Source organism: Eucyclogobius newberryi, unplaced genomic scaffold (assembly GCF_026437365.1).
Source record: "Eucyclogobius newberryi isolate DKJ021-1_F unplaced genomic scaffold, fEucNew1.0.hap1 SCAF_2, whole genome shotgun sequence".
NCBI lineage: Eukaryota > Metazoa > Chordata > Actinopteri > Gobiiformes > Gobiidae > Eucyclogobius > Eucyclogobius newberryi.
In genome coordinates this window covers 29,750,414-29,822,502 of record NW_027315834.1, presented here as the reverse complement: position 1 = coordinate 29,822,502, position 72,089 = coordinate 29,750,414, and the positions used below count along the sequence as shown (strand labels likewise).

Genomic DNA, 72,089 nt, shown 5'->3' with positions numbered 1-72,089 from the left:
CTTTAAACTTAAGTGTGAACATCAAAATCCAGGATGTTGTCAATGTACCAAACAATGCTGTGTTTTAGTTGAGGAGCTAGCAAAATCTGGCAAGCCTTTATTTAAAGATTCACATTTAAATGTAGAGGTTTTATTTATACAAGATGTGAATGTGCCATAATATGTGCCATTCACCCTCATATGATATTGAAGAAATGTGTGGTTATTGAAACTGTTGATAAACTGTACACTTTGCCAAATCCAGATGAACGGGACTGATAACTGTCATGTGTAACATGTGTGATCCTGTGTTAATGAATACTATAACCAGTCTTTAATGTATAGAACACCACATAAGTCAAGGTGAATATTTTTTGCCAATAAATATCAGGAGAATTTTTTTTCTGTCTGGTTCATCTACACAGTGTGCATGACAAATGAGGCTCACAGCATAGTGACTTAAACTGAATTGCAGATCACAACAAATAGAAGACTGAATCAAAATATATGAATACTTTATACCACACCTATAACTGTATACTCAAGTACACGTAGAGTTTACTCTGATTTTCATGCATTTTCATTAGTATACTTATATGAGTATACTTAAAACGAACTTTGTTAAAGGCGCAATGGACGATTTTTCGGCGATTTGAGAACTCAGACGGAAGTGCACATGCCACTCCCCCGTGTGCACATGCCACTCCCCCGTGTGCACATGCCACTCCCCCGTGCGGACCGATACAACACACACGTGCGTTTGTTTATTGGCGCAACGGAGCGCATCGCATCTCTCGTCTCCCGTGGATTTCTGTCCACTTCTGCGTCAGCTCCAACTGTCTTTCTCCGTCTTCATTTTGCCCCGTACACTGAGGGAACTATATTATGATAGATCCATGCGCTTAGGCACGCGGAAACGTGAGGACGAACCGCACGCAGCTGCTGGTGAGCAATAGGTGCGTTTTATGATTGATACGTGGCAGGACTAATGATTTATCCACGCCACGAGAAAATATGATAAAAAAAATTGCTGAAAAAAATCGTCCATACCACCTTTAAGTATAAGTCTAAATAGTATTTAGAGAGTAAACTAAAAGTAACTATAAAATGTTTTGTTCAAAATAAGTATACATAAAAAACACTTATATATACTACTTTTTGGTAAGAGCACGTTGGCTATTCTCCAATGCTTTAAACATAGATGTAAAAGAGTTTAAAAGACCAGCTCCCAAACGCACACCTCATTTCACAGCTAGAGGCACTGAACTGAAAGGATTTCTTCCCCATCTCAGTCTGGACTACAGCTGGAATTATGTTTTTGTGTCATTTGTGACAGTAAGTATGAGTTAAGACGATCAAGTAAGGATTTATAAATGAACATGCGCCAAAACCAACCTAACCTCTCCCCTGCTCTGCACACGTCCTGCTGGGTTCACCCCATGTCAAGTCCTTTTAGTGTGTCCTCTTGATGACAGCTTGTCTATGATTGGAAAAGTCTCACATCTCAAGTGAAAACCATGTACAGAAGTGTTTAAACGTGTTTGAGTGACAGAGGTTTGACTTGGACTTTTGCTGTTGATGGATGAGAGACACAGCTGAGGACCGACATGTTCAGAATGTGCTAGAACAGGCACAATGACCCAGTAACCTGAAGAGGTGGCTTACATTTATCTTACGTACCCTTACCCTTAAGTCACCATACACACACATCTGTACTGCATAATTACTGTTGTGCCTTTCTCACTACTTTGAGTGTAATTGTTTGTATTTTTGTTCCAGTCGGTGGAAAAAGTGCTCAATTTTGTTTCTAAAGTAAAAGTCACATCACAACATTTTGAATAAAAGGATTCAGGTACAGAATTAAATTGTACAGGTATATTAAAGAGTAAAGATAAGATAAGATAACCTTTATTTGTCCCACAATGGGGAAATGAACCCTAACCCAGTGTTACAACACAGATTAGGCACAGAAGTATAATAATAAAAACAGATAACTTAGAAATAACTCTTAAAATCTTAATACTAACACTCTTATTTACCACTGTTATATGGACAAAGATATTGCACCAGGGTTGATTGACATTATTAGTCTCATGTAGTTATGTGTACAGGATGTGACAATCCCTCAATCCACAACTTTTTCCTTTACAATCCAGTTAAAAATGTAAACAAAAGTACTACTTGCTCTCAAAAGTAGTGAAGTAAAAGTGAGTAAACAATATAGTGTACATGAGAAAAGGTTCTAATTGCATACAAATACCAGAATTGCACTTTGTGATATGTCAATCATACTACACAGCTACATAGCAAGACGGTCCTGGGTTCAACTCCTGGGTGGAGTGTGTGGAATTTGCATGACAGAGATATGAACCATAAACCAGGTCAACAAATCTGCCAACAGCCAATTCTATCATAGAATTCTGACATTATCAGAATCAGAATCAGAAAAAGTTTTTTTGCCATCGCCAATGAACTGGATAAAACAACCTATATGAAATCAAAAAGGGCATGCATTAAAGAAAAACAATTTAAATCTACTATAGGATAACAATAAAAATAGGCTTACTATGTACACACATTTTACAGTACAATTTATAGTTGTAGTGAAGAAAATTATTATTCCAGCTCAGTTGTAATTTCATGTGAATCCATAAATCCAAGATTAGTGACACATTTAAAAAAGAAAAAGATCAGGATCCTTCTCCAACGATGATAATCTTGTAGCATTTTGATCTTGTGAGATCTGGTGGCACAAGATCCTGTCCCATCCCAAATTGTCATCACAATTAAAAATGGGATGTAAGTTATGTGTTTTAGTATTTTTAATAAAAAACATAGGTCAGGACAGTGCATGTTAATGAACATACGTGATATACATGCTTTAAACAACGCCGGATTATAGCCATAGGAAACTTTCCATGCGTTGTTCCACATTCACTCTCACAACATTCTCATTCATACACCAGTGTACTATTGTACATGTTTTAGTGGTAGGGGACACAGTAGATCAGACTACTGTAACGGCCTGCTCACTGGCCTCTCCAAACCAGCTGTAAAACATCTGCAGTACATCCAGAACGCTGCTGCTCGGGTCCTGACTAGAACCAGGAAGTACTGCTGCTCGGGTATTGACTAGAACCAGGAAGTACTGCTGCTCGGGTCCTGACTAGAACCAGGAAGTACTGCTGCTCGGGTCCTGACTAGAACCAGGAAGTACTGCTGCTCGGGTCCTGACTAGAACCAGGAAGTACTGCTGCTCGGGTCCTGACTAGAACCAGGAAGTACTGCTGCTCGGGTCCTGACAAGAACCAGGAAGTACGATCACATTAGTCCTGTTCTCAGGTCTCTGCACTGGCTCCTGTGGCTCAGAGAATAGAGACACAGGAACAAGAACACATTTTCTTTCAAATTAAATGAAAATGAAAATGAAAAGTGATGAAAAAAGCCTAGTTTGAAAAGTACTTCTTAACCTCTGTCAAAACATAAAATAAACATCCTCAAGGCCCAAAGGTGGGCAAAAAAATACTTAAATATCTAATTGAAGAAAATAAAACTACAATTAATACCTCTTTTTACTCATTTCGTAATTTTTGTGATGTGTTTTTCTGGTGCAAGAAATAAAATTGTTGTAATCAAGTTACATAGATTCTCTCCCAGTTGAGCAATGCTGCGGCTGAATGGTTGTAGAAGAGCATTAGAAAACCTGCTTAAAACGTGTTCAACTGATTCAAAACATCACAAGTTTTTGGTTAATAAATGAAATGAAATAATAGATAAAAAAACTCAAACTTCTCTTTGTACGTCCCAAAGGTGTTAGTAGCATGTTTCAGTCTGGTATTTGTGTAGCTGTATGAGGTGTGTGTTTGTGTGTGGGCCTTCAGATCTGCTGTTGACTCACGTGGTGATCGTCCTGACAACTGTGCAGGTTCAGAGGTCGGCTCGGGTTATGCGTCATTGCTTTCACCACTGGATGGATATAAGTCAAACCCCCAGACCCTTGTAAACAGATATTACCCATAATGCCCCAGGCGACAGGGGTGACTTAGTTGAACACAAGGCGACTTCACGTCCTTGGATTTAGAAATTTCAGCTGTTTAAACAAGTTCTATTGCTCTGAAAGTCAAAACGTTCAGGGTTTTCAGTTTATTTAAGAGTCATTATGAGTACTTTTGACCACAGAAAAGATATAAAGTCCAATTCACTCCAAAATTATGTCAGAAAACAAGCTATACAAATATGTAGAGACCAAAAATCAGCATCACATCATCAAGATTAGAATTTGACTCAAAATCTGTGTGAATTACTTGCTACTAGATTTTAAAGTGTACTATTTTTTTTTTTTTACTGAAGTAGATTGATTGCTGTGATAATTTTACTTTTATCTGAATCTTTCCTTCTGTATCTGTACTTTTACTTAAGCAACAAAAGGGAGTACTTCTTCCACCGCTGATGAAAATATCTACATGTAATTTCAAGAAGAGGAAATTGTCTGAGGTGACTAACGGTTCTGCTACAGAGGGGAAGGAGCAATGACAGTTGTTGAAACAGGAGATGATTTGGGTGAGGGATTAATCATTTATATCCAAGGTTTAAGAGGTGATTGGTTAAGAAGTAGCAAGCCGTGATTGGCTGACAACAGCGGACAGATGACACAAGGATTTATGTTCCAAAACCCTGACCTTAACCAAATGAACAGTTCCTAAACCTAACATAACCTTACCCTGATTGTGAAATACATGATCAAAAAACTAAACTCCCTAATAAAGGGATATAGTCTTCCTGGTTATTACCTATGAGAACATTTTGGATTGAGAAAATAGCTAATTCCAGGGCTGACTAAAATGGATCATAGTTTATAAAACATTTAAATATATAAAGTATGTATTTTTCTTTTCTTTCTTTTTTCTTTTTTTAAAATCTACTTGATTTGATATTGAATCACCAAATAATGAATATGATTAACAAAATGTGTCTTTCATATTTTACACACTATCGGCATGTTTATGTTGTGTGTGAGTGTGTGAGTTATGTTCATCTGCAGCATTTATAATCTCCCACCCAATGTCCTGCTCAATGAGGCAGATCCATTCCACTTGGGCTGTAGGTTTAAGAGGTCAAAGGTCCAAAAATGCAGCACTGCTGTGGAGACAGGAGGGAATGGGAAGATGGGGAGTCTGGTGGAGGGAATAGGAAGATGGGGAGTCTGGTGGAGGAATGGGAAGATGGGGAGTCTGGTGGAGGGAATGGGAAGATGGGGAGTCTGGTGGAGGGAATGGGAAGATGTGGAGTCTGGTGGAGGGAATGGGAAGATGGGGAATGGGAAGATGGAGAGTCTGGTGGAGGAATGGGAAGATGGGGAGTCTGGTGGAGGGAATGGGAAGATGGGGAGTCTGGTGGAGGGAATGGGAAGATGTGGAGTCTGGTGGAGGGAATGGGAAGATGGGGAATGGGAAGATGGAGAGTATGGTGGAGGGAATGGGAAGATGGGGAATGGGAAGATGGAGAGTATGGTGGAGGGAATGGGAAGATGGGGAGTCTGGTGGAGGGAATGGGAAGATGGGGAGTCTGGTGGAGGAATGGGAAGATGGGGAGTCTGGTGGAGGGAATGGGAAGATGGGGAGTCTGGTGGAGGGAATGGGAAGATGTGGAGTCTGGTGGAGGGAATGGGAAGATGGGGAATGGGAAGATGGAGAGTATGGTGGAGGGAATGGGAAGATGGGGAGTCTGGTGGAGGGAATGGGAAGATGGGGAGTCTGGTGGAGGGAATGGGAAGATGGGGAGTCTGGTGGAGGGAATGGGAAGATGGGGAGTCTGGTGGAGGGAATGGGAAGATGTGGAGTCTGGTGGAGGGAATGGGAAGATGGGGAATGGGAAGATGGAGAGTATGGTGGAGGGAATGGGAAGATGGGGAGTTTGGTGGAGGGAATGGGAAGATGGGGAGTCTGGTGGAGGGAATGGGAAGATGGGGAGTCTGGTGGAGGGAATGGGAAGATGGGGAGTCTGGTGGAGGGAATGGGAAGATGGGGAATGGGAAGATGGGGAGTCTGGTGGAGGGAATGGGAAGATGGGGAGTCTGGTGGAGGGAATGGGAAGATGGGGAGTCTGGTGGAGGGAATGGGAAGATGGGGAGTCTGGTGGAGGGAGCTTAGTCTCAGAGTTGGCCCCATTTTTGGAACACAGATCTTGAGAAGCGTGTCATGTGCTGTGTCGGCAGAACAATGACATTCCTGCTTCTCTTCAGCTCTGCTCCTCCTCAACACACAAAACATGGATAAGGATAGCTGTCAAATATATTTATAACGGCATAACAGCTTTCAGTGGGAACTTGTGTAGTAACGTTGTTCTGTAAAATATGCACAAAGTTGTCTTAAATATAGATTATGAAAGCACTTACAGTAGGCTAGTGTATTATTTTCTCACCATTTGCTTTTGTGCTTAAGTAAGAATGTTCAAGGTGCACAGTGTAACTTTCAGAGGAAGTTCCAAATGGAACCAGATTTACTTTGCCTAGAATGTTCCACTGTGTGGCATCACACTTGTCTATCTTACATTTATTAAATTACAGGTGTTTTTATTGTTGAAACATACATACAGGTGGCATAGTGGCAGATGTGGATAGCACTCTTGCCTCACAGCAAGCAAGGTCACGGATTCGACTTCCAGGCCGCCCGGACCTTTCTGTGTGGCGTTTGCATGTTTCTCCCCATGTCTCCGGTCACTCCTGTGCACAATAGGTGAAATCCTCCATCTACGGTCGTCCGGACCAAGCCAAGCTCAAGATCTGGAGATGGGTCCCTGCTCCTGACAGGTGGCCCCAGCGGCATTGAAGGATGGGTCAATGCAGAGGACAAATTTTCCTTAACATTGAACAGCATTTATTACTGTGAATGTAGTTGCCTCTCCATAGATCTGATCTCACTTGGTTTAATGGCATCACCAGTTAGGAGCATTTCAGTCAAATCAATAACATCTACATAAGTATATAACATCTAAAAAGCTAAAGCTTTCAACATCCCCTTTTCAAACCAGGCAGTTTATCTGTACATATACTTGCTGGAAATGTGTGTTGTAAACTATGTCATATGCAGGTTTGAAATACATAACTAACTAAGTACATGGAGACAAGAAGAAAAGCTGATTCAAGATGCTGCTCCTGAAAACACCTTCTCAGCCCCATGCTGCTTTGTTGGACTCTTCAACATCTTCTAACGCTAAACCCTGCAATAAGATCAGCACGCTGCGGACGACTCTAAGCGATCCCAAGAGCGAGAGGTGATCCACATCTGAGCAAGTTACATCTCCAGGACCTCGTCCGAGCTCAGCCTTTCATTGGACACATAAGACGGATCCAAAAGTTGCTGAAACCTGCAGTATCTGGCATTATAAGTATTTTAGGTTTCCCCTGGATTAATTCGAGAATTAATAAAATTTTACTTCAACACGAGCGTTTTCTTGTTGAGCCCAGGCATAGCCTGTGTAATCAAATGTATACTTATGCTTTGATGTTTTTGTTTTTTTAATCTTTTGATATTTGTGGAGTTTTATAGTTAGTCGAGCACTCAAAATGAAACTGGTGCCCCGAAAATAATTCTCAACATTAATTACCTACACATAGTCAAATGTAATAATCTTTCAAAGAAGAGAGGAAGCTTAACGGTACATAAGTGGTAACCTAATATACCCTATAATATACTACGGCTGCACAGATTGTATTCCTTCTTCATTGTTGCAGAGTTTAAGCTGTTAGCTGTATCTGCATATGAACATAGTACGAGCAGTAGCAACAGCAGCAGTAGTACCTTTGTCATATTAATGTGTGAAAACGGCTCTGATCCCGCTGTTCAGCCCCAGCCTCGCTCCCTCTGAACTGTGCAGACAAAAACGCTGCCTGAATCACCCTCAAAAGAGCCCAATCTCCTTTGATAAGACACGGTTGTTCAGTAACTCAGAGGCCTCTCCATGTGTTCAGCTGCCAATGGAAAAGTACAGGCTGGAGCGGACACCACCCACATATTCTCATGCTCTCAGTCGCTCAAGAGGCGAGCAAAGGATTCACAGCAGTTAGCTCAACTCAATTTGTGCAAACAGGTTGTGCACTTTAACACAATTACAGGTTTGTGGAGGGGTGACAATGGAGAGGTGCACGTAGTGAGTGACAAAACCAAGGCAAGGTGTATATATAAGACAACCTTTGGTGTTTTAAATAATGCTGTGTAAGTATATTATTTCTAATATTAAGATTTCTCATTGGTCCGACATTATTGGAAAAGAACCTATGAAAAACTGGGTCGATGGCAGTACAGTTGACAAGCTGATGATGATTATTCTCACTCATGTTAAAAAACATTTGGTAACTCTTTCAGTTTGTCTCTGTAGGAAAAAATATACATCCGCAAAACAATTATATTTGTATTCAATTATAATGCTGTAAACTGTGAACCCCTGTGTTTCTAAATGTGCTCTCGAAGACATTTGGCTCAACTCTTAAGGAGAGGGGTGAGGGATAAATATAGCCATGTTTTATTTTGTCCACATTTTCAATATGATCTATGCCAGTGGTTCCAAAACTTGTCACACCAAGTAGGCAAGGCAAGGCAAGGCAAGTTTATTTGTAGAGCACATGTCATACACAAGGCAATTCAAAGTGCTTCACAGCAGGAAAAATGCATTCAAATCACAAAGAAATTACAGAAACAGAAATACAATAAAATTAACTAAATTAAAAATTATCAATCCAACTGATTTTCTAAACTAATAAAATCACAAACAAAAGAGAAGAGTGCAAAGAAAAAATCCTTTCAGTCATATGCGCAGCTAAACAAAACTGTTTTTAGAACATCTTCAGGAAGACTGTTCCAGATTTTAGCTGCATAAAACTGAAACGCAGATTCCCCATGTTTAGTCCTGACTCTGGCACCAGCAAGAGGCCGGTCCCTGAGGTCCTCAGAGTCCGAGATGGTTCATATGGCACTAACATATCCAAGATGTACTTTTGTGCTAGGCCATGGAGAGACTTGTACACAAGCAGAGCTGCTTTAAAGTCTATTCTCTGAGCCACAGGAGCCAGAGCAGAGACCTGAGCACAGGACTAATGTGATGGTACTTCCTGGTTCTAGTCAGGACCCGAGCAGCAGCGTTCTGGATGTACTGCAGCTGTTTTACAGCTCGTTTGGAGAGGCCAGTGAGCAGGCCGTTACAGTAGTCTAATCTACTGGAGACAAACGCATGGATAAGTCTCTCTAAATCTGGTTTTGACACTATATTTTTGATTTTGGCAATGTTTTTTAGATGGTAAAAAGCTGATGATGTTAATGATTTGACGTGGCTATTAAAGTTCAAGTCTGAGTACCAAGAAAATATTTGGTAGGTCTAAAACTAAACTAAGAATAAACCAGGTCTCAAATTTGGCTGCATCATTGCTACAATAGTTGTAACCAAGAAACCAAAAAGTGGAAGTGGCTACCAGAAGGAGCTCGCTAGTGTACCACAGTTTGAGAACCACTGATCTTAGCTTATAAGGTATGGGTGTACAGGCCTTCCACTATACTCAACATACAACATACTCTTGACATACTCTTATATACATCTACAATATTTCACTTTAGTTTAATAAAGATATAGTGTGTGTGTGTGCGTGCGTGCGCGTGCGTGCGTGTGTGCGTGTGTGTGTGTGCGTGTGTGTGTGCGTGTGTGTGTGTGTGTGTGTGTGCGTGCATGCGTGTGTTTAGCATGAACATATTTGTTTAATTTTTACATTTTCAAGAAGACAGAAAAGAAGGTGGGGTTTTGAACAGTTTTAGTACACTTTGGTGTCCACTTTGGTTAAGTCCTCACCAAAGTGCTCAAATCAGAATTATACTGTCATTTAAGTTAGTTAAATATATTATTTTCACCTGAACACCTGAAACAGAAGAAACAATGTTTTTTTGAACATAATTTGAATGATTTTTTGATAATATTTTTGCGATGACATAAAAGCTCCACATTGACCCACTAAAATTCAATACATGAAGTCTACAGAGCATGTATGTGGGAATGTCAGAGCGAAAGAGTAGTATGTAAATGTTAGCAGAATAAAAGACTGTATGTACAGCACAAAAACTCTTTCCATCTGAATGACAAGGCTCTGACTGACAGTGTCACTTTGTTTCTCTGGACACCTTCACTTTAACTTGATTTTTTCTATTTCTGATAATGTTCACAGAAGTTACACAGTTTCACAATAAGTAAGGATTAGGGTTAGAAAGGGTCAGAGTTTTTCTTGTGACTATCTAAATGTGTGCTGCTACTCCCTTTCAACAGAATATCTCAATGGGACTTTCCTGGACTATGAAGGTTTAAAAATAGTGTTTTTTTTTAATTCACACCTGTTTGGAAATCCTGTCGCAATCAGATGATTCACAAACACCAGAAGAACAAACACAGCGTCTTTTAGCCATCAAACACCAAGTACACGCAGTTTGTGGAAAAACTGCACAATTTTGCCAAACCTTCCTTTGAAGTGTTATACAAAAATGTAATTTTTGTCATTTTTCTGTCATTCTACAGCTTTGTTCTCACATAACAAAACCACTTATCAAGTTGTCATAAACAATTAGCACCAAGCTGCGCGCTAACGGACAAAAACATGCTGTTGATGAGAAAGTCACGTGTTCTCCTTTTGTTTTGCTGCTGGACTGTTGGAGCATGTTTGCTTTGCCCCAGTGGTCTGTCCCCTTTGAGGAAAGCTGCTTTTGGGCTCTCATAGTGGCACAGGGGGTGTCCAAGAGGGCCTCAATCCGGACTGTGCGGCCACCTCAGGCAGCTCCCCCAGACCCAGTAATGAGCAAACCTGGCAAAAACACATTGAATAACACATTACATAAGAAATTAATTGCTGAAGTGAAGGGGGGGAACGGGCTAATGATGTCGTGGCCTCTGGTATTGTCTAGTGGGGCAGAGGAGAGGAACCACTGACCATGTGCCACGGGGCAACTTACATAGAGGCAGTAGTTTAACCTCACAAAGTAACTTAACAGCATTAACAAGTACCTTAATCACAACAGCAATACATCAACTGGTGGCAGACAGATCATGTACCAGCTCGAAGACGGGCCATCCTTTCATGTCCTCGTGTAGCCTACATTCTGAGGTTTGAGCCCAATGCTAATCAACCATCATACATGATCTAAACATATCTCTGGAGGCTCCAAAACACAGGGTGAAAACTAAAGTAAACTTTCAAGTCAGATACGATTATCCTTCATTGTCTTCAAATGGAGGAATTCATCTTGGCTCAGGGGCACAATGAAAATGATCACAGATGGATCAGAGATAACGCAATACTCAGAGCATCCATTCCTCTGACTGAGAAAGAAAAGCATGCATTACATATACAGTACGATCTGTCATATTCACATCCACATTGTTTTTTGTTTTTTACCACAAGCAATTACAAAATCCCAACAATTTAAAGCAGCCTGTATTGAGGGTATTATATTATATGGTTTGTCGTTCCCACCAATGAAGGATTTTATCAAAGAAAAGTCTGTCAGTGTTGCTGGATCCGGAATGACTCCAGCCACTGTCAGAGGCGACTGTTAACTCACATTCAGGTGAACCTCCCTCTCCCAAAAGTCCTGTCCACGTGATCATTTCTATCCTTAAAGATGTTTCAAAGTCGGACATGTGCAGAATGAATTTGATCTGATCAAGTTCCTGTTTAAAATGCAAATAGGAATCTGTCAGTGCATTAGGAGTTAGTGCTATAAGGGGATGCAATATAAGGGGATGTGCAATACAGATGAATTGGGGTTGTTGCTTATTTATTGTTGAATGTTTGCACTAACATGATACTATCCTTGTTTGCCTGTTTTTGTCCAGCTGTACACAGTTAGTGTGGAAAGTGGGCGACCTTCTGGCTCTGAAAGCTCACGGTTATTGCTTGACACTTGAAGGTGTAAATGGGATCTATCTTGTATTGTTTTTTTTTTTTTCTTTTCCAAAAAGATACTTGGTTTGGTGGAGTTGCCTGCTAATCTCAATGTATTTGTGGAAGATTCTAGGTGAAACAATGACATCTCAATACAGAAAACAAGGTTTCATACCATCTACATACACTTTCATACATCAAATTTAATGTATTTATAGTTTTGGTTGCAGGGAACGGTATAACAAAGGTCCATCATCTAAGACGGGTCAAATGTAAAATGTAAAAGTAATCCATGTCCACATTTGATTCATCCGACAGCAGGAACTGTGTGCCTCTGAAACATGTGTAGGCCCTGAACTCTTCACCTGGTCCAGATTCCTTTGTTGCTAGTAGAGCATGCAGTATACGGAGAACTGTATGTACTTTCCAGGCGCCCGATGTATTTTCAGATACGCAAAAGTATTCCAGCCTTTGTGGATCTCTACTGGAGAATGAAGATAAGTTGTATAGCATTGTGTCCACTGTTGCCATGTTACTGAGAGCAAGGGCAGTCATTTACAAAAATAAAAAAAAATTGCATTTCAGAACACAATATTTTAAAAAAAATTGTGTTTGTAAATGACCACATTTCATATCAATCTGATTTATTAGACAAGCCAAACTATTGTATATTGTTTAATATTCATGCAGTTTCAGTTTCCTGTTGTGTTCCATATTGAGGAAAATAGAATAATTAGTTATTAATTGTTAATTCCTATGGCATTTGTCCTACTTTTCCATCACTCGGAAAGCCATGGGAAGTTCTTTTACTATTCCAGCTTGAAAGAAAGAGTGGTGCAGAAAGGTTAAGGTAATGGTACACTTTATTGTCCCCACAAGAACATTTGCCCTCTGCATTTGCCCCATCCTTAACCCATCTCCAGATCTTCAGCTTGGCTTGGTCAGGACGACCATAAAGAGAAGATTCTACCTGTTCCAAGTGTGTTTTGAGTTGATGGGGGAAACCATTGTGCTCCGAGGAAACCCACCCAGACACAGGGAGAAACATACAAACTCTGCACAGAAAGATCTGATCCATTCCACGATTCACAAAGGGTATGGTCCTGAGTTGAGTTGAGTTTTTTTTCTCCAGTTTTGTCTATCAATCTAAAACATAATGCAGGTGACACTGAAGAATGCCGCTGGAATGCCAGCTGCCAAAGGATTGTGGTTGTGCATTTTGTTTTTGTGTTCTTGGGCCAGACATTTCACCCCCTTTTCTTCTTGTGTCCGTGTGTGCTGGTGTATGAATGAGAGTGTGTTCCTGAAAGTGAATGTAAGACAGTGGGTGGAAATTGGCTACAATCCGGCATGTTCATAAACATGCTCTGTCCCGACCAATTAAACATAAGAATGAGCCAAAAGCAGACGACACATGTTCCAGTTGCACAGGGACAGGACTGTATCTTGCCTTACCGTTGTCAATTATTTCCTGAATGTTTTCTGAAACACCTCCCCAGGCATAAGACATAAAAAAGATAAACTATTGAACATTTTGTGCAGTTCAAGTTGCACCTGCATAACATCTATGTGACAAACAACCCTCGGTCCTGCAGGCTGTGGTGATGATGCCATGTTGTTGAAGCTGAAAACACAGACCCTTCACCTCTTCACTCTGTTTGTGCAGATGCAAGTTTGATCACTGCAGGAACAACACGCAATCTATAGTCTTACACTAATAAATGAACTGGATCATATAAAAATAAGGTTACATTCAAAGACGAGAGAAGACGCAATCTGTAATGAATAATAATGCAAGCTCAAGCTCCAGATATAGTTCAATATTTAACAGTGGTCATTCACAAAAAGAGAAGGGGTAACAACCTTCCAGGAACAAGAGCATTTGTTGGAGTACGCACCACAAAGAAAGATTTCTGTGCATTATGGGGTGAGATTATGGAACGGTTCAAGCAGCCTCCAAAGATTCAATACTTCATGAAACTAGAGTCACGCAATAGTGAAGGGGACTTCAACCTGTTGTTTGGGGCAGCAGTAGCTCAGTGGAAGAGTGCTCGTCTGCTCCCGCTCCTGATATAAAAACATCCTTGGTAAAGCGGAGAGTTGGCGGTGCGATCGGCTCCTTGGGCAAGACACTTCACCCGGCCGTCTCCAGTGTCTGTGCACTCTGGTGTGTGAATAGGTGAGTGGTTCCTTGATGTAAAGTGCTTTGAAGGTAGAAAAGTGCTATATAAATGTGACCATTTCAACAGGGTGCATATCATCACTCAAACTTATGGTTGTTGTTGTTGTTGTTGTTGTTGTTGTTGTTGTATATGAAAAAGTACTCACGTAAGAGTGATTTTACGAATGCTTTTAATGTGGTTTATTAGCATTTTGGAATCCGAAATAAAGGGACACTTGGACTATTGTTCAAAAGAAAGCTTGGCATTGGGTGAAGTTCAAAATAACTATTCCTTTTGAGATATGCTGAAATGTATTGATCTGTTGTTGTTGTTGTTAGTTTTTTTTACCTGTACTTTGCAATGTACATATTCACATAAATTCATTAAATTTGCTACTAAATAAAATTCAACAACATCATCTGAAAGTTGTTCATATTTTCAACCTATTCCTGGTACTTCTGGTATATCACTAATGATGCTCTCAATATAAATATAATGGTTAATAATCATTAAAAAAAAAACTGGCAACAAGAAAGAACAGATGAACATACTGTGATGAGTGTTTTGGTCATGTATTCATACAGTAAAGACTATGTCAGAAACTACACATAGGTTGATGTTATGGTAACACGATAGGAGTTACCTCACCTGAATATCTATGTGCTGAGTGTGTCTTACATAAGCGCTGTGTGTCAAACGAGGGCAGCACTTTGTTTTATATATTTACTTAAACCACATGAACCAAGTCTACACTCTCACTGTTTAAGAAAGACAACTCTCAGGTGATGTTTCCAGCAGGTTTCCATAGCAGCATATGCAGGGGAACGATTGGTCAAAAGTATTTATATATTTTGTTCATGTTTAGGTTTATCTGCGCGCACATCTTTTTTTTTTACATAATTTCTAGTGTGGAGGCCTCTTTATGCTATGGTTATATGCAAATATATCAATACCCGCCCTCATTACATAACAGCATTTTGACTGAATGTTAACCTGCTCCTGGGTTGCGTGCAGTGCTGCGTGAAAAAAAACAATAAGTATAACAACAAAGCAAAAAACAATAAGTATACGATACGTAGACATAAATTATCCAAACATTTTGATGATTATAATCTAGGCCAAAAAATAAAATGCCTTGGAAATTTAAGCACGCACACATAGATATTATTTAGCATTAAACAGTTTCGATCCCCTGCTTTGTCTTTAATTCATCAGAAGGTTCGAGTCTATATGCACTCAAATGTGGACCTGTGTAATACCACTTAATAGTCCAAAAGTTAAGAGTTTTAACCTGGTTTTGCTGGTTTCATCACACACGCCACATGCTGCAACAAGACATCACAGTCTTGTTGCAGCAAAAAAAAAAAAAAACACCTACAAAACACCTACATGGTCATTATTCATTCACAATTCATCATCAGGTCAAACTCGAGTGGTAATAAGATATGTTACTTTAACATACATGAAGTCTGTAGCAGGAAGCAGAGACAACTTTAATACTGCACATGGAATAATCACAGCTTCATTAACATCTAGGGCTGTCAATCACTAGTACATATGCATTTGAAGAGTATTATTTCACCAAAGTTCCTTAAATACAGAAACATCTGTAGGTGCGACTACGTTACCTCACTCACCTTTCTCCCACTTTTGCTCCTGACTTCTGCATTTCACTCAAAGACTCCATTGAGCCAATTGGGTCATTTGGCTCCGGGGGGCTCCTGTACATGATTGGGACAGTGTCATGCCTGTACATGCAACTGCAGTGAATGTCATGGTCATGTTTAAAGTGTGCCGAAACAAAGCCTACATTTTGACACGCCAGGTCTAAACCAAACATTTCAAACTGATTAACAAAGAAAACACAAACTCAAAGTAAGAAATATTAGCTAGAACTGAAAAACACACGTTCAAACCAGTAATTAAAACTCTGCAGTAACTTGAAGGTGGATTGCATAACATTCTGGTGAGGGGAATCACCCTGTATACATGTAAAGATATTTGGTTGCTTTGCCTGGAATGTTCCACAGCATGGCATTAAATATATCTATCATTTATACAGATTGTTGTCTTCATGATCTATAGGTTTAATAAATTACTGTGGAACATTCTAGGCCCGGCAATAATAATTCCTTGGAGACAAGCATACAGATGGCGGACTCTCCAACAAAAGTCACGCAGTGCATACTATTATTAGTATTCTGCAGGTATTGTGTGAAAAGGGCATGGAGAGTTGTTGAGTTGTGGCTAAGAAAACTAGTCCAATCCAAACAGATTTCTCCAAATGCATGTAAACCTGAGAAGTACGACTGAGGAGTCTTGATTTGAATCTCAAATATTCCAATAACACATCTGCAGAAGTCTGTGTGTAGTAGTACTCCCGCTACATGTAATGGATAAGTCCACTAAAGACCATGAGCAGACTAGACATTTCGTGTTTGACAAAAGTGCAATTATTTGTTGAATCGCTTTTATTTTTTCCCCAGCAATTATAGCAGCAGAGTTTCTGTTCTAATGCTAAAGTACAAGACGACTCTGAATGTCTCTCAGCCCTCGCTCGTACCTATTCAGTTCTTTAACCTGTTGTAACCTCTTGTAAAAGAGAAGTCTGACAGATTGTTGTGCAAAGACGTATTGAGCTGAGTCGTTGTGCACGCAAACGTATGCAACGAGCGAGCAAATGATTGGGAATCAATCTTCTGACGTTGAAGCTGAAACAGAGCTGAGCATAGGTGTTGCCCTCAAATCTTAAACCTCAGTCTTCTGGTTGACTTTTTGCTGCTCTATAACTGTGAACAGCTCACATAAAGAAAGTGTTCCTCATGTACCTTTTAGAGACTCACAGTTAGATCATTGTAATGCCTGTCAGCTGAAACATGTCTACTACCCTCATGTGAGAGGTTTTATTCACTTTGAGATGTGTTCGAACATGTGACCGGTCCGTCATGTACAGTCGGACTCACACGACGCCCCCTGCAGCGACGGGTGCACTGTGGATGTGAGTCTTATACAACGGGTACATTCGCAGACGCTTGTCCCAGCTGCTGTCACTTCCTGCATGACCGGAGGATGATTGTGTTCCTGTAAGTGTTCCTTTTACGACATCGCTCTAATTTAGATGGAATTGATGAGATAACGGCAAGCCAGGATTGTTGCCACATTACACTAAACTTACAAATGCTCTAAAACCTCTCAATGATTACAAAACTAACTTTGGGTTCATGCAAAGAATGTTATCCAAAAAGTGTTTTCACTCTGTTGAAATCAAGATGTCACTGCAGACTAAAAAAAGTGTCCCTCTACATTTGACCCATTCTTCAATGTTCCTTCAGTGCTACTTACCATTTTGCTGTGGATGGTTTAACCTTCCAGGAAAGAGGTGGTGAATTTTTAATTAGAGAGGTTTTACTGTGGGTTCCATCCTGCCACTTCCTCCCACTGACCAAAGACATGCACGTGCTGAAATGGTGATGCTGTAAAGACTGTTGAGAAAATGGTTTGTCTCTGGACCCCTAAGGACAGACCCCAGTGCCCCAAAATATGGCAAGATGAACCATTTTGTTGTTTGTTTTTTCCATAATAGCAAAGGGCCCTAATTGGTGATTTAAAAGTACATTTCCAATTGGGTCATTCTAATCAGTTTATTTGACCAGCTTGACCTTTGCACTCCATGAGACCATGTAAGTTATTAATACGGCAGTTTCTCTGATCCATGTTATTAATGGGGATGTACCCATTTCTATTTTATGTAATAAAGTAAAGTTGGTTTTGCCCCAGTACAAATTTATAGTGAAAGTAGCTCTTGGGCAAAAGTGAGTATGCTGTGTGCTTTCTGCCTCTAATTCTAATGTGTATTTATCCTCCACAAACCAATAAGTATCGCTGGTGCACTGGTAGCAGGCTAGAGACAGCACTTTTCAATTACAGTAAATGTATTTATGTAACGCCCAAAATCACAACTGCAGTTGCCTCAAGGAGCGACAGTGAAAAACAAATTAAACAATGTTCATAGATTAAACAATGTTCATAGGGACTTGGCAGTGTCCCAGCATCCCGTGTCCTTAAACAAATGCCCTGGAGAAACCTGGAGGAGTTCCACAATAAATGAGAGATCCGACTCCCTCAGACGGACTTTTAAACTTACAGTACACTTCAGACTTTGGCAGTATTCCACTGAGATATTTTGGTGTTGTCCCCTGAGAGTCTTGTGATCATTATTAGGCTAAAATAGATTTCATGCGGCTTTACAAAAATAAACCGCTGCTGAAGCTTAAAATAAACACGTTTGTGTGTTCAAGTGTAAGTTTAGATAAAATATCTCCCTAGTGTCTCCAGACATAGTCCCAAGTATTATGAAGATGAGAAACTTATCAGGGCAGCAGAATGATGTTTGCACTAAAAAGATTAGATTATAATCATTTGATTTCCAGTGGATCGTTCTGGTCTGCTTCTCTGCACATGATGTATAAAACAAAACAATTCTATGTAATAAAAAAACAGATATTCAGCTTGATTTATGATTTCAGAAAGTATTTTACCATACAAGTCAGATTTAGCATATAGATTTTATTTTATGGAGAGAATCAAAGCACAACCGAACCCAGAGCCCAGCACCATCTTGCTTTTTAGGTGGGTAAATTTCCCTCTGACAGTGCCAGTTCAAGATATATATGTATTATTATGTATTAGTACATAATTTAGTATAGCCTAACTGTAGGTTTAGCAGCATTATTGCATTTCAGTGCTGTACAAGTCCATGAATGAAGGGTATGAACATTCTTAACACAGCACTATGTAAAAGTGTTAAGACTTGTGCAAATACCAACCTCTCTTTTATACTCTAATTGTTAAAAGGAGGAGGTGTGGTTTGGGAAGTGATGACCTGGCGTTTGTTATTCTGGCTGTCTCTGAATCTACTGGGTAATTTTCCTCAGACAGAGTAGAGCAAGCCAAGAAAGCGTTCGGCAGATTTCACTCCAGATCCATAAAAAAAGACAGCTCCTGGATTGGTTCAGGACTGAGCTGGAACTTGACGTAGCCAAGGCTTTGTGAGCGGCCAGCTTCAGCTCTGCAGCCTTCTATTTTCACCTTTATGAAATATTCAACACACACAGACTATAAATATAGGCCAGGAAGAACACTCAGGTTGGAGTTAAAGTGAACAAGACGGAAGATATTTAGTCACTGAACTATAGCAGCTTCAAAACTACACATCTGTATGAAAATGTAAGTGACCATGACAGTAAAAACACACATCATAACACACACATTTAAATTCAATCTAACAGTGAGGCTCTGTTGAGCTGCTGAGCAATTTCATTTTTGAATCCAATTATATTTAGCATTTATTTGACAAGATGGTAAGGACAATTCTAACAAAAACAGCTAGATTCAATACATTCTAATTCTTTTTTTGACTAATTTTACTTGAGTATTTATTCCCAGTAGATATTTTTGTGTGTGAAAAATGTCTAAAGTCTTTTCACAAAACCCATGCCCCACCTGCAAACTACTCTTCACCTGTACACTGTGTGATAATGTGAATCGCCTGTAGTCTCATTGGGACTGTTGGCAGCACAGAACTGCGCCTTTAAAACATCATTACTGCAAACTGGGAGCTTTCCCTTTTTCCCTCAATGTGGTGGGAATCGGGAATGTAAACAAACGACGAGAATGAAACAGTCAAACCAAGTAAAATAAACCTCGAATTCAGACATTTCCAAGTTGGTAAACCAAATAAACTCTACCTGATGATACATAGAATAGGACAGAACCTCAAACACATTAGAGAGCTCATAAACAGGAAACGATACAGCGCCTTTTGCTAATGGCATCCCTGGAAAATGTTTTGTAGGTTTGGGATTTTTGGACCAAAGTCATTTTTTGAGCCACTGAATCATCCTCCTGACAGAGCCGCTCATGTATTTCTTATTAAATGTTGAGAAGTCATTTTCCTTGTCATGCGTTATGAAATCTGGATATAAGAGTAGTGTTTTATTTCATCATCAAATTTGTGGCTTCTGCAAGAATCTGTAAGTTTAGCTGTGTATTTAATAGCAGTTTAGAAAGTGCTGGAGTCTCACAGACAAGCTTCAGAAAACAGCGTAGACTCCTCTGGAATGGCAGTTGTGACACAGGGGTCACATCCTGGGGTCAAACCCTACAGAGAACCAGGCTCAGTTGCAACTGAATGGGTGCAAATGGGTGCAAAGACAGGACTTTCAAATCAAATCAAATCAATTTATTTTTGTAAGGCCCAAAATCACAACAACAGTCACCTCTGAGGGCCGTTTCATTAAGCCTCATTATTTTACACTCCTCAAATTAGGGAGCAAACACATCCATGCACCTCATTTAGCCTTACGTTGAACAAATGCTTAAGAAGACCTGACCTGGACCGGCTGCAGAGAGTTAGAGAGACATCATCTGAGAGAGTAACTGTGTGGCACCTATAGCCACTAAAGCAGAGTCGAGGGTCCAAACTGTGTAAAAAAAAAAGTCTTACAGGGCAAGTCGACTTCAAAGAGGGAAGCACACACAGCTTTTCAGTAGAAACAGGTCTGGTGCAGTTATCCACATCATCTCAAACACAAATGAGCTCTTCCTGTCGGATCATGTAGAAACACATTTTATCTTAATTCAAGCAAATCTAGAAATATCAGCCTAATACTATTTTTTGAATTTTGTTTACGTGGAATATTATTCCAAACACAACAATCTAAATGATCTATTAACTCTTCTAAATTATCCTCAATTAAACTATTACAAATCACGAATAAGACCTATAGCCCTAAGACAAATGCCCCAAACGTGTGGCATCAGTGGCAGCTTCTTATGGCTCTTCTCGTGGGGAGGCCCGGGAGGACCAGGAGCCCCCAAGCAGCGCGCACTGGTGTAACACGATGCTCATCACATGACCATGGAAATTTCCACTCTGCCGCTTGTTAAATGGGAAGGGTCTCCAAGTCTGCTTTTCACTCGTGCGCCTCCTCCTCCGCCTGCAGCAGCTGTCCGCCAACATCACGCGTCGGGTAAGCGCCACTCTCTCTGCAGCCTGTACTTGTGTGTGCTTTCTTTCTTTCATAAAGCAAGTTTGTGTGTGTTTCCGATCACGTCCAGCACGTCAGATTGCGTGAAAGCGCGCAGTTTTAATTGATGGATTTGGCCCTTGTTTTGGCAAAGACCCCTGCGCCGCGCGCCTCAGGATTTGACCAGCGCTCACATTCACCTGTAGGAGTCAAACGCAGCAGATCATTTCCATCACGGCTTATGCACTTTTGAGTATCTGCAGGGCAATCTGTGCAGCCGCAGCTTGTCGTGTGCAGAACGCTTCCTGAAGGGTGTTGCCACAAGTCAATGTATAGCTGCGTTAAAGCGCCAAACACGCGTCTTCTCCTCAGACCCGCGCGTCTCTCTCTCTTCACCGCATCTTTTATAAACGCGTCTGTGCGTTTCCTCCCCCGGTGGGCAGCGCACGCATGCTGATCCGTTTGGACAGATTGTGCGTGAACGCCCTGACGCATGGCACGGGGCTTGTGTTTTGTTTTCCACGCGTGCCGCCGCCGCCGCCGCCGCTCCACGTTTTTGGTGCGCGGCGCGGCTGCGGAGCACAAAGGCGTCGCGCGCGCATCGTTTCAGCGCGAGGCTCGTTTATAAACTGCGACCGTTAACGCGTGTTTCTCGGGCCTTTGTGGTGTTTGGGGGGCCCCGTGTATGAATATGTAAATGTATGCATGTGAGTGATTTATGTAAGAGGACGTCGAGGCGAAGGGGGGGGGGGGGGGGGGCACGCAGCAGTGTGTGAGGGGCCAGAGGGGCCCGAGGCAGAGCTGCAGTGTTGTGAATGCACTGTGGAGTCGTAAATCACTCAATAATAATGCTGGTGGGAGTTGGTGTTGGTCAGTTTGATGTGGAAACGTGATGTGGAGTGTTTTTGTGTACAGTAGCCTATAAGTGAGGCAGTTTGTTGTTTTGCAGATTTACTAATTCACTGGCAAAATAACAGAAAAATGTTTAGGTGTGTGTTCCTTGCTTTTGTCATTTTTACTGTGGATGTTAGTTACTTTTTCTTTTTCTTTTTTTACATCTCTGCGTTCTACTCCACCACATTTTTAAGTGGACTGAAAAGGAAAAATCACTTTTCATATTGCTTGAGGGTTTGTTCATGGCTTTGAGCAAACTAAAACATACAAAACAAATAAAAAAAAAAAAAATTAAACATAAAATTCACAAGAAAGCGGTTAGCGCTCTTGCCTCCCAAGAAGGAGATCATGGGTTCGATTCCCGGACCAGACCAACATCACATGATCTCTCTGGGTGGAGCATGTTCTCATCTTCAATGTGAGAGTGAACTGTCTGTAATGTCTATGTCTCTGTGTTGGCCCTGCGACAAGTTGGCCACTGTCCAGGGTGTACCCCGCCTAAGGCCCAAAGTCACTGGGATAGGCTCCAGTCACCCGCAACCCCAAAAGGGAACAAGCGGTAGAAAATGGATTCAAATTGACCTTTGTTGACCAAATTTTGGCGTAAAAGCTGCCACATTTAGCGCTTTGTCAAACATATGTTGTGATGAAATACTTTTTACTCTCATTTTAAACTTTTTCTTTTTTCTTACACGCTTACTTGATCTTTTTTTTCTTCTTCTGTGTCTGTACTTGGAGCAATGTCGCAGAGCAGTGCTGTTGGAGAGAGTAATTGAGTTTTAAATGTATAATATTACTTGTTAGCTTGCAGAAAAAAGACAAAAAAACTTAATGCACCGCTTGCTTGCACATGTAATAGTTAATACATTGTTATAATGCTGTTTTAATATATAAGACATCCACAATATCAGTTGATTTACTCATATCTATTTCGTTATACAACTAAATCAATGCTGCTTCTCCACTGTCCACGGTGAGGTAAAATACATGGATGTTCATATCACTCCTCTTGACCATAATGTATTAGTCGTAACTGTACATGTGTGTTGTACTTTCGCAGAGTAGAACGATACCCGAGTACGTCAGAGTTGAGGAAGTACATTTGCCACATAACAGGATGCTGTGTGTTTGTGTATGTGGGCAACAACAGAAGTATCCAGAATTTGTCTTGTCTTAATGTCCCAACCCGACTATTAGATATACAGTAATATTATTAAACAGTTTGGTTTATCACACATTTCTATTGGACAGATTTTTGACAGCTCTTTGTACTGACAAGTAGGGTTGTGGGGAAAAAATATAGAAAAGATATATACGCAGATACTAATACGATACTAGACTGTATATTCTCATTTCAATGTAAGGTAAGATAAGATCATCCTTTATTGTCCACACATGGGGAAATTTCATTGTTGCAACGCAGGTAGATACAGAGGAAAAGGACAGATAACAGAAATGTGAAGAGAAATCACACATTTGTATTTTAGTATAGTCTTATTTTAGCTTAGTCTATATTTATATTCATCATTTTATGCTGCTTCTTTACGCCGCATCACGTTTGTTAATTCAATTGCAATATACATTTTCTGATCGTGATTATGGTCTTGATCTGTATCAGAATTAATGATCATGGACAATTCATGGAACTACTGGTAATAGTGAAATTACTATGATTTTGGCTTGAAAATAACATTCATCCGTATTACTTATTATCATTGTGGTAACGAGTTTGGTGTTCATTATCCTTTGTATGGAAATCTAGTCAAATATTTTAGTATCAAGGCTATTGACGAGATGGATCATGATTTTGCAACTTTTATTAATTAATGACATGTACATTTTGTCCTACATTTTAAGAGAACTTGCCCGGGCCTGCCAGTCACTTACAGATTGAAAGTTTGCGTTGGCAGTTGTGACATTTGTCCTCCTCCTTGAAGCTCTCTCCAGGTGCAGCTTCCCCCCCCTTTTCTCATCCTCATGCATCCAATTATATGTTGAAATTGTTATATGTACTATGAACGCAGTGTATTTCCTTCATGTTTTACTATTGTCTTATTGTATTACTGTAAATAGGCCGGTACTTAAGGCTCTGGGACATCCCGCTGTATTTATTTCTGGAATAGTTTTAGGTTACGCTCCCGGTTTCTCCCTATTTTTAGTCACTCTAAAACTGTCCAAAAGATGTCTAGATGGCCTTCTTGCACAGCGGAGATCAAGAATCATAGTTTCATTCTGACATTTTGAGCTTTCCTAAGACGGAAGCTGCAGCGGGTTGATTTTAAAAGGCGCACTGCGGAACTTTTCAGGCCGAGTGTCCGTCACTTACTTCTACCGCGTCGCCTGAAGAATGCATGTTATCAAGGCGATAAAATCAACATCTACGAAATCCGTTTGTTGCCATACTGTGGAACAATACAGTCAAAGCAATGCAAATCTCCACGGGGATGAGCAGGTCTCTGGCTGTCCTCCAGATGGCGTTACACAACTCATTTAGCCTTTATTAACTGGATTTATTAACTGATTAAAGTAAACGAAACGGCCAAACGTCCAAATAATTGCAACAAGTAAATTCATGAGCTAACTGTTTTGTATTGTGCATTTACTGTGACGTTTTTATGACACATTTACTTCCCCTGGTTGATTGCTTGTGCCGCTTTGCGCTCCGTACAAACCACAAGCAGCAGATGAGACGCTTTGGACCCAAAACAAAGGCTGCATTGAGTTTGCAAAACATATCTCCAGCTCTGGCTCCAAATGGTGGAGGAATTTCCATCATCACTCTCCTGACGCTGAGGCCTAAAAACACGGCTGGCCCCACAGCACATGCCCGATAGGACTCTTTACTTCTACAGGTTACATAACAGTCTTTGAGGCCTCGCCACTGTACTGCGCACCACCGACAGTTTGAATAGTGTCGACTTTGAGTGTATATCCACTCTCTCTGGGCCGCATGTTGATTGATTATGTCTAAGCTCTCTGCTGCTATAGATTCCACTGAACATGCATGGACAGGAGCAGGAAAAGAAGTCCTGGCACTGGGACGGTTAAAGAAATGCTGTGCAAAAGTAGCTTACCCTGTGCAAAAACATCATATCGACAGAAATTTGGCACATTTTGATATGCAACGACTATCCATCCATCCATCCATCCATCTTCTGCCGCTTTATCCGGGGCCGGGTCGCGGGGGCAGCAGTCTGAGCAGGGACTCCCAGACTTCCTTCTCCCCAGACACTTCCTCTAACTCCTCCGGGGGGATCCCGAGGCGTTCCCAGGCCAGCCGAGAGACATAGTCTCTCCAGCGTGTCCTGGGTCTTCCCCGGGGCCTCTTCCCGGTGGGACATGCCTGAAACACCTCCCGAGGGAGGCGCCCAGGAGGCATCCGGAACAGATGCCCGAGCCACCTCAGCTGGCTCCTCTCGACGTGGAGGAGCAGCGGCTATACTCCGAGCTCCCCCCGTGTGGCCGAGCTCCTCACCTTATCTCTAAGGGAGCGCCCAGCCACCCGGCGGAGGAAACTCATTTCGACCGCTTGTATCCGCGATCTTGTTCTTTCGGTCACTACCCAAAGCTCATGACCATAGGTGAGGGTAGGAACGTAGACCGACCGGTAAATAGAGAGCTTTGCCTTTCGGCTCAGCTCCCTCTTCACCACAACGGTCCGATGCAGCGACTGCATCACTGCAGCCGCTGCACCGATCCGCCTGTCGATCTCACGCTCCATCCTTCCCTCACTCGTGAACAAGACCCCGAGATACTTGAACTCCTCCACTTGGGGCAAGGACACCCCACCCACCTGGAGAGGGCAAGCCACCTTTTTCCGGTCGAGAACCATGGCCTCGGATTTGGAGGTGCTGATTCTCATCCCAGCCGCTTCACACTCGGCTGCAAACCGTCCCAGTGCATGTTGCAGGTCCGGGTTTGATGGAGCCATCAGGACAACATCGTCTGCAAACAGCAGAGATGAGATCCTGTGGTCCCCAAACCGGACACCCTCCGACCCCTGACTGCGCCTAGAAATTCTGTCCATAAAAATTATGAACAGAACCGGTGACACAGGGCAGCCCTGGCGGAGTCCAACATGCACTGGGAACAGGTCTGACTTACTGCCGGCAATGCAAACACAGCTCCTGCTCCGGTCATACAGGGACCGGACAGCCCTGAGCAAAGGGCCCCGGACCCCGTACTCCCGGAGCACCCCCCAAAGGACACCCCGAGGGACACGGTCAAAAGCCTTCTCCAGATCCACAAAGCACATGTGGACTGGTTGGGCAAACTCCCATGAACCCTCGAGCACCCGATGGAGGGTATAGAGCTGGTCCAGTGTTCCACGACCGGGACGAAAACCACTCTGCTCCTCCTGAATCCGAGGTTCGACTATCGGTCGGATTCTCCTCTCCAGTACCTTGGAATAGACCTTACCCGGGAGGCTGAGGAGTGTGATCCCTCTGTAGTTGGAACACACCCTCCGGTCCCCCTTCTTGAACAGAGGGACCACCACCCCGGTCTGCCAGTCCAGAGGCACGGTCCCCGAACGCCACGCGATGTTGCAGAGACGTGTCAACCAAGACAGTCCTACAACATCCAGATACTTTAGGTACTCAGGGCGGATCTCATCCACCCCCGGAGCCCTGCCACCGAGGAGTTTGCGGACAACCTCAGTGACTTCAGCTTGGGTGATGGATGAGCCAGCCTCCGAGTCCCCGGTCTCTACTTCCTCTTCAGAAGACGTGACTGAGGGATTAAGGAGATCCTCAAAGCATTCCTTCCACCGTCCGACGACATCCCCAGTCGAGGTCAGCAGGCCTCCACCCGCACCGTAAACGGTGTTTGTGAGACACTGCTTCCCCTTCCTGAGGCGCCGGACGGTTTGCCAGAATTTCTTTGGTGCCGACCGATAGTCCTCCTCCATGGCCTCCCCGAACTCCTCCCAGGCCCGGGTTTTTGCCTCTGCGACAGCACGAGCCGCGGCTCGCTTGGCCTGCCGATACCCGTCGATGACCTCCGGAGACCTACAAGCCAGAGTGGCCTGATAGGCCTCCTTCTTTAGTCTGACGGCATCCCTTACTTCCGGTGTCCACCACCGGGTTCGGGGGTTGCCGCCACGACAGGCACCGGAGACCTTGCGACCACAGCTCCGAGCAGCCGCATCAACAATGGAGGCGGAGAACATGGTCCACTCGGACTCAATGTCCCCAGCCTCCCCCGGGACATGGGAGAAGCTCTCCCGGAGGTGCGAGTTGAATACCCTACTGACAGAGGGCTCCACTAGACGTTCCCAACAGACCCTCACAATGCGCTTGGGTCTGCCAAGTCTGTCCGGCTTCCTCCTCCGCCAGCGGATCCAACTCACCACCAGGTGGTGATCGGTTGACAACTCTGCCCCTCTCTTCACCCGAGTGTCCAAGACACGCGGCCGGAGGTCTGATGACACGACAACTAAGTCGATCATTGACCTCCGGCCTAGGGTGTCCTGGTGCCACGTGCACTGATGGACACCCTTGTGCTTGAACATGGTGTTCGTTATGGACAATCCGTGGCTAGCACAGAAGTCCAATAACTGAACACCGCTCGGGTTCAGATCGGGGAAGCCGTTCTTCCCGATCACCCCTCTCCAGGTGTCACTGTCATTGCCCACGTGGGCGTTGAAGTCCCCCAGTAGAACAACGGAGTCCCCGGTCGGTGCACTGTCCAGTACCCCTCCCAAGGACTCCAAGAAGGCCGGGTACTCTGCACTGCTGTTCGGCCCGTAGGCCGCCACAACAGTGAGAGACCTGTCCCCCACCCGAAGGCGGAGGCTCTTTCCCCTCCAGCGAGGTGACATTCCATGTCCCCAGAGTTAGTCTCTTTGTCTGGAGATCTGGTCGCCGAGGCCCCTGCCGTCGACTGCCGCCCAGATCTCTCTGCATCGGCCCCTTATGGATCCTCCTGCGGGTGGTGGGCCCACGGGAGGGCGGCCCCACGTCGCTCTTTCGGGCTGTGCCCGGCCGGGCCCCGTGGGGTAAGACCCGGCCACCAGGCGCTCGCCATGGAGCACCCATCCCAGGCCTGGCTCCAGGATGGGGCCCCGGTGACGCCGATCCGGGCGACGTGAACTGCCTTGATTGTGTCGTCGTCATAAGAGGCTTCTGAACCGATCTTTGTCTGACCCGTCACCTAGGACCTGTTTGCCTTGGGAGACCCTACCAGGGGCATGAAGCCCCCGACAACATAGCTCCCGGGATCATTCGGGCACTCAAACCCCTCCACCACGTTAAGGTGTCGGTTCAAGGAGGAGATGCAACGACTAAGATTTTTAATGAATTGATGAATCTCATGCAACGACTAAGATTCATCAATTCATTAAAACAGATTGCAGTATTTTGCTTATTCTTACTTCTGGGACATTTTCCACTGTCTTAAAGCCTTAAAGTTGCACTGTGTTTGCACTGTTTTGCCCGGAATGTTTCAGACTAAAGCATTAAACATACATCTCTATGAAAGCAGGCGACGCCATCAGGCCGAACACTCAGTCGGAAAGAATGTGTTTAAAGGTATTTTGTTTTAGCAGCAAAACGCCTGTAACTGAATAAATGCAAGACAGAGATGTTTAATGTCGTACTGTGGAACTTCCCAGGCAAAGCAATACGATCTCCATGGAGACAAGGAGCTGGCGGATCCCCATCTAGAGAAGTGAGTCCGTCTTTAAAGGCAGGACAGGTTAAAGTTACCAAGATGTGAGCAAATCAGGTCAAATATGTGACATCATGCACTGGAAACCTGCACAGCCTGTTCTGGCTCTATGACTAGATTATATAAAATAAGTTTGGAGGTACATGTTCTGAAGCCACTTGATGACCTAGAAGCATATTTTAACCACAGTTGCATAAGAAACATCAATCATTTTTCAAATAAAGAACAAGACAAGCTGCAAGGGCCCCTGGTGTTTGCTGAAGGTTCACTGCCAGTCAGCATATAGCCACGCATGTCATTACGTGGTTAACCTGTTTTGTGTGCATAAGGAACATATACATTTATTTCTCTTCGTGGCTCCTTGTGGCATAAAGTGCTTCTAGTAACGTCTCGCTGGTTACCTGCGGCATGTGTGACTTGTTTGGTAAGAGTTATATCACTCTTAGATTCCCACAGACGGATAGAACAGACAAAAAGATATTACCGGTATGTTAAAAATGAGAAATGAAACCAAACGCATTTGAACTTGTGATTGAGTAAAGCCACAATTGAACTGAAGTACTAAACGTATAATGCATTTACCTGTATATCATATTTCTCATGTGAAAAGATGTAAAGTATAAACTAACACACCTTGAGTAGCCTCACTGTAAAGATCTTGCAGCTTTTAAACCAATAAAGATAGAGGTATACAAGATTTTTTTTAAGATAAGATAATATAAGATGCAAAAAACTAAAGAAACAGAGCACAATTGAAATGTATTGATGCAAACAAATAATACTTTGCAAGAAACCAATAATAATAAATGAAGATTTTTGGTACTTTTTAACAGTCTATCATGTTTAAACCCCCAAATGGTTCGTCCTTTCACAATTTTGAGGCCACGCTGGGACAGATAAGACCGTCTGTCTTTCATGGGAACGTGGCTGTGGCTCCTGCCCTCTGATTGGCTTCTGTCAGCTGTGATTTGCACACGGCTGATGTAACTCCTGCCTCGTATTAGCACAGCAGAAGTAGAAGCAGCAGCAGAAGCAGAAGCAGACATGGCTATCACTGACACGAGCGTTCTCAGCAGGGGCCGCTCTCCTGAACCAGACTAACACATCGTACTGAGATATTCGCCCTAGTGTCAGGGCTGTATTTACACAATTGAACAGTGGAAGTGCGTGGACTGGAGAGACTAAAAGAGTAGGTCTGCTGCCGTCATCTGGTCGACACATGGTCATGCTTCTAAGATATGAGTTTTTTCTAGTTTATGAGCAAACTGCAAACTTAAATGCACTTTATTTGAGCAAAAGATAACAGTATTTGTATCTGGAACGCATTGTGCAACATCAATAATCCATAATTCAATTCCAAAAGTGGTTTATTTATGTGAAATATTATCTATAATGATAAAATGATTAATATATCGGTCAATGAAGGTAACTTTTACGTTGCAACATTACTTTATTACAGCTGTTATTTTACATTTACATCAATAACTTTATCTCATTTGATGTAATAGTTATGAATTTTCTGCTTAAAGTAAATTCATCCGTAGAGAAATTCAAAAGCCGTTAAACATTTTGATAACTTTGTCGACAACGTTCAGCCTCATAAATAGAATAAATGCGGCTGTGACTGTGTTGAGCTTTGCATCTCTTTGGAGGGAAATTCCCCTTCCGTCTCTTGGCCTGTGCATGCTGCGGTTCAGAGGTCGTGGCGGGGGTCGTCTCCATTGAGGTCCATGCAAACACAGGGAGGTTTACCGACACTCCTCCGCACGCTTTATTCCACTTTTACAACCCGCTCGGGCTGTTCTCTGCGGGCCGCTTCCTCATCGTTCAGCCTGTGCAAACAAGGCAATTTGTGACTTTACAACGGGAAAACTACAAGTGTGTTTGCTTTTAAGTCAACCTCAAATGCATTTGTGTAGGGAATTTAAACACAGACCAAAGAAATTAGTCAATAGAGGCCAAGGAATCCAGAATAGAGGTGATGACGCGAGAGGGATCCAGTCCAAATGAGCTACTTTAGTTCATTTGTGATCAATTTAAAGTGTTAATTGTCTTTAAAGATGAGAAGAATATTAATACAAATAAAACAAAGATGGACTTTATTTCATTTTACTTCATACTGGTTGCCATAAGTGGAAAATGACACAACAATTAACCTTTATGTTGGATGCAGGTTCTATGCCAATATAGTCAAATCAAGTAATAAAAAAAGAAAACAAACTGCATTTATAAAGAAAACTTTCAAGATAAGATGTTGAGAATTGCTTCGAGTTTTCTTTTAACTCTTGCAACGCTAAGAAAACCCTTTACTATTTCAAATGTTACACACTAAATACATCTTCAGTGCGTTCACATTGTTCCTTAATGCACATTTCTATGCGGTGTGTGGCAACATTTTGGAGACGCACCACCTTCTGCGTAACAGGTCACGCAGTTCATTGACACGATCTCATTTCAGTCCAGAGTAGAAGAACGAACTCCGGGTTCACGGTCTGTCGCCCGTATGTGACGTTCTTGGCCAGGGAAAAGTTGCAAACGATGCAAAATGAACTCAAAAACGTCTGATCCTTGATGGCACAGGAGAACCTACATCTGCTGCGTTACCGTGGAGACCCACATTTCCACAGGGCTTACGTAATGCAGTGTTCGGGGCCCCAAAGACGCGCCCTCTCATTAACCCCGGTATAAAAGTGGCTTTGTTTCATGGGAGCTGGTTGTGACTGTCATCTGAGTTATTAATTTGACTGTTAAATGCTTATTATGAACTGTCATGGTTAGATAATGATACGTGACTCTACTAGTTATTCCCTTGAACATTGTGTGCTCACAGTTTAATTTGTCCTGTATTTTAGATTTCTTTTGTATGCTGCATTTAATGAAACCTCAATAGCAATTAATGAGTAGACGATCCTACAAAAATAATAAGAACTCTTTAGTGTGCATGTAGGTATGTCGAATAAAAACACACACCTTTAAATGTTGTGAAGAAGAACACAAAACGTGAACGGACCATAAAAGTAGCTGCAAATGTGCTGAAAATATGAAAGATTTTTGAGTTGATTTTGTCCTGAAGGAAATTGGTTTGGACACACAGGCTGCAGCATAGAACAAATAAGACATAAGACAGACAGAACGTGACATAGACGCTGGAATAAAACGCAATAAACAATCACCGCTCTGCTGGAATGAAGAAGAAGGGCCACTGATAAAGGGAGGAATGAGTATTTATATCTTTTGTTGGGGCCATATAGCGGCGTCCGGCTTGCAGCAGCTCAAAAGGAGGTGAGTAAGTTTGTAGTTAGATAAGAGTCTCCTCAAATATCAGCCGTAATGATAGTTGTCCTTATATACTCTATTCAGCTCTAAATTTGTTTTATGTACAGATTACCCAACTGCACACATACAGTAAATCTCATCTTTCAACAACAGCGTGATAAAATATGATCATTATTCTCCGTTCGACTCCAAAAAACTCAAGGTTACTTGACGTAACCCCGGTTCTTTGATAACAGAGTGAGGTGTTTCACTATAAAGAACCCTCAGATAAGCCGACAAGTTGATTTCCAATTTGTGGCCGTTTGTGCATCTTTTTGAATGCATTTGAATGATACTAAACATGTTTAAAGCATATCTCAGACCTCTACTGCGAAAAACACACCAAAAAAGACATAAAGGTTGACCATTGTACTAACGGCGGACCCTCCCTGCAGTGGTCCTTGGGCTGCCCACGTCCGGACACACCTCTGCTCGGCTCAGTCAAGGCCACGTCCTCCAGTCCGACTCAATTACACAATATTACACTAAGTCAGGGGCTGTCCAGTTACTTCACCGTCAGGGAAATACACTCCGATCAATGCGAGCTGATAAGTAACGATTGAGCGTTCGCAGAGTTAGGACACACACTGCGGTGGACGGGGACAGCGGCCTTTATCTGCTCCACGTGCGGGACAGTGCCGAGAAGGAATCGTCCGTTTGTTGTTGGAATGCTTAGTTTATGTTAGGGGTTATCTCCTCAGCCTTTATCTTATCAAAGGTTGGCTTTAAGAACACGTTTTACAATTTGTTTAAGTCGATGGTGGCACAATTCTCATGTTATCTCTTATGATTGGTGCTATATTCATCTTTAAAACTCTTTATCCGATATCCGTGTTCATAAAACATTACATTACATTATACGATGCGTTTTTACAGAACCACAACACAATAACAACATTTTTACCAGGCCTATAAAAATCTAAAGTCAGGGAAATATTTCATACATATTCACCCTATTAAAATGTGTTTTAGCTCAAAATAAATGTATCTTTGTCCTTAGTCTTAGAATGCACAATTGTAAAAGGTTTTTATTGTTTTAGCCTTAGACATAGTGGAATCTATCAGGTCAAATAAATATCAACTAAACTAAACTAAATGTAGTAGTTCTAAACCAATTCTGAGCCAGGTCTACCACCAAGACAGTCTAATCCAGTAACGAAACAGAACTAAACCTGGAGAAATAGATAAAGCTAAATCCAGTTTTAAAGACGCAGGGAAAGATCCATTAGTACGTGAACGCATGCAAAAGGAGGCTATAAATTGCACTAGACATTACTGAGCTCGAAGACATAATTACAAACTGTAGATCTTTTTCCCAAGAAGATTTGAGTGTGTTCGTGGCAGATGTGCAGACGTGCTGTGACATGAAACACTTGTGCTTTTCAGATCTGCACTCACGGTCTCACAAACAACTCTTTAAACTCTGGACTATGGACTGCATTTATATCATACCCTTTGATTGACTGACCAACATTGTGAGGACATTTACACCAAACATGGAATTCATTTATTTTATTACTTAGTATTCTTTGTATCTTCTTCTTACCATCAGTGATGCTGACAAAAAAGGGAATTAGGGAAGATTATTCAGCTTAGTGATAATTATTATTCAGCTCACAAAACTCATAAGGACCAGATAGAACATGATAAATTAATAAAGTCATTTAATTTCAATTTATCTCTACTCTAAGTGTTTTTTTTTTTTATGTGGCTGTGATTTAATTTACCTTATAATTCTGAAAGTTGGAGTTCATCAAGTTCATAATAATCTTCAGGAATGTTAATTTATTCGACACAGGAAGTGAAAGAAAATGAAGGATTTCACAGTTGTTTGGTCAAAGAGTTAACAATCATTTCTTCTCACAATAATCAATGATACTTAGTTAATCCTAAACACGTGGCATCAATACTGCAGGTACTGACAAACAGACGCCTTAAAATCTACTTATGAGTAATATTTTTCACGATTTTTTTTTAACAACAGCCAGTTCTGTAATGAATGAGTCACAAATGTTTGGCTGAGTCTCGGTGGTTCAGTTCATTTCAAGTGGTCATGCTTCTGAAATGAAGCACAAGCCTCGCACTGTTTCCCTGTGACTAAGCACCGGGCCCTGTAAACACTCCCTTTCATCGGGCTTTTTACAAACACCGCCACATATGACGTCTTTAAAGGGACTACTGTACGCTCTTTGTCACCTCTAGAACAACGTCTAAAAACAAGACCAAAATAAAACGCTGTCAACAGGAAAATCATGTGCGTTTGGAAGGCCTGGCCGGGTCCTAAAGCGTCCTATAGTGCGAAGTACGTTGAAACGAATTGTTCTTTCCGTACACACAGCTGCACGTGGTCATAAAGCGAGGAGCGGTGGGCTGATCTTTGGGGAATAACGTTTGAAATCTGCTGCGATCATGTGTTGTCAATAGGAGACTGAACGAGGGACAAACAAGTCATTAGCTCGTTTCTGCAAGTCCTGATATGCTCCTGCGTCATGTGATGGACAATTGCACTGAATAACATGGCGGTCAGACATTAACTACGGGACATAAACAACGTATTGACCTTTTGCTACGGTAACCTTCATATTACGGACGTTCGCAGTGTTTGTCAAGGTCAGACTGGTAGTATACGTACTACTTCTGAGCTGAAGTTAATTCATTTGGAATCTGGATTTGTGTTTATTCATGTATTTTAGTTTGAGTGAAGTCGTTTGGGGCTTAGTTTATTTACCGCTTTTATTCCCAAACAGAGCCCAGCAATGGAAGTCCGGTCAGGTTTCAGAAGTCGCATAGACAGGTCATACTTTGATGGACTTTTAATTAACCCTTACTTCATTATTCCTTAGTTTAGACCTGGTTTAGTCCCGCTGTAGGTTCACAATAGTTTACTTAAAGTGTGAAAGTTGTGTCGTTTAAAAGTGTGATCTTCAGGTCCGTCGTCATGTGACTCGAGACTCATCAACAAACCGTGTGTGGCATTCGGCTTAGTCCAGTCAGAGGTCGTGGCTGAATTTAGCGGCAGTTGATTCCGCCCGTTCTTTGGGGTCTCGTGTCTGTATGTTACATTGGGATGAGGAGGCGGAGTTAAACTTTATGAACTCAGGGGACATTCAGACGTCAACGCTTTGGATGGTTTGTTCTCGGAGCAAAGGTTAACGACCCTGTGATGCCGGAGTGAACTCCTCACATGTCTCTGAAGAGGACTTTTACATGTTTGGGTCCGACTGTCCACCACTGACACTGGCCTGTTCTTTTAAGGGAGGCAAATCCACATGTTCTGGACTGTCTCATATGCTCATGATTTGTGATTGGCTGAGAGGTGAGAGGTCTAAAAAAAAGTTACACCCACAGCTGTTTCTTATTTTATTTTAAATTTTTTTGAGGTTTAACTCCACTATCTATTTGTTCAGTATGAAATTAAATCAAACTTAAACGATTGTTGTTATGCACTATTCGATATATGATTCATTAAATACGTGTTAAACCAACATTTAAAGTACAGTTTGTTCTAATTCATAAAGTTAATGATTTTTAAAGTACTTTGAAATACCAATGCTTCCCATTTGCTGCTTGAGTTCACTCCGTTTGCGTAAAGCATGTTTCCTCATCGTTCATGGTCGTTAGTGCAACAGTATTTTGTAAGCTTTGACTAAACAAGAGCAACGTGGTGCAGGAGCGCTCCAGATATTTATTGGCCTATTATTTATTAGGCTTTTTCTTGTCACACATGTAAAGAACTCAAAGTAGTCTTGTTTTCACTCACTTGAGGTCAACAATGATAAAGACCGTATTAAAACAAGGCCTGGATTGAATAAATGACCCTGTTAATTATTTCATGTTTCATTTATGATTAGTAAATGATTATTTCACATTTAGCAAAGATCAGAACGTTTACAAATGATTTCCATGCCTTCTTATGAAATGGAACACATAAAAAGTCAGCGTGACATTTAAACCTAAACTATTAGTAGTATTATTAGTATTAGTTTGATTTTAATGCAGCCTAAAACATCTTAAACACGATGATGGGTTATTACGGACAATTGTAACCACTATAACTTTACTAAACTTTACTTTGGACCCATTTCTTTCTCTTTGTGACATAACTGGCTTTAGACCAGTGCGTTTGGACACTTCCCTCTTGTCCATCTCCTGTTGTTTTGGACCCAGCCCTGACTTAACATCCTGCACGCTTTACGCTTTACTGTACTGCAGCCCCCCCCTCCCGCGGCCCCCCACCACAGTTCTCCTCTTGGGCTGTTGCTGGATTAAGTCAAGGATGGGTCTGTGGTACAAAGACCCCCGATGCAGAGTCCAAAGCCCGGGGAGCAGTTTGAAGAATGCCCCTGTAGCTTCATACATCCTTTTATTGAAGAGCACAGGAATTCCTCTGCTATTCTTTTCTCTCGTCCTTTCCATTCATCCAAACAGCACTAAATGTCTTTTGTAAGTGTTTCCCGTTAGAGAGTAAGCTAAGTGTTGTCATGTTTGAAAGTCTGCTTTGAAATGATGTCAAAAGAGCATTTCATTGTTTCATTTATGGAACGCTTTTAAATTTAGAAGCGTTTCTGTTGTTCAACTGTGTGACCTTTTTTTATTTAGATTTTTTTTTACACCAGTTAAAACAATAAAAAATAGACTTTATATCCAGGTAATGTTAGCCAGCGTTGATTTATATCTCACTATTTTATTTAATAAGGAAGTCCCGTTTACACAAGTACGAGACACATTGCAATACGAGAAATGAATTAGACATTTGAATATACTGTACATGAGTAATATATATATGAAATTAATGGTTGGACGAACACAAAACCTGTGCACACTTGTTTACTGGAAATTTTGTATATTTTTGAAACATTTGAACACAATCTGAGCAAATTCTAAAGCAAGTACAGGCTCACTTCGATCGAAACGGTTGAAAATCTCCACATTTCATCACGCTAAACGCATTAACGCTGGAAATGGACTCACCGCGGCCCTTTCACGTCACTCCCAAACGCTCTGAACTTTACCAAAATTTGAATGTGAACTTGCGTGTTGGATAACGCCTGCTTTAGCGTGCACAGAAGCCCACTTGTTGGTCACATGCCGCTTGTTTGTGGAGTCGTTTGGACAGCGTTAACTCCATGACGAGATAATGGCTCATCCCCGACGCGGACAGCGACCTTGAGAGGAACCACATCTCCCAACGGCGCGCTCCCATTGGTCCATCCGTGGCACGTCCTACACCCAAACTATCGCGAAGGGGGCGATCCACGCAAACAGATGACAGGAAGGGACTTTGATGGATCGGGGCCAGTTTATTTTTGGTCACGTTTTTTGGGGGTTTTTCGATGACCGAACTCACATTTCTATTGTACGATAATGTAGCCGTGAATACGTTGGTTTGGTCAGCTGACTGGTCATGTGATCACACCTCCGCTGGAGTATTTAACCGCGACGCCGCATCAATCAGAATCACGTTTGTTTGTTTGCCGATGCAGTGTTGCAACCGCACGTTTTGGTATTTTTAGTTTGTATTTGTCGAGGCGTGTCACAACGAATCAATAAATATGCTGTTAAAATTGTGATTTTTAGTAAGCGTCAATTGATTTTTGCTTTTTCTATTCCATGTTAGGGAGTTAGGTTACCCGTGCCAAAGTGGGGCGGGGTCTCCATTCCTATTGGTCGAGAGAAACTCTACCTTCTTCTTTTAAATGCCGCTCCATGTCACCTGAGTTGCCATTCCAGTCTATTCAGTTTAAGCTTTCTGCCTTTTCTGCTTTCTATCATTCTGGCTAATTTACTACTCTGATATTTGCCTATTTAATTAAGAAAAGGAAAATTATTTGGAGGAAACATAACTTCTCTGAGTGAGTATATGTTTCATAAAAGTCGCAGTCGTGTCAATGGAAAAGTTACTGGTAAAGTCGCTTGCTTTAAAGAGTCTCGTTTTTTTGTGGATAAAATGCAGTAGTCTCGTGCCAATTCAAGCAAGCGTTTAGCGTTGCATTTGCGTTTTTATTTTAACTCTAAATTGCACATTCAGTTCTGCAGGTTTGGCTGATGCAAGAGTTTGCTTGGGTGGAGGCGACAGCAATAAACTCTTGTTGAAACTAGAATCATGCTCTGTTCAGCTACAATTTGCTTTTGTTTGCATGCTCAACCGACTGGATTTGCAAGGCTTTTGTAGTGTAAACGCACAAATAGTTGATTCTAAAAAATGATTAGAAAAGGCAACGCAGAATCCAGTGCAATTATTTACTGAAGTAGTTAAAAGGAATTTGGAATCTCAGTTGTTATATCATCGAGTAACTGTGATCATGCCTGAAAAGCACTTTAATGATTTAACAAAGAGAATATGCACCTTTTATAAAGTGAAGCTGAGTATTTTAAGTAACATTTTCTGGAAAAATTATGAGATTTGATTTATATTGTATTATTTTCACTGATGTATATTCATGCTTCTTCAATGCTAAGACTAAAACCACATGATCATAGCACAGCTGTACTTAACATTGACGAGCACCACTTACTATAATTACTGCAATTACTACTACTACATCACACCAACAAACCTCTCCATTAGCCAATAGCCCCGTAAATAAAACAATACAAGTTTGTATTAGTTGTAACAAGTGTTATTAGTTGTTTCATTGTTTTCTCGCTTCCTACTGTTGATTGTATTTTTGCAGTTGTCACGAGGAAACATTCTGACTGAAAGTAATAACTATAAAACCTGTTTGCTTTATCTGCAGTTGTTGCCAATATTCTCTTGCAAATATATTTTATTGAACTGCAGTGCCAGTGGTCTCTTTCTGTATAAGTGATACTTGGATGTGTTTCTGATGCAGATTTGGGGCTCTTCAGTCTCGAAGGCAAAGCTGAAAGAGGCACTAAAGATCTGAATATTTAAAAACTGTATTAGCCTTTATTACCACATGGCAGATTCAAATCCTCACAACAGCCTTATTGCTGAAGATCTGATCTGATTTTGTGATAGAATGATAGATAAAACAGTTTGATTACTATAGATTAATCAATGCTTCTCATTGGATGAAAGTGGCCTTGTTATACAAAAACTGCCACAGAGAATTTGCATACACAGCATGATGTTTTAGATGTGGATGTTATATGGAAAGCCGTTTTGAAGATATGCAATATGTGAATATCAAGTATATTGTTTATGATTTTAAAAAGAGACATTTCACATTTGTCTGATCATTAAACCTGAACTAAGACGTTTAAATGTTTTAACACGTTTCTGTTAGATTGACATGATATCATCAGACAGATCATTATTTGGATGCTTAATTTTTGTCATTTTTTTCTCGGGTCTCTTGTGTGCATAGATCACCTTGAACCATTGAAGTGTGACAGGTTTAGTCTTTTGGCAGAGTAAAATTGTCCGTCCCTCGCGCCTGGGAGACCGGCCAAAGATGATCGGTACTGAAGTGCTTCCATAGTGTTAAATAAAATAAATCCCCTTGGCACAAAACGAGAAGCTGCTGAAGCGCCTGGAATAAAAATGTTGCACCCCTGAAAACAGGAGAAATAATCACGAGAGTGATTTGTACTTGTTTCCCTCTTGCAGGGGTTTAATGCAATCAAAGTTAACACACGTGTACAACATTTCAAATGTCCGACCTTGGAACAACAACATTTACCAAATAATTTCACATAATATACAGAAAATAGCAAAATAATCTTCCACCACATTATCTGTACTGGCCCAAAATGGCGGAGCGCAGGTTCATGGGCACAGAAAACGTGGTGTCTCAACTTTCAAAGTACACATATAAAAACTTAACTTAACTTACTCAAAATAACTTATTTCAATCAAAACGTCTTATTTACAGGTGACAAGAAAATGACAATCTGTAACATTTACCTGAAAACAGGAGAAATAATCACGAGAGTGATTTGTACTTGTTTCCCTCTTGGAGGGGTTTAATGCAATGAGGAGAAACGGCACGGAAATCCCCTAGTGGCGGGTAAAAGACATAAGCAATGGATCAAGAACACAGGATTCAGGCATTCTGGCTGATAACCGATCATATGACCGAAATGACCTGAAAACAAAACAATACTTTTCTAACATGACACATAACATTTATTTAAGTTAAGGCTTCTGTGAATTCACATTTATTGTAAACCAGTTTTCAACCATTGTCTTTTAACGCATGAAATCACTTAATGAAATACACAGCTGTATAAAAGAAAACTATACTTATCTAACCTATCACAAAAACAGGTTATGATATGATGCTAGGATCAGGTTCTAGTGCGCGGTGAAGTGCAGGGCAGGAGGATCTGACCACACGAGATTGGAGACGGCGAGAAAAGAAGAAACATAAATATGAAAGTCAAGCTCTCATTTTGAAAGCTGAACCGTTTTTTAATCATATAATCAACAGAATATAAACTGCATTTGTGTGATGGATGGAACACTAAAAGTAACTATAGTGATATTGACAATATGTTTTGGAGCATTCAGAGGCCAGTTGGCATTTTGGGCATCACAAAAATAAATTGAGTTGAATTTAAAACATTACTTTAAGCAAATTAGTTAAGGTTTAATTGTGAAATGTCTGTCAAAGTAATGCATAACATCAATAAATTATTCACATTTTGCATATCTTCAAATCAACATTCACAATATTGTCTAAATTTACATATATTTCCCGTCTCTTTCCAGGGGTTTCAGAGTGATATGAAATTAGGACCGTTGCCATAGCGATTAACAAGTTACAACAACAACATATCATATCTTTTGAATGTGCCAAAATCCTCAAAATCATGCAACCCATGAATTCGTGATGAGAACTTTTTGATACCTACAATCATTATCTTACCACAGAATAAAACAGACAAAGAAATGAACAAATTAATGCAAATAAATACGGTTAAATACTATTTATTTGAAACCTAGTGCTCTTTCCGGAGTCGCTGGACATCTAAGCATGGTTTTAAAGGTGGCAGTGTTTGATACAGACATTCTTCTTCTGTCATTACGTTTTTTTTATTATAATTAGGCCCGAGCGCCACAAGCTGGCGAGAGGCCTATTAATCTCGTAAGGCCGTGCGAAGCACGGCTGCGAAAGTGCGCACGTAGTGCGCACGAAATCAAGCGCGAAGCGCTCGCCCACTTCCAAACACTCACTAACGCACTCCTCCACTCATGCACGCCCCGTGCATACTAATTAGTTGTAGGAAAATGGAACATTACCGTTGTAAACGGGCGAAGCCCGTGCAAAAGTTCGCACTAAACGAGCACTTTACATTGGGATGAGGGTTAGGGTCGTCATCCCCATATAAAGCACTCATTTGCGCTAAGTAGCTCACGAATACGTTCCCCATCTCTTGCATGTTCCGTGCATATAAGCATGTAATGCAAAAATTGAACATTATTACTGTATAGAGGGCCAAAAACACAAAGTGGGCGGAGCCCACTCAAAATTATCGAAAGTACCCGTCAGTGACCAGGGACCCACACCATGAGGTAGGAAAGCGCGAGCGCTTTCCGAAAATGTATAGTTTATGATATTTGAAAAATGGGAAACATTGTTTTCGCATCGGAATATTATTCTTTCTTTCTTTCTTTCTTCTTCTTCTTCTTCTTCTTCTCGGGACCAACCCCCCTATTTTTCACCCAGTGAACATTGACGAAAAGTCACAAAAATTTGCACACCTCTAAAAATCGTGCCTCTCTACATTCTGGCTATTTCCCTTTTCTAAAATAAAAAAAATTGGCGCGTCAGCGCCACCAAATGTACCAAAAATGCATTGAGAGATGGGAAATGACCCAAAAAAAATCTGATCGTAGAATCATGAAATTTGGCGCAGAGGTAGATGGTGACAAGAGAAGTAAAAAATATTATTACGGCAACGCCGTCCCCCGAACCAAATGTCGGCCATATTGCTTCAAAAATGGCTAAACATGACTTCGGAGTTTTTCCAAACGTCGTACTTTTACGAACTCCTCCCAGGGCGTTGGCCCTAAAAAGCTGAAATTTGGTGAAAATGCTACTGAGGAGTGGGACATCAAAAGTTATCCAAATTACATTGATACCTCTCACGGTCTCTGTGCGGCGAAGCCGCAAACTGTAACTAAAATTTCAGAAATCTCCCATATTTAAAATTTCTGCCGTTTGCGCAGATAAAGTCCGAATTGCGTCAAATTAGAATCAGTTGTTAAACTCTTTGCCCTAAACCTACTTGAAGTGAAATAAATTCATTTGGCGCCACAGCGCCCCCTACAGATTTTATATGGAGGTTAAATGTTTAGTTTTGCGAAATTATATGAAATTTGACACACAACTCAATTTTAGCATCCCCATCAAAAAAGTCAATGAGACCCATGTCATAATTGTTATGGCGTTGCCGTAACGATGACCGAAACCTCCCATGTTATTCCAATGGGGCCAGAACATGTTTACACTTTAGACTTTCACAAACTCCTCCCAGGGCGTCAGCCCTATTAACCTGAAATTTGGTGAGACTCATCTTCAGGACCATCAAAAGTTATCCACATTTTCATTCAAAGAGTCACGGTGTCTGTGCGGCAAAGCCGCACATTTTGCCAAGAATTCAAAATAAAATTGCTTTTTGATGGTAAAACAAAGGGGAGAACATGTGACAGCGTCACAGATTCAGCAGTAGGCGTGATAAAAGGACAATTGGGGCGCGTTAGCGCCCCCTCCTCTTGTGGCGTGGCGGCGGTGTGGCGGCGGCGTGGCGAGGGCCGATCATTGCCGCTTGCGGCTATATTTACTTATTATTTTGTATTAATGGCAACTACCACTGACCTGGAGGCAGTCAGAGTGTGTTATATTCATGTCAGGACGTTACTGGCATTTGGGACAGGCAAAGATAATAATGTTTTATGACTTTTTGCTGCTGTATCACTATTATTATCTTCCCATAATACATGTTACTGGTGTTATCATTATCCTGCACTATCAGTACTAGACTTGTGCCATTTACAAAGTGATTTTACCTTACATACTTATGAATGGACAAAAATCAAAGCTGTAAATATAAAACAGAATAAACATTTACAAAAGCAAGAATATTGAACATTTCTGAAAGCCATATAATTTTGTATGCTTTGTAATTTTACAGGTTAATTTTTATCATTTTCCATTTGCAGTCGGTAAAAATGTAGGCCTAAGCTCTGTTACTGAGAAACAAACACACATACAGTATAATAGTCGTGTTTCAAGGTAATAGACTTCTTCCTCATACCTAAAGTCAAAGAGCTGATCCAGGAATACCATTAAAACTGACACCTTTTGGCTAAAATATGTTCTTCTTCAAGGCCGACAGATAAGAATGAGACGAAACACACTTCTGCAGCCGTCAGAAGACCACAGCCTTGTTTAGATTGAACTGAAACACACTTTAAAAAGACCAGGGTTTAACCGAGTTTATAGAAATAATTTGCCACGTATATTATTTAGATTCGATATCAGGTTTCATCCAGACGAAATCAAACTCTCAAAGATCCAAGCAGAGTTAATCAATCTGCCCCAAGAAATCATTTGACAAAAACATACATTTGGACAAAACCAAGTCAAAAACAGGAATTTCTCAGCGTAAACTAAACCAGGCAAAAAAAAAAAAAAAAAGCAAATCTAATCATGATTTCCTTTTGATTGGCAGGTGATCGACTTGTTCCTGGTTTGTGGATCTGCTGCTTTTCTGCCCTGTGACTGTTGAAGTTTGCCGTCATGCCAAGCGTCGTGGACCGCATGGAGCTGAGCAAAGTGTCCACTCATGACGACGACAGTCAGGACAGCCTGGACGACCCCTACCCCGACCCCATCGACGCCGACAAGTCCACTATCAGCAGGTAAGCGCACCGGAAATACGGCCTGCAAATGCTGTACGTGCCGTAGTAAAAGTGCAGCAGGTAGAACGAAATCCTTGACTCATTTAGACGTAAAAGTGTTCGGAAAAGTACTTTAGTTTAGGTGCCATTTGCAGTTAAAAACCACAGTGCAAAAAAACAACGGCAACTTAATTAAACTACCATCACAGAAAATAGTACCTTTAACCAAAATAGGATTTAATTGTATTGCTTCAGTTTCAGTGTCTAATTAGTGAGCTGAAGTCTATAAGGAGGAATACACATAATTCAGGTTTTTTAAGATACTTTAAGCAGCTTACCTCTGTCTGGTGACGGTGTTTTGGCCTTTAAAACACGCAGGAGCTCTTCTTGGCTTATGAATCAGCCAATATAGCAGAGTTTTGAGGTATTAAGGGGTGGAGTGAGTAAATTAAGCTCCAAAATCTGAATACACTTTATTTTTATGCAAGTGACTGATTTGTTTCTGCAGGACTGCATGGACACAACACAATAAAATACAACACAAGGTATAATAAGTGCTCAATTTGATCTTGTAGTCCTAAAACAACAAAACCAGTCAATCCAACCAAAGCAAAACCATAAAATAGCCATAAGTAAATAACACAAATTTTAAAACAAACCACAGAAGACCACAAAACTCAGAGAATTGAATAAAAGCAGACTTAAAAACCCTTTCATGGTTTTATTCCCGGCTGTTTCGATCATATCCAAATGGCTAAAAGACTTAATAATACATTTAACATTTGGGTATTTTCCACTGAAGCTCTGACTCAGATCATTTTGACTCTAAACAGTGAAACTAGCACAAAACATTCCCTCTGATCATCAGATAATGTATAGTGCACGGGACGACACTATTTACACCACAAACATGGACCAATAACTCATGTCATTATGGTCATGAGTTCTGCCAGTACGACAACTACTTCTACTAATACTCCAAAAAATGAACTGTATTAATTATAGTGTGTGATTGGTTGATCAGTCACAATTAGTAATGAGTTTGTGAACATGAATGTGATGAGAAACACTTTATTATTATGCATTTGATATGGAGGTGTTTTTGCACATTAGTCCATGTAATCCCCAGTCCCAGTTTAGTCAGAGGAACCTCCTTTGTTCACATCCACACAGCGACAGGTGCATTAATAATGCAATAAATTAATTTACAATATTTGAAAGTTTATGATATATATATATATACATATTTTCATGTTTTTTATCAGCTCTTGTATTTTTTTTTGTATTTGACCATACTGTACTGACTTACACCGACTGACCCTTATTCCCATTATTCCCATTATTCCCATTGCAGCAGTCAGTATCTCGACGACAACGACGATGCAGAGAGCCAGAAGTTTCTATCCAATGGAATGATGAAGAAGAAGAAGTACGAGGAGTACCATGAAGAATATGTGAGTTTATGTGTTGCTTTCAAGTACATTATGCGAGGAAGAAAAGAGCACAGATCAAAGCGTGTGGACTGATAAAATCATGATGCCATGACGACCGGGTCAGTTTCCTCTGTGACGTGTGTAGAACAGAGGCAACGTTGCATAATTATCAATATTCTGGGTTTTAGTTGGTTTAATTTATGAAGCAAATTTATGAAGTTGCATCATTGTTTTGTTCTTTTTTACGTTTCGTTTTTAAGTGTCAGAGAAAGTGAAAATACATCAACAACTTCTTTACTGTTGCAAATGGGGAATATTATAGATGATATTTCCAAGTTGCATTATATCAACTGATGAATGATGAATTAGTACGCACACACGCACACACACACACACACACACACACACACACACACACACACACACGTTCTACTATTTGGAATAAACTAAATATGAGGAATTAATTATAGAAAGGACTAAAAACATGTCAATTAAAAGGAGTGTATTCATTGCCATTAGTAGCTGAGTTAGCGAAACAAATCAAAACAAGTGTGATTTACGAGCTTAAACGTCTAAACTTATTGATGTCGTTTGACTTTTGACTCTTTGTTGTGGCGCTAACGCACATATTGACACAGTAACTTACCCGGATCACTTTGTTCTTGTGTGGAACAGCATCCAGGGCACACGTCCTTCGGGATGTCCGTCTTCAACCTCAGCAACGCCATCATGGGCAGCGGCATTCTGGGACTTTCCTACGCTATGGCCAACACGGGCATCATACTCTTCACGTGAGTTTGTGTACATGAATGTGATGAGAAGCACTTGTACACTTTATTATTATGCATTTGATATGGAGAGCGGTGTTTTTAGTCCATGTAATCCCCAGTCCCTGTTTAGTCAGAGGAACCTCCTTTGTTCACATCCACACAGAGACAGGTGCATTAATAATACAATCAATTAATGTACAATATTTGAAAGTTTATGATTTATATGTATATTTTCATGTTTTTCATCAGTTCTTGTATTTTTTTTTTTTGTATTTTTCTGGCATTTTCCTTTATACAAACGATACATACATATATTAAAAACCTTCACAATATCATCTACATTTTGATACATTGCACCTCTACAGTGTATTACAGGACAAGTACAAGGACAAGGACAAGTATTTATTTTTGTTATTATTATTATTATTAGTTGTTATATTTAATTTGAGCTGTGGCCTCTGCCCTTTCATTTGTTCGTCCTGTCACGTCAGTCTGCCCAATCCGAGCATGTGCCCATTCCACATCCAGCTTTGAGCTCCTCCCCAGTTATGACTGTAGCCCCGCCCCCACACGCCTCCACACGCCTCCTCGCTCCGGGGCCCCCGCCTGCACCGCCAGTGTTACTGACGCTGACCTATAAATACCACACTCCGATATCCGCTTGGGATAGAATGACACGTGGAAATATACCAGGCAAAGTGGGTGTCGTCAGCGGGTCACGTTACAGTATGAGAAGCCTTAGTTTGATTTGCCGTTTGTGCTCATTTATAGCTTTTGTGTGCATTAAATATCTGCTTCTGTGCATCGATTCGTCGACTAAAAGGTGGTGACGTCTGGCGCTGGCAAAAGAGCCAAAAACAATGAAGTATTTCTAAGATAAACCCGTGTAATCGATCCAAAGTGCCACAGGATTTCACACAGTTACTCACAATTCACTGCCAAATCTCAATATATCTCATTCCATTCTTTTCCTTTCTACTGTTGTGAATATAACGACGAAGGGTCTACAGTGCTAGTAGCAGTATTTGTACCATGTAACTGTATTTAAACTACTTCCACTTCTGGGAATCATAAATCAAATGCATAGACAGCTGCAGCCTGTCAAATCTGCACCGGTTTGCCCGTTATTTATAATACAAGGGCTGGAATAACTCTGGACTTACACGTTTTCTCTCCGCGTAAAATGAGTTTCCGTAATTTGAAACATCTTTGGTTGTCGTGATAAGATGTGCTCTAATCTAACCGTTTCCTTCTGTCTGCAGTATTCTGTTGATTGGAGTGTCCATCCTCTCGCTCTACTCCGTGCACCTCCTGCTCATGACCTCGAAAGAAGGAGGTCCGTATTAAAGCTGTCTTTGTTTTTAGTATTTCTTGCAGTTATCATGTTTGAACTCTCTTCTATCGTCTGTCTCTTAAGGTTCGCTAATCTACGAGAAGTTAGGGGAGAGAGCTTTCGGATGGCCGGGCAAAATGGCAGCTTTTGGCTCCATTACACTGCAGAATATTGGAGGTGAGAAGCTCTTTAGTGAAGGGGTCAAATATGAACAGTGTGAACGAGACAGTGTGTCATTGGGACAATGTAAGGCAAGGCAATAATGTATATAATAGGTATTTGTAGAGCACAATTCATACACAATGCAATTCAAAGTGATTCTCACAACAGGAAAAATGCATTAAAATCACAAAGAAATGACAGAAATCAAGAGTGCAAAGAAAAATCCTTTCATTTGAACATTGTCAGGGTAGAAGCCTGTCTCAGATTCCAGAAGTAGTAACATTTTAACCAGAAGGGCCAAATCTAGAAAGTATTTATGTTTAAAGATGTTTATCCTTAACTTATGGGGTCCACAAAGTTCTCTGGGAAATGAATCCTGATCATTATTTCGTTATCCTTTGTGTCCTCCTTCTAGTAATATCTCTTTATTGAAAGGAGACATCTTTATTCAGGTATCTAGTATTGAACTAAAACATAAGTTGATCATCATTTTGCATTTTGTTAATTTTGAACCTGAATCACCAAAAATGCAATTTTGACCAAACCAATGATGAGGAAATACTGTTGTAACGAGGTTAAAAGCTCATTCAAGTTGATTTTTAGCGTTATATGTCCCATTTAAACACATTTTTGTGTGTCTTTTAGCCATGTCAAGCTACCTTTTCATCGTGAAATATGAGTTACCTGAAGTCATTCGAGCATTTTTAGGATTGGAGGAGATTTCCGGGTAAATCTCTGCTTTATTAGTACTTTTGAGCAGATTCAACACCAGATTAACTTTTATTATCTTTATCTTTCCACAGTGAATGGTACATGAACGGAAACTACCTGGTGGTGTTTGTCTCGATCGGCATCATTCTCCCGTTGTCCATGCTGAAGAACCTCGGTAAGACCATCCGGGTTCATTTTGCAGTATTTTGCTGATGAAAACGTAAAGACACAAATTGGAAAAGTAATAATTAACGATCAAAATGTACAGCTATCTTTGTCTATAAATAAAAATGAGTTAATAACTGAGAGGCCTATACCAGATCATCTATTAATCGAGCATCAAATGTTTGAGTAGTTATGAATCTGTGGGAAAAAGGTTCATTAAACAGTGTAATAAATGTTGTATCATGAATCTGAACAAAATTTCCATAACATTTCTTCAACAAAAACTGAAACTAAGACTATCAGACATGCTCTAAAATGTGTTTTAATAAATGCTGATCCAATTTTTAAGAGCTGAATCACATCCTTTCTCCTCTGGCCAATCATCTGTAAGCTACAAGTAATGCTACACTCAGTCACCTTACTCAGCCTCGCCAAGTAACTGGAGACTTCTGTTCAGCCCATGAAGACCGTGACTTATGCTCGCTGCAATATTATGTCATTGCCACAATTTGTGCACAGTTAGTGACAAAAACGGGACATTCATTTGCTTTAAACTCACTAGTTTATCCGACACACCCTTACGTTTCAAATGGTTTGCAAATCAAACAAGCGGCTGCTGTGCGTCACTGCCGAACACGCACTTCTCTGTACGTCTCTGTTGTGCGTCGATGCCGGCGTACAGGGGAACATGCACTTCTCTGCACGTCTCTGTTGTGCGTCGATGCCGAACATGCACTTCTCTGCACGTCTCTGTTGTGCGTCGATGCCGAACATGCACTTCTCTGTACGTCTCTGTTGTGCGTCAATGCCGAACATGCACTTCTCTGCACGTCTCTGTTGTGCGTCAATGCCGAACATGCACTTCTCTGCACGTCTCTGTTGTGCATCGATGCCGAACATGCACTTCTCTGTACGTCTCTGTTGTGCGTCAATGCCGAACATGCACTTCTCTGTACGTCTCTGTTGTGCGTCAATGCCGAACACGCACTTCTCTGCACGTCTCTGTTGTGCGTCAATGCCGAACACGCACTTCTCTGCACGTCTCTGTTGTGCGTCGATGCCGGCGTACGGGGGAACACGCACGTCTCTGTACATCTCTGTTCGTGGAGAAGCGGCGTTACCTCTAATAACCTCAATATCAGCTGATGAACATGCGGCGGTTGAGTTTCTGCGAACACGCCTGCGTTTTGTTGCACTATTTTGAGATATGGGTCATGACCGCGAACAGGAGCTGTCATAGATCCCAGTGCGACGTTAATCGAGAGGGCAGCAGCAGCAGAGAGGAAAAGTACCAGGATTTGACTCGTATGATCATTGTGGTCTTGTTGTGTGTGTGCTGCAGGTTACTTGGGCTACACCAGTGGATTCTCGTTGGCCTGTATGGTGTTCTTCCTGGGAGTGGTGAGTGGAAATATCAGAAGTGTTTTACATGAGCATCAGATAAGGAGTAAGAGACAGTTACATAATGACACTTTTATGTGGTGAATGTGGCCTTACTGCACACTTTTTCCAATCAGGATGGTCAGTGTGATTTGTGTTGCAAAAAGTACAAATATAAGTTGGTAATCATGAAAAGGCGATTGTTCCCCGTTGAAATTCTACTCGAAATCAAAAATAATCTTGAAAAACGAAGCACTTTACATTATCTGAGTGGACATACAATAACACATATGCAGAACTACTCCATGACAGTTTGATGAATGTCTCTCCAAACTCGTTGTATTCTGTCAAGTGCATTTCAGTCAGAGGTGGGTTGTAGTTAAGATTACTATACCAAGATTTACTTTGAGTATTTTGATCAAATTGTACCGCTCAGAGTAGTTTTCAGATTTACTCCTACTTGAATAACATATTTTACAGTTAACGGTAATTTAAGTAAACGTTTTGGTCATTGTATAAGTCTACATTTGACAAAAAGGTAATCATATAAACAGATTTTCTTCAGATATTATTTAGTTTATACATTTTCCTTTGAAACATAATATTGTGTGCATTATTTAATGTGTTGTCCCTCTAACTACATTAATAAAGTATAAATCAGATGTTCATTCCAGACAGACAGACTGATTTCTTCGACCACCACATTGTTCGCTCTATTATGAAGTGACAATACTCTTACTCGAGTACTATGTCTGACTGCTCTCCCCACCTATGATTAAGGACACAATACAGCTGCTTAGAGAAACAATTTATGACATATATTCAGCATGGGTCTCTGTCTTCACTCTGTTGTCACTAAACGCAAGCTAAAACACAAAACCTAACCATGCATATGTCAAATCAAGATAAATAACAACGCATTTTTGTCGTTGTCTAGTTGATCTACAAGAAGACGCAGCTGCCGTGCCCTCTGCCGTTCTTCTACCACAACTCGGCCAACTTAAGCGCCAACATGTCGCTCATGCACAGTTACAACGGCACGGGCCAGATGGACTTCTCCAGATCGGACGTGTCTCCCGTTCTCAGCACCCCGGACGCCCACCACACCACCGGCGTGCAGGTCGAGCCGCACCCTGGCGACGAGGACATGTGCACGCCCAAATACTTCGTCTTCAACTCCCAGGTGAGGAATGCTTCAGAACGAATGAACATACTGTACTTTTGAAGTTTTCCGTGCAGGCATTGTGGGTAATTCAAACACGTCTCAAGCTGGAGAACAGTTGGGGCTCGTCTCCGTGGAGATACTATTTGGCAACAGATGAGAAGCGGAAGGAAAGATCAAGTGCAATCGGCTCTGAAAGGACACATATTATGCATTGTTTGTCATTGGCCTTTAAATATACTTTTAGAATCGTCCGTTTTGATATCTCACATTGTAAAACTTTAAAACTGTTGAAAATGACTTTGTATAGGGCAGGCGTTCGCTCGATTCGGCGTTAGCACGGCATCTACCGGCAGCAGAGGGGGAAAACAGCTAAAGCTAACTGAAGCTAGTTTGCCCCCTTTCTATGATGTGACAAAAGTGGGACATTTTGGAGTGTTTTATGAGGCTCGTTTGCTTCATTCAGACGCATTTGCACCTCTCTTTAAAACCAAGCTGTAAACGATCGTAGATGCATCCTGGTGTTAATACCACGCCTTGACTTATATAAGGAAGTAAAGTGTCACCACCAGAATATCAAGAAAATCTAAATGGCAGAACACTAATCCTTCTTTCAAAGCCTGAATGGTGAATGGTACGCACAGCAGCACGCACAGGCCATAAGACACTGTGGCAACATTGCTCGAAAGACATGAATGAGAATCTCCCACACACCGTTACCATAGGAATGTCAAGTGTTTGTCTTGACGTGTTTGACCGAGGTGTGCCCTTTAAGATGCCTTTTTCCTATAACTCGTGTCTGACCCATTCACTCATAGGAGTAAAAACATCTTCAATGAACTAAAGCTTAAATCAGGGCAATTGTGTGAAGTCAATGGACAAAATGTGGATAAAAAAGCATGAAACAGGTCTCAACATGTAATGCATCTGGCTTAATAAATCAGCACAAATAGGTACAAATCAGGTTTTAATTGCATCTAAATTAAAACATGACCAAGGCTATTTTATAATAATGCATCACTTTTGCATATTGCTGTCCTTTGCACAAAGTTAATTCATTATCAATCAGGATTTTAAAAGGAATTAAATAGGTCTAAACCAGGTCCACAACTGGCCACAACCAAGACTCTGACCACCAGGGGGCGCACCATATCACAGAGGTGTTGGTTTTCAGAGATGCCATGTACGTACCACTAAAATTTAAAAGCAAAACTTTAATTTAAACCAGGAAATAGCTGTGTTATTGTTAGCAGCAAATTATGATATTTTTGTGTTGCCGTGTGCTATTTGTGCCTTAAAGTTAGACTACACATTTCACTATTCACTATTCAATTCAGATGTTACTAAACATTTTATAGCAAATAGTGACAAACCTTTATGACATAACTCCTTTGGAATCAATTATTTTCCATTGATTCCAAAAGTACTGTAGCAAGCTCAGAATACTGCGGTTCAGAAAACCGGTTTTTCAATTATTGCGATTATTTTTAGCCTCGGTAGGTGGAGTCTTTGAAACTGTCCACTGTAGAAATGTGCCCAATCAAACTGGATAAACACGCTGAACGCCGTGAGCCAAAGGGAAGTGACTTTCTCAAAGTCTCAAGCCCCTGAGCGTTACCATGGAGCTCATCTCAGTAATAACTGATATAAAACCACAATGAGGGGCCAATAATCTTACATTTATATTATTTAATCCATCTTCATTTTTTAAAAATATCTGCTGTATTAAATTGTTGCCAGGTTAATTGTTAGAAAAACACAGGAATATTTGCAAGTTTAAACATTAGAAAATACAATATAAATGTTTACTTTCTTTTTGCCGATAATCGTGATTAATTGTAAACTTCATCTTCCAATAAGCAACAGTGATATGCTTTCTGGACCAGTAGCAAATCATTCAAATCAATTGGATATTTTCCATATATAAGTATATAAATATAAAATTATTAGAAATTAGAAATATTTGAGTGTGGCGCTCTGTTGCTAAGTAACAGTCATTCCTCCCATTGGGGACAAAATGGCCTCCTGTTGGTTCTAAATATTATGATTTCATCTTCTGTCTGAAGAGGTGTATGAAAAGAATGAAAACACTTTGGACTGAAAGGGATTTAAAGGATTTAACTAAATGCAATATGTATGTTGTCCTGCAATATAAGTGTACTCTAGTGTGAAGCTTGTGAAACAGACTGTAGTAAATAAATGTCTAAAGTATGATGTTCTCGTCTTGTTTCAGACGGCGTACACCGTTCCCATCCTGGCATTTGCTTTTGTGTGTCATCCAGAGGTGCTGCCCATCTACAGCGAGCTCAAAGAGTGAGTCTGCACAGAGTTTATTCTGCTAAAGCTAGAAAATAGTACAAGTCTCACCCTAACATAAGCTGTTATAAGTCCTTGGACAAGACAGTGAGTGAGTTTAAAATGAAAAACAAAGGAAAAACAAGCTTTATATTCAAAACTACCGTCTGTCCAGCTTAAGATGTATTAGAAAAATGTACACAGAAATGTTTTAGCAATTAAACCATCATCAATTAAACAGAAGAGATGTGGAACAACTACTAGTAAATCCATGTATCACTTTTAATGGTCATTGTGAGTATTTAGAGTATTAGAGTGTTAGTATTGAGCATCTTTTGATCATCTCTATTGGTTTAACATTACGCAAACTGTAAATTCCCAGAGATCTTGACAGTTATAATCCTGTTTTATCAGTATGTTTTCACCTTTAAGAATCTTCCACGTACTTAATGAGTACAATAAAAAACCATAAACAACTGCAGTACGTCGATGCCACTTCTCCCACTTCTCGATGTGTATTCATGCCACTTCCCTTTGAGCTTCCACACGATCCGCCTCCTCCATCTGCCCTTTTGTCTCTTTCTTTTCCAAATAAATAAAAACAAATGTTGCCGTTCGAACGCTAAAAAAAAGCCTGTCGTTTTCGCAGCCGCGGCAGGAAAAAGATGCAGAACGTCTCCAACTTGTCCATCCTGGCCATGCTCATCATGTACATGCTGTCGGCCCTGTTCGGATACCTCACCTTCTACGGTACGATCCTGGTCGGGAATGTTTCCGGACGCTTCCTCCTGCGTTTGACTTTGAATGACACGAATCCTCTGCTTCTCACAGATAACGTGGAGGCCGAGCTGCTCCACACGTTCACAAAGGTCTATAAGTTCGACACGATGCTGCTGTTGGTGCGTCTGGCCGTGCTGACCGCCGTCACCCTGACCGTGCCCATCGTGCTTTTCCCGGTGAGTGCAACAACAAATCAACAACAACAACAACAGCAACAGCAACAACAAAAGTGCAGTGTTCTTTATTTGTGGTGAAAATGGATGGGATTAGAATTGAGTGGAATGCAAGACAGAAGGTTTGGCAATGTAAGAGAATAAAGAGTGGATTAATTTACATTCACGGACAGAGCGTGTGTATTAACTAGTGGATAAGAAGATATTGAAATTATGAATTATTCTCAGCAGCAAATATGTATTCGTTCAACTTAAGCGTCCACACATTTTACGTAATGTTGTGGATTTGTGATGGTTTTATTTGTACAACTCAATATTTGAAACTAAACTAAATGCAATCATGAACTGCTTTCTTAATCACTTACTTTATTATTAATCTGGTATTGCGTTTATTGAAATCTATGTCATCTTGTGTGATTTTTTTGGGATGTTTTTTGTATATAAATGAATCCTGAACGCCAGGACAAATACTAATATTTATTTAATCTTTATTAGAGATACAGGAGCGGACACAGAATCCATAGATAAAAGAAGGGGAGAAAAATAAGAATATTGTTCATACCGACAGTTTGCCTGTCATTATTATATATTATTATATTATTATATTCTGAGTTTGGAGCTATCAGACAATGAGGATTTAATGATTTATGAACGTTTGCACAGCCTTCTCGAATCGTTATTGACTCTTAAGATATAATACAGTGACTTGATTGGATAGAGCTTACAGTAAAAGAACGCTGCATGTCTCTCCTTGCTCTTACGTCACTGCTGACAATAGTATGGAGTCATTAAATAAAACAGTTTCTAATTCAAACAAAGAGATTTAACGTCACACACAACCATGTGTCGACTTAAGGCCCAGAATAAAAAGAAAGTTGCAATTCACATACTTGCTTCTATTGTTCTATAAATGAGAATGTATCATCATATTATCAGTTTTAGTGGAGCACTTTTCTCACATACACTCAATAAAATAAAGGATAGGAAATAGGGCAACATTTTTTGAAGTATCCCAATAACGCCAGACAAATTATAGTATGACAATCCAAGAAATAAGTGTTAAAATGTCTGTAACATGAATCTCTAAAGTGCAGAAATATCATCTGATTCAGAAATAATGAAAGTTAACAATATAACTTTTTTTCATTTTTTATTTTTAATCTGCTTTTTTGTAGATTTTTTTAAAAACGAATCCATCTAAATGTTGATCAAACCCTTCAATAGGTTTCTCTTTCTTTCCAAATCGCTCGTCAAGGTTCTCGTTCCTGATTCTCATTCCATACTTTGAATTCCCAAAGCGGCAAAACTGCTTCATGTTTTAGAAGCCCAACATTTGTGGAGTACAAAAATAATAGATTGCTTATAGACTATTACACGCTCGCCTTCTTCTGCTGTTTGTCATTCCTGCAGATAGAGCTTCTTAAAACTGGTTGTGAACATAATTACATATTTACATCCTTCTTTGTTTAACTTCTTTTCATTTGTTCCTCATTTTATGGATTTATATTTAGGTCGGTGTAATCCCTCATTTGTCCAGGAGTGTTCTATTGTAGAAAAAAGATTCAGTTGTAGTCATCTGGACACTGTTTTTTAAAAAAACAAGACGTTTCGAATCCTCCAATGGGGCAGTGTCCAGATGACTATGACTGAATCTTTTTCTACAAGTTATATTTAGCCACTACTTCCTTTTTGTGGCTTTTAAACCGAAATATTGTCCTTTTAATAGCCACTTAGTATCCTGTTTTATCCTGTATTGTTCCTCTTTTGACCGTACACACGTGAATCTATTTTATTAATCCCAATTGTTTAGTTCAGAGGTAATTCTCTTTCAGAACATATTTTGGGAATTAAATATGAACGACATAGTAACTCAATTTCTAGAATGAATCTTCACTTAACAGTTTTTTAATTTAATAGTCGTATATATGTGATACACACAGACAGCTTCTTTTGGTTTGCCCGTTCTACATGATGATCTCACCGCTCATACATGCTCCTTGTGCCAACTTCATCGTGCTCAAACCTCTCCATGCCTGTTCGTCACTTCCTTTCACACTTTCAGAACAGTTTTATCATTTTATCGCCCTTTTCCCCCCCGGCAATGTTTGTACAAGAGCCCTCGTTTTGTGTAGCATTTAGCTCGTATGGTTATGTATCCTCACCTTCTCATTAGCCGAGCACAAAGTCTTAAGGCTTAAGTCCAGCCCTTCTGAATGTGTGGAGGTTCTGTTCTCCAGCAGTGGAGGTCAAAAGTGGCGCTGCAGGTGACACCACCTTCACTCTCGTCACACATAAATTCACACTTAAGTAAGTGCCTCCCGTGTTCCAAACCCCTTATATGGACAAGGGGGTATATTTAGCACGACCCTTATCTGACAGGGGCCCACAGAAAATGCCAGGATGTAATGCACTCTAAAATGTTCTTAAATAGAAGTGTGTTGTGTCTGAGAGAAAGGAGTGAGGTCATCTTGTTTTATGGGATTGTTTCAAATCTCTGTCTCTGGATATACTGACAAAAAGTGATGGACTTAGATTAACTAATGGTGAATAAGTATGAGTATTTGCTGAAAATATAAGTGATAGTAGTGTTTGCTGAAAGAGTACATGATAATAGTGTGCAGTAACAATGTAGTAAGACGTTTTCTAACAAATTAATGAATCACTTATTTAAGGTTTCTAAAAATTAAACCAAAACTAAGCCAGTCCTTTAGTCACACATTTTATATTCCTTCTTCATGTAGTTATAGAGATCTGCCACTAGGGGCGCCAGAGTCCAGACAGTGACAGACTGAGTGAGAATGATGCAGCAGTGACTGCTCGTGATACATGTCAATGACATAGCAAGACAACACTAACCTTTCTTATCAAATTGATTATTAATACAAACAAAGAACCTCCTGTGCAGCATGACGCACGCTTTTTTGACCTTTTGTGGCTATTTGACCGTTCAAACAATAAAATATACACATTATTTCAAGAGGGGTGGTTCCTTATGACCTCTGCTACACCGAGTGGTGCTTATTGTAATGTTTCCATTAATGCATAGGTTATATTAATTATGTCCCCTATATGGTCAAATTCCTTACATAAAATAGGGCTTGTCTTTAATTTAATTCTGATCCTTTTGATTGGTTTCAGTTTCCTGTTAATATGCACCATTTTGAGGGCTTTTAAACATATAATATTTAGTTTTAAACTGATAATTGCTGTGGCAGCTGTGTTACTATTCGATCACTCTGAAACCCTGAGACTCATTTACTATTCATGGGCTTCAGCTTCTTGTTTTATTCAACATTTGAAGATTTTTCCCATTCAAAAGATATTTCATGGCAACAGTCCATTTCTCATTGTTCTTAACGGCATGGATAGATTATTTTTCCTTTAAACGTTTGTCCTCCTTTGGCCTGATATTGCCCGTATGCTGGATTGATGCTTTTGTCCTTCGTGCGGTAAAAAATGGGAGCTGCAGTGGAACTTTACAGACTGCTACATCACAATGGAAAAAGCCAGACGTGGATGTGGAGCGAGAGATAAAAAAGGCGGAGCCAGTCCCAGGGCCGACCCGGGACTCTGGCACAAGGATATCTGTTTGAACAAAGATGTCGTATCAGCCAGGGCTCGTCAGGCTATTCACGGTCAAGGCAAAATGCACAAAGAATCACAATTTCCAACCAATACTTTTGAGTGATCTTAACAATTTTACTGCTGTTTTGATGAGCTCATTTTGAGTCATCCACATCGTGTCCTTATGCGATCTGTCTCCTCTCTTAGCGCGCCATTCCACAGAAACCATACACTACACCTCCACCGTCTCCTAAATGTAAATGTACATATCTCTAACCTTGAGGGGGGTAAAGAACTGAAGATAAGACAATTAAAACTTTCCCATGCTGCGTTGTGTTTTCATTGTGCCAAAATTGGAACAAATGTCATGAGAAAAACCATGAGATATAGTTGTAGATATACGTAGACGGCACAAACCACACTTTCATTCAATACTTACGTCTACTCAAACTTATCGAAGCACCGTAGATAAGCAAAATGTCCAACTTTTTGCTCTAACACAAATTGTCAATAGAGTAGGCTGTAAAATGCTAATGCTAAAGGTAAAAGTGACTCATTATTAACTGATTTTTTATAATTGATTACCTTCATACTTCATACTGAGAAGAAGACAAAAATCACAATATAATAATGGATAGAGGGATGAGGGGGAAGTTTAGTCAAGCTGTAATCTTGAAATTGCTTGAAAAAAGATTAGAGTGATTCTCATTCAATCCAACCTCCAAAAAAGTCCAACTACATGTAAAGTACTTTTTTATCTTGCTTTTTATGTGCTTTTATCATCACTTCTTCATTCAGATCGTTTGTTTTCATAAAGCTGAGAAGTAATGTTGCTCTATTAGACTAAATTAAAGATCTCCTAGTTATAGTGCATCGTCAATCATCGAACAACTGTGATATCTTAACACATGAATCCCTAGTGAAGATACAATACATCCTTCACTCCAGGCATTGAACACTTAACTCGCCAATACTAAAGCGTACTTAATCAAAACCTTCAACACAAGGCTGTAACCTTAAACGCACAAAGACATTTCTCCTGACGTCCTCTGTGACATTTACCTCTGTCCTGGACTCCCTTTTGCCCTTCATTTTGTTAAAGAGGGGCTCGACCTCCTGTGGGAGATTGCATTTGCGTGGTGTCGCGAGTGTGTGTGTGTGTGTGTGTGTCTGTTGTTAGCGGGTGCAGTCACGTGAAGACAGATGTGTAGAGGCCACACAGGGCTTTGGGAGGATACAGCACATAATGAAAGGCTTTGCACCGAGTCAGACATGGCCCAGTTCTCAGGCTCCGAGTAGCCAACCAGTCTATGCTAAACACACATCCCTTAACTTTTCCTGCGTCCCAAGGTTAAGGTGCTCTCCTTATTTGTCTGCAGTTGGAAGATTGGGCCTGTGCACTTGACCCATTCTGATCTATTCTTTAATGCAATGTCAGGAGGAGTGGGCGACCCGGGGCGAGAGGTCGAGTTCAGGGCCGGGAGAACCTGAAAGGATTATCCTCTGGAAGTTTTAGGCTCATTTCTGTAAGATTACTACATTAAATTGGCCTGTTTGGATGATGGTAAAACTTTGTGTTGTTGCGATAGTTACATTTCAAACTCAATAATAAGGAAAAGGCTCAGTACTCGATACCGATTTCGATACCACGATGGTACGATCATGGTAAATAATAGTACTGTCTTTATGTTACGATGTGATCTTGTACTAGTTCTGATGAAGCTTTAAAACCAGGAAAGTCACATTTTTGTTTATGTGATTTCTTTCCAGTGTCAAGACTTCTTGAAAAGAGTATCTTGTTTCAACACTAGTTTTAGTATTGATTCGTGGCTGATTTTTGATGCTTTTGACGACCCTAGGCTGCTTTGTGGTGTGTTTTTGAGAAGGTGAATTTAAAAACATGAATGCATCAGTCCCTGAGGCGAGTCCTGGAGGTTAGGCAAGTTACCCACAAGTGTTCTGACAGTTCTGACCATTGCATGTCGAGTCGCTAATGTTTTTCAAGTTGACATAATCAACCCTTTAAAAGTTTGCAAACAAAAACATTCTGAGAGATCACAAAATCAAGGTGGCATTTTGTTAAACTCGAGTACAATTTGGAGGCTAGAAAACTGTATCTCCATCTTTCGTCACAGAAAAGCCAACAAAAGTGACATTTCTACCTTGGAAATTCAAACGTGTTGCTTATTTTTTGTTATAAAGCCTTAAAAACATTACAGTTTTGACCAGATGTTGGTTAAAGATTAAAATTGTTGAATGGGTCTATATGTTGGCTCCATTCTGATGTCACAGAGTTGAAACGTTTGTGAGAGTTTGGCTGAAACCTTGACAGCGTGCAGTACTCCTGAGTGTCCACTGGGGGCGCTCACACGTAGACACATCCGGAGTTTGTATGGAAGGTTAGATATGACTGTGTGTAGATATTTCTGCTCTGCCTATGCAGCTGCTGAGTTTCACTTCACTGTGTATATTTCAGACATGTTTAAGGGAAGATGCCAGACAGTAGCTCTGAAAATCTACATATTGAGTTCCACTTTGAGTACGCAATCTATGAAAGAAGAGAAATGTGTTGCATCATATAAACATCTGACAGGTTAGAGTCCCAAATTAAGTGCTCGTGTCACATTTATTCTTTCAATTGCCTGTTTTTCTGATTTATGATGTTTTAGGTTGTTATTGTAGAAAAGTTTTATTCATTCATTTTTATTTCCTAATTTCCAATGGATAGAATTGACTTTACTGTAACTAAAATGGTGTAATTATTGATTGTTGCAACAAATCTAATAAGGATTGGCGATATTGACAAAAATGAATATCAAAATTGTTTGTGGGAGTGTCCTGATACCAATATTATTTCAATGTGCTAATTAGTTGAGGTTTAATTAACACATTTTTCATATTTATTTCATATTTTTAATCAGCATTTTTTATAGCATTTGTACAAGAGATGATATACTTCACATTTTGCATGTCTTTAAAACAACATTCACAATATTATCTAACTTCTGTATGTTTTATGTATTATAATTGTACGTATTTATCTAGTTTAGCACATCTGATCTGTTCGTTACTGTTGCTATGGTGGAATATGGTTGGCTCTTGTGGTGGCAAAAATCTCTAGATAAGACAAAGAAGCAAGTTGTTTCGTTTCAAAAGTAAACTGTTTAATCTTGTGGCTGAATCAGAAAGAAACTCGTGTGGACTCCATTCTCATAGAAGGCCGAGTCCACGCGTCTGTCTCTTGCCTGCTTCCCAAACTGTGTGTCTCCCAAATCCTCCCGTCCCACGTCTGTCCCCTTCCTTAAATCACCGATGGTCACATGACCACACACACACAGAAGTTCCCGGTCACTGGTCTCTCAGGTACAAAGGAACCAATGGGACATCAAAGAAACAGTGGTTTCAGGAAGGAGACAGTACATAACATTTGCATTCATTCAATTCACATGTCTTGCCTAGTGTGAAACATAACGTGGGACTTCCTAGCCACTCCAGGGAGTCCGGACATGTAAATTTCCAGGCCAAAAGGGGTTGTCAGGCTGTTAGAACTAAATCTGATTAGAAATAGAATTGAAAGTTAAAAAGTAAAGGGCCAGATTATATTTTTTCCACAACACTCTGCAGATGCTCGTACTGCGGCGGCGAGGACCGTCTTGTGTACATGATTTGAATCCGTCACAACACGGCCCTGCGTGCGGTGTCCCGGAGCTCACCTGGCTGCACCGGTTCAGTCCGGGTCAAACCGGGTCAAACCGGCTGGCTCCGGTCCACGTCCTGCCTCAGTGTGAGCTTCTGTTTGTATGTGTACGTCAGGGCCAGAGTCAAATATGTGCAAATACCACCCGGCGCACACCAAAGCGACTCCCCAGCTCGCAACTGCGCGCTGAAGAGTTTAAACCCTCCTCGCAAAATGTCCCACTCAAACTCCACTTTTCTATTCACTTATTACGCAACCTGGCACGGCGGACGAGTTGTGCACGTCTGCTCTGAGCGATGTTCTCTTAAATGTGGCCGTTATCCTTTAAGAGAGACCTTTGAAGGCGTTTGTTTGGCAGCGGCGGCGGTGGACATGGTCCCGGGACGCTGGGGTCTTTGGGTTCAGCCTGACAGCGCAGAAAATCCACTCGATGTGACTTTATGTGCGCCTCTGATCCCGCTGGTTCTGGGAGGGTTTTAAATCTAAAGGTAATAAGGGCAGGCATGTGATCCACCGGCACCAGCGAGGAATCCTCTAGAGCTCAGTATCAATCTGTGGTAAAGTTCAAATGTGCCGCGTTGTGTAGTTTTCAGTTTTATATCTCAGTGATTGTAAAGCCCGCGGAGGCTTTACAATATAAAGAGGGAGAACTGAAGACAGGTAAAACGTGCATGTATTTTAGCTTGGACTTTTGGGAAAACGAATTAAATACAATTATGGAGGGATTTTTAAGTCATTATCTTCATCCACCAACTCAATGTGCTCAATGTTAATCGCTCCACTTTTTACTACAATGTTAACTTATTTCCATGTATTTTTAAACAATATTACTGCTCTGATATTCGTTCAGTTGGAGAGAGCACATCTGAGCTATTGTAGTAGAAATACAGAGAAATGATTGGAATATATCTAAATGATTATTCCGCTATAGTTTAAGTTTTGTCGGCTAATTGTTTTAGCTTCAGTCCAGATTGTGACAAACCCTTGAAATGCTTATGACAGCTTTTTATCATTTTCAAATGTTGACTTTATGAAGTGTAAATAAACCTGTTGTCGATATAAATTATAGTTTTACACTAATCAGGTAACTATTTGTGGAGAAAAGTTGAAAAATCTGCAGAAGCATCACACTGGGGTACTCTTTCCACTAGGGTACTCATCACACTAGGGTACTCATTACACTAGGGTACTCATCACACTAGGGTACTCATTACACTAGGGTACTCATCACACTAGGGTACTCATCACACTAGGGTACTCATTACACTAGGGTACTCATCACACTAGGGTACTCATTACACTAGGGTACTCATTACACTAGGGTACTCTTTCCACTGGGGTACTCATCACTATAGGGTACTCATCACTCTAGGGTACTCTTTCCACTGGGGTACTCTTTCCACTAGGGTACTCATCACACTAGGGTACTCATCACACTAGGGTACTCATCACACTATGGTACTCATTACACTAGGGTACTCATCACTCTAGGGTACTCTTTCCACTGGGGTACTCATCACTATAGGGTACTCATCACACTGGGGTACTCATCACACTGGGGTACTCGTCACTCTAGGGTACTCTTTCCACGGGGGTATTCATCACTATAGGGTACTCATTATACTAGGGTACTCTTTCCACTGGGGTACTCTTTCCACTAGGGTACTCATCACACTAGGGTACTCATCACACTATGGTACTCATTACACTAGGGTACTCATCACTCTAGGGTACTCTTTCCACTGGGGTACTCATCACTATAGGGTACTCATCACACTGGGGTACTCATCACACTGGGGTACTCGTCACTCTAGGGTACTCATTACACTAGGGTACTCTTTCCACGGGGGTATTCATCACTATAGGGTACTCATTATACTAGGGTACTCTTTCCACTGGGGTACTCTTTCCACTAGGGTACTCATCACACTAGGGTACTCATCACACTATGGTACTCATTACACTAGGGTACTCATCACTCTAGGGTACTCTTTCCACTGGGGTACTCATCACTATAGGGTACTCATTATACTAGGGTACTCTTTCCCCGAAGGGTACTCAAGTTTTTGTACAACTTACACAGAAGAAACAACTTTTTTGACACTAAACATTAACTTAACAAAATAAAGGTGCTCTCATACATTTGTATTCGTCAAATAAGTAAATTGTGAGATTAGATGAGTTTTGACCCAGTGTTTTCTGGGTAATTTCCTAGTGTAAAGTTAAAATAATAAACCTAAACAAATACATTGAGTGGTCCAAACTGTCATGTGCACTTGAAGTTACGAGCAGCCTTTGTTAGTCACCTAAAGTGTAGCACAATGTCGTCTTTCCCGATACTTAATTCTGCTTCAGCTGTCAGTCCAGAGGAGCCGCTCATTGTTTGTTGTGACTGGTGCACCTGCCTCTTTCCTAATGCGCCTTTTTCGGCTGAAAGAGGAAGTCAAAATGGCAGGCGGGACTACGATGTCTCAACTACAGCGCCACACCTCACCCAAACATCCGGTCCCGCCTGTCGCCGCGGCTGATGCAACCGCGCCGCTCTGTTGCGCTGCAGGAGTTAATCCCGTGACGCTGCGAGGTGCCACAAAGCTCCGCCCCCGTTTGGTCCTCTCGTCTTGTGGTGGAGCTTTCACCTGATGCCTCCCACCTTTCCCCCAGTGAGGACTTAGGACGGCCACTGGCGTCTCGGAGCGCACAATGCAGCCAGTCAGCCGTGGCCTCGACGGAAAGATAAACTTCAGACTGGAGGCGACTGTGGGAACGAGACTGAGTCGACCTTTAATTATTTAACTTGTGAAAAGAGTCGTTTCTGATGTAAAACAAAGGAGAAGCTGCACGTGTCAGACCGCATACGATTCAACACAGTGTTCAATGGATTTCAGGCTAAAAAAGTGAATAAAGCTGGTGTTTTTTGAGTCAATTCCTAAAGTTTTCGATCCACTCACAGCGCACATGTTCTTCATTTACTGCTGCAGCCAATTTGCATTTTGTCTTGTATTACACGTGCCGTTATGCATCGTTCCTGGTTAGTTTTGCTGAAATTTACGCTGTGCATCGATTCTATTTTGCGCAAAACACAAACTTTAAAAACTAAAAAGGGAGACAACGTAAGGAAAGTGTAAAAGAATACCAAACCCTTGAATACAAATGTTTTGTTCCCCACATTCAGTCTTAAACATTACAATTGTTCTATGTGTTTGTGATGAAATGACCTGTGAACCCCGTGTTTTCGCCTCCAGATCCGATCGTCCATCACCGCTCTCCTCTTCAGCCAGCGCGAGTTCAGTTGGATCAGACATTTGCTCATCGCTGCCGGGATCCTGGTCTTCAACAACCTCCTGGTCATCTTCGTGCCCACCATCCGAGACATCTTCGGCTTCATCGGTCAGTCCTGCTCTTGTTTAAAGACCGCAACATATCCTAGACTATTTATGTCGTTATTAGTGATTATAAGTGTCTCGTTTCGTGGATTTTCCGGTGGTGTTCGAGACCTTCTAGTTCCGTGTTGATTTAGTACTAGTTTAGGGCAATTTTGTGTCCTGTTTTAGGCCTAGTTTAGTCCAGATTGAGAAAATTCACATATTTATTCACATATATATATACTTTTGTTGCATTTATGACACTTTTAGATGGATGTTCTGTGTGTTGCCAGACTGCATTTGAAGTTATCCCAATAATGCTTTCTAAAGTGTTTAAAATCCCACATGAAGGCAGTGTACAGTGTAGTTTAGGGCAGGTTTTGTGCAGTATTTGGAGGAACAGGTTTAGAGCTTAAAGTGCCTTTGTCAGCTGTGCAGTCGCGTGAGCCTTTTGTGACCAGCGGACCTCACGTTTTTGAGGAGAAATAGTACGAACTGTTTGTACCCGCTTTGACTCAAAGTCCTTCCGTGCCAAGATAATGTAATAAAAGGACTACACTTTCTATCATCACCAAAGCAGATTACGTTTTATTCAGATATTGGCTGTTTATCATCTGTCCCGTTGCGCTGATTCGGTGCTTTTGTCGTTCAGGGTCCTCCGCTGCCACCATGCTCATCTTCATTTTGCCCGCCGCTTTCTACCTGCGCCTGGTCAAGTCGATACCGTTGAGATCGCCGCAGAAAATCGGGGTGAGTACCTAGCTAATAAAAAGAAAAATAGCATCAAAAGCTCTGACTGTGACCGTGCACAATGAGTGGTCAGGTCATACTTTTTAGATGTTGCATGTTCCAGTCTTTAATCTCGGATGTCTTTGCTGCACTAAATAGTTATATCGCCCTTTAAACATCCAAAAGTCTGATTCTGTTCAGTTTGGCTTATATCTTTTATATAATATTCCATAGTATGGCATAAAATATATCATTCTGCATGGAGAATTTTCCAAAGTATCGTTTTTACTTTTTCCATAGAATTATGCAGATGACTTTCCCCCTGCACAAAGTTCCACACTGTGCATTTAAATAAAAGTTCAAATGTAATTGTATCATATTATATTATACTTTCACTGCATCAGAATATTTAGCTGCATTAAAATTGCATCATATTTCACAAAATTAATTATTTTTATTTTTTTCTACAAGCAGTAGATAGTTCTTCTGTTGCAGTTTTGCTACTTTACTTTCTACTACACCAATGCTACCAGTACGAGTGCTACACAGATTACTTACTATTAGCATGACTACATCTGTTTTACTCCAATTTCGTTACCGTCCTTATCCAATGTTATTATTACAATAACATTAATATTTCCCCATAGCTGTCATGCAAATTCTAAGATAAACATGCAAATCACTGTCTTTTAGCCAAAGTCAAACCAGGATGTTAATTGTAAAACCTTGTGCTTTAGTCCTTTTTCTCACTGTCTGTATCCTCTCCACAGGCGGCCGTCTTCCTCGTGGTGGGAGTCATCTTCATGATCGGCAGCTTGTCCCTCATCGTGCTCGACTGGGTGCACAACCCCCCGGGCTCCGGCGACAGTCACTAAAAACAAACTTATTTCACTGAAAACTCAAGCCGTGCAGCGAAAAACCAATCACCTCTTGTTTGTAGCGAGCCCTGCTATTCCCCAGGGGGAGGACGGCGGGCCATCTCTTTTCTACATTAAACATGGTTACAGTATTGACTCGCATGCTGCACTGGGAAGACATCCAAACATATCACTGGAGGGAAAAACGAACGTTCTTTTGTCGCTGCCAAGTTCAGGATGTGACACCGGTCAAACAGTCCCCGCGGCGAGGGACACGCCCGGCATCCAAACACGGCGCCTGCATCTGCAAGAAGAAGAAGGCAATCGTGACTGAACGAGATGATCAAAACCAGCTGTGAAGAGACAACGGGCGCCGCCAAACCATGTACCTCCTGTGCACTTGAAGACACTTGGAAACTATACAATGTAATGTCCACAGAGACACAAAGCACTTCTTAGCGTTAACATTAACTTTGAACGCATTGGCAAAGTGGGACAGCCAATCCCGAAACAATCACCTTCACGTTTGCGGCCGGTCAGTAAGATCATCCACATGTGTCCGTTTATTAGGCAGGAATCTTCTTTTATTAGAGATACCACCACACGGGAGTCAGTCAACATGAATGTACAGTGTGTTATACGTCTAGGCTTTTTAACTTAAACATGAACCATACTTTTACTGTAGATACCTGGTTTTAATTGGCTTTGCATTGCTTTAGAAAAACAAAAAAGTAAAGCTCCACCAACCAGCCAAGTACAATCGCATCACGTTCTGTGCCATAAGTTTGGCCTAAAATGTTCTTATTACGACTAATTTAACAGTTTTTTTTTCATTTAGTTTAGAAGCGTTTTAGGTCATGTATAACTAATGACGTACTCAAAGTGCCTGGGTTAAAATTTAATGTGTCCAAAGTATAAAATACCTTAAAATATCCTTGTAATTTGAATCAGTTGATAGCCAAGAATGTTGTACATTGCAAATTTAGCATAATACCAAAAAAGATGAACAAACATTATTGTACGATTGTATTGATCAAAACGGTTTTCCCATCGCTGCAGAAGCTAAGTCGTGTTTTTGAAAAGGTCAGGGGCACCTCGGAGCGAATCACATTGAGATTCCACTCATAATGGAGTCAGTCGTGTGCACAGCGTCTCAGGCGATCACAGCAACAATTTCCACCTCACAATTCGAAGTGGATTGAGCTGTTGTGTGAGAGCAAATGCGTACATGACTAATTCTGCGTCCGACACTACATAATGTACTTTATTTATCTATATATTGTTCACCACGTATTTAGGACTTGGTTTCAGGCAGCGATGAAGCCTTCCATCACCCCAGGCAACTCCCCCTAGCTCCGACAGCTGATTATGAGGCATTTCCAGGCCAAGCGATTGATAAAATACAATTAAACGCCTTTAAACACCACTTTAGTACAGAACCGGGCCAGACAGAACCATTTACACAGTGTGCCTTTCACCTTTTCCTCCACACAGATGTATATTTTGAACTCTCTCCGCCGCCGTTACATGTCGTGATCACATCCAGCCAAAGTGGACAGCCTTTTATAGATCCTTTGTAGATCTATGTACATGAGTCGAATAGATATTTAAAATGAAATAGTGTATTATGTGCATGTTTTTTTGATTCGAACTTGGTCTTTTTGGACATTTGTATATGCTCTGTAAATATTATTTTATGGTACACTGACAGTTTGTTTGTGTGGGTTGTTAGGGGTTGTTCAGCCTTATTCGAGTCTTTGGCCATCCAGTGTTTTACTACATGCTATATATATCTATAAATATATTTGTCCTTTAGATTTTGCTCTTGCTGTATGACAGTAGTGTTTCTCTTTACTTTAAGATTTGTAGAATTGTCTATCATTTTACTGTTTTATCCGAGCAGTCTATGTCAAGCTATGATCATGTTTGTGGGCTCCGCTGACCAAAATTCACTTTAAGTCAAAGTATTTCGTGCAAACAGTGCCATAAAATCCACACACACCAGGTTCACGACACAGTGAAATGTTGTTAATGTAACTGATGCATGTGTCTCAGTGCGGTCATGCAGACGTTGTCAAAGTTTTGTTCTGGTGGTGTTTCCGTGACCTGACGTATGATGTTATATGAAACGGCTCTGATCACAATGATTTCAGATGTAGATTAGCGATTGCCATAAGATGCGGCGTGTTCCTGCTAACATTGGTCAAGATTCTGGTCAGACAATTGTAACAAGCATCGTCATATTATGAAAGGTCTTAAACTGGCAAGTTCAAAATGCTCCTTGAATGTGGTTGATTGGCTTACATTTTCTTGTTAAATTGCAAACATTGTGATTGTGTGATAAGGAATCAAATGTTAGTTATTCTATGCTTATTGTTATGGTACACAAACTAAACTAATACGCATCATGTATTTTAAGAAATGTAATCCAAACCATTGTATTTGAGTTGGTCTCAATTGTATATTGAATAGAACAGCTTGAGCCACTTTTATTCTATTTAGAATGTAATCATATAACGGTTCAAAAGGGTTTGATTATGCCCATTATACTGATTGTTGGGAAATCTGAAGAGCTATGATTAAATAAAATAATCAATTCAAGATAATCCTTTAAATATATGACCTAAAAAGTAGGACGCAATAATGCATTTTGCCCCAGTTTAGACTGAAATACCTTCCCCTCTTTCACTCTCTTACCTTTGCTTGATTGAGCCGAGCTGTACAATACTGTTGTATATGTTGTATATACTGAGCGTATATATATATATATATATATATATATATATATATATATATATATATATATATATATATGGGTCTTGGACTGGTGGTTGTGGTCCATAGCCTTATAGACAGTGCTTGTAGTTAGCTGTATAGAAACACCTGCCTTATTTTTCTATGGAACCTCAGTCGGGAAGAGCTCGGTTTCCTGTGGATCAGGCTGAACATTCACGTTTGTATTATGAACCCGATCAAAGGGCATGTTTTTTTTTTTATCAGTGATGCTGTTTCGTTATGATGAATACAAATAAAAATGCAAAAGAGACGACGGCGTCATTGTATTGATTTTCACTCGATGCATTATTAAAAAATGCAAACCACAAGAGCATTCGCCTCGGATGTTTCATTTATTTTACCAACAGAAAGCTAGAAACTCCTGAAACAACAGTGGGAGACAGGGACAACAAACCAAAGGAGTCTGTGAAGAGAAAAAGTGGTTCATTCTTTAGTTGCATTCTTCTTGTACAGTCACTTAATAGTATATTATAGTCACATGCTGTAAGAGATGTATTATTTACTTGATCTAATACAAAATAAATTGCCAACCAACATGTTAAAGAAGTGTCTGGATCAGAATTAAGGAAATAATATGAAAAGTGGTTTTGATGGACATGAACAGCAGACAGAAACCTTTGACCCTCAACTTAATTTGGTTAATGAAACAACCCTAAAGGTGTGAGTGATAAGCCACGTCTCAGAAAGACAGAGATATGGCAACCTCTGTATCTGCCAACAATTACATGACCATTTGCCTGGAACATTCCAAACTTATGGCACTAATAATGTCTTTCAATTAATACATTAAAGATACTGTAGTACATCCTTGGCAAGCAAAGCAATAACATCTCCATGGAGACAAGCCGGTGGTGGACCCTCCATCAGATGACACCTTTAAATGCAGGAAGGCATCAAGTGTCTTGCCCAAGGACAAAACAATAATCCCTCATGAGGTCAATTCCTGCATCTGACCCATTAATCAACCAGTGCCACTTGGGCATCCTGTCAGGGGCCGACAGGAGGAGTGTTCTGTGCAGGGGCCCAGATGAGAGGAGCCTTGAGAATGACCAGGTTAGTCTGTCCGTGGCAGTAAATTGTCTATATTATGTTGTGACGTATGTTTTTTCTGCAATAACGGTATAATCTATAAAACATGTTAATCATTGTTTTGTTTTTTTGACTATTTTAAATCACATAGAATGACTTAATAAAAGAAACAAGTGCGATTTAACTCTTGTGTTTTAACTGTAGCTAGAGCAGAGCCTAAACTCTTATTATAAATCATGATTTCTCTTGATCTGAATCCAGGAGGTGTTGGGTGTCAAGGCGATGCTGAATTCACGTCACGCTGACTCTTACATAACACGTCTGCCCAAATGACTCAGGCTGAAGCCAGAGCGGCCTATTTCAGTCCAGCGTCCACACTTTTAGTCCAGATTAGATCAAAATGTCCACTGTCTTTCTTTGGAGTTGGCGTCTACTGCCGACATGTAACACCGGCCTGCCATGTTCCCACACTTTTGAGTCACGTCCCAAAGAGGACTTAACCCGCCATTGCCTGCTCATACTACAGCCCCGTAATACTCTGTCCATGCAAGAGATCCACGCAGCACTCGCGACGGTTTAAGAACTACACTTTGGGTTGGGAAATGTGGGGGTGTTTCTGTGGGAAGTTTGCACGTTCTATCTGTGTCAGGGCGAGTTTGAGCAAGGTTCTCCGGTTTCCTAAGAAAATACAACGAATTTTCCCTCCAAGTCGATAGTTCTAGCCAAATGTAACTCTAAAGATTTGGAGTTTGGTCCCTGAGTGCGGCTCCTGACGGGTTCTTTCAATGGAATTAAAAGTAGGGTCAAATGTGGAAGACAAATTCCCCTACAAGGAGTTTATACGACAGAGTTTCATGTTTTTCTAATGATTACTTTGTTTGGTCGCCATGGTAAATAATAGTAATCTCTCTACAGCCCTTTACAAACAGCACACACGGCTGATCTCTGAGCGTCTTTTACCCAAATCTGGTCAGACTGGTCTTGCCCCAGTTTACATGCAGCAAAAAGAACCACATAGGTTTGAGTTGGGCTGAGGGATGTTTGGGTGCCTCTGGTAATTTAGCATTAGCACCAAAACTTTGCTGCTATAATTGCTGATAAAAACGGAGATCCTACATATAACGACATTTTTGTCAAACCTACTGTAGACAACTCTTTCACGTGGAGCTTTTGTCTGTCAGACTTGCTGGGAAATGTGTGTCTCTCATGTTATTTGTTCTCTGCAGAGCAAATAAACACATTGACTCCAGGTAGTTCCGTGGCTGATTCTTATCTTACACCTCCCTTAGTTTGCTCCTGTCGTCATCGGACTGCTTTGTTTAACTCTTACATGCATCTGAATACAAATAGAAGAGTGTGGAATGACGAGAGGTGGTTTACTTTTATAAATGTGCCTTTCAATGTTCCTCCCCCGAAGCAAAAGTGCAGAGTGAGTCCCTGTATTGATCACCGGTCTTTGGCCCTCGATGAAATGCAGCAGTCATTCTTAAAGTCACGACACACACTTACACTGAGGTGCCTTTAGTACTTTTTAGACTTTTTACCTTCGATTTTGATTAATTATTTGATAACTTTTTTACAAAGTGACCCGACAAAAGGCAAGTTTGTGTGTCCGTTTAACTGTGGGTTGTGTTGTTGTGTGGGTCAGGTGGGTCAGGTGAACACAAAAAGATTTATAAATAAAGTAGTCCTCATGTCCAACCAGGATTACAAAAATCACCCACGTTTTCAAACTTTGGAACAATAGGCCAAATCTTTAGTAAAATATCATATACAATCTTTTCATGTTTTCATGTTTGTGCTCAGGCAGTTTATCTTTCTTGTAGCCTATGTCATTTACTCATGGCAAAACGCAAGAGTAACACATTATAATGCTTTATTCCATAAATGCCATTCATCTATTATTATTAATCACATTTGC

General features: G+C 40.8%; 1 protein-coding gene across 1 annotated transcript; it reads left to right on the top strand.

Moving 5' to 3' along the window:
- Positions 1-37,670: 37,670 nt before the first annotated feature.
- On the top strand, positions 37,671-68,947 carry slc38a4 (solute carrier family 38 member 4). The gene is made up of 17 exons (XM_072454958.1): positions 37,671-37,810; positions 43,602-43,791; positions 45,125-45,224; positions 45,879-45,994; positions 47,236-47,309; positions 47,391-47,483; positions 48,114-48,195; positions 48,272-48,354; positions 49,687-49,745; positions 50,662-50,907; positions 53,120-53,199; positions 53,831-53,931; positions 54,013-54,137; positions 64,638-64,782; positions 65,410-65,507; positions 66,257-68,781; positions 68,821-68,947. Exons 2-16 carry the CDS (start codon positions 43,670-43,672, stop codon positions 66,359-66,361), a joined length of 1,629 nt encoding a protein of 542 aa, XP_072311059.1. The 5' UTR covers positions 37,671-37,810; positions 43,602-43,669; the 3' UTR covers positions 66,362-68,781; positions 68,821-68,947.
- The last annotated feature ends 3,142 nt before the right edge of the window (positions 68,948-72,089 follow it).

Bases quoted from the DNA above. Each gene is read 5' to 3' on its own strand.
- slc38a4 (XM_072454958.1), top strand. From the start codon at position 43,670: ATGCCAAGCGTCGTGGACCGCATGGAGCTGAGCAAAGTGTCCACTCAT. The intron at 47,484-48,113 runs GTGAGAAGCTCT...TGTGTCTTTTAG, and splicing joins TACACTGCAGAATATTGGAG to CCATGTCAAGCTACCTTTTC. The intron at 48,196-48,271 runs GTAAATCTCTGC...ATCTTTCCACAG, and splicing joins GGATTGGAGGAGATTTCCGG to TGAATGGTACATGAACGGAA.